Source organism: Myripristis murdjan, chromosome 2 (assembly GCF_902150065.1).
Source record: "Myripristis murdjan chromosome 2, fMyrMur1.1, whole genome shotgun sequence".
NCBI lineage: Eukaryota > Metazoa > Chordata > Actinopteri > Holocentriformes > Holocentridae > Myripristis > Myripristis murdjan.
The window spans coordinates 5,579,552-5,651,640 of NC_043981.1; the positions used below are offsets into that span (position 1 = coordinate 5,579,552).

General features: G+C 40.4%; 3 protein-coding genes across 3 annotated transcripts; 1 reads left to right on the forward strand and 2 right to left on the reverse strand.

The window, feature by feature from the left end:
• Positions 1-1,328: 1,328 nt before the first annotated feature.
• Positions 1,329-16,072, reverse strand: LOC115372188 (tubulin alpha chain-like). The gene is made up of 5 exons (XM_030069874.1): positions 16,061-16,072; positions 8,510-8,517; positions 3,521-3,743; positions 2,830-2,978; positions 1,329-2,587 (listed from the first exon to the last, which is right to left on the reverse strand). The coding sequence occupies exons 2-5, from the start codon at positions 8,510-8,512 to the stop codon at positions 1,613-1,615; spliced, it is 1,350 nt and encodes a 449-aa protein (XP_029925734.1). The 5' UTR covers positions 8,513-8,517; positions 16,061-16,072; the 3' UTR covers positions 1,329-1,612.
• Positions 16,073-19,451: 3,379 nt separating this feature from the next.
• Positions 19,452-27,328, reverse strand: LOC115372991 (nuclear receptor subfamily 4 group A member 2-like). Its single transcript, XM_030071181.1, has 8 exons — positions 27,206-27,328; positions 27,015-27,071; positions 25,635-26,491; positions 23,541-23,670; positions 22,590-22,747; positions 21,285-21,484; positions 20,656-20,834; positions 19,452-19,812 (listed from the first exon to the last, which is right to left on the reverse strand). Exons 3-8 carry the CDS (start codon positions 26,484-26,486, stop codon positions 19,556-19,558), a joined length of 1,776 nt encoding a protein of 591 aa, XP_029927041.1. The 5' UTR covers positions 26,487-26,491; positions 27,015-27,071; positions 27,206-27,328; the 3' UTR covers positions 19,452-19,555.
• A 725-nt stretch (positions 27,329-28,053) lies between these two features.
• On the forward strand, positions 28,054-58,618 carry gpd2 (glycerol-3-phosphate dehydrogenase 2 (mitochondrial)). Its single transcript, XM_030072865.1, is given in 18 exon segments — positions 28,054-28,141; positions 31,392-31,498; positions 36,191-36,362; positions 37,221-37,345; positions 38,260-38,357; positions 38,776-38,939; positions 42,426-42,590; positions 43,347-43,491; positions 45,499-45,692; positions 45,943-46,077; positions 46,162-46,337; positions 48,346-48,477; positions 48,879-49,037; positions 51,927-52,039; positions 52,444-52,522; positions 52,602-52,662; positions 52,665-52,699; positions 55,484-58,618. Coding segments are annotated over 17 exon segments (2,181 nt in total). The 5' UTR covers positions 28,054-28,141; positions 31,392-31,396; the 3' UTR covers positions 55,610-58,618.
• Positions 58,619-72,089: the final 13,471 nt, after the last annotated feature.

The window sequence follows — 72,089 nt, forward strand, 5'->3', positions numbered from 1 at the left end:
GTTTTGGAGCCTTACCATCACGCTCCTTTAACACCCATACCGAGCCTCGCAGTGAATGAAACCTAATGGAAAAACTTGCCATTCTGCGGTTGTGTGAGTGCACCGCAGAAGGCTTATAAATGTGTAAAAGCATTATCTAGCTTTCTCTGTTCTTTATGACCTGTGTGAATCCCCTGTCCACACAGCCCAGACTCTCCACAGTTTGAGCCTTAATTACATCAAACCAATTACAGAGCCAGTCCGAGGACCTCATGCACTGAGGAGGCGAGAGAAAACTGCACCAGCACTTCTAAAACAATGAGTTGGGACACAAAATCGGTAACTGGCCTGTCTCTGGTGAGTCTACATCAGGAATTTCTAAAGAGAGAAAAGCCAGGAAGGTCACAGCCACAAGTCTGAGTGTTAATTGGAGACAAACTGAAAAACCTGCTGCACATTTTTAATGTAGGAAATCCATACTATAGTTGATGAACCATGAATTTCAAGCATGTTCTACCTTGGCAATGTCACACATAGCAATTTATTTGGTTTCTAGCTCATGGTTTGGGTGTTTTTATAGTGATATTTTCAAATTAATACATGCATCAACTATTAAACTTTTAGAATGTGACTGAAAGGAACGAGACTGCCTTTAGATGCAATTTTTTCTTGGATAATGTAAATAAAGGCCATACACTAAATCTTATTCATTCAGTTTAAAATTATAGATGTAGATGTCAAGCTCATGTATAGTTTAAATAAAAAGCCCGCACTGAATAGCAGCAGCAGTGTGGGTGTCACAAAGGCCATGTGTGCATTTATGAATTTGTATGTATGTGTGTATGCTGCCTACTTCAATACTTAGCTGATGGCCTTCATACAGCTTTAATATTTTTTTTCCTTTATTCTTTGCATAACTTGTGATGTCTCTAGGTTCTCTAACAGTAAAATCACAGTGCCATCTTGTGGTTGAAAACCTGCATCTCACCCATGGAGAGTGAACGTCATAGTGAATTTTGGGCAATTGAAAATGCCTGATGATAGAAAGTCAAAAAATATATGTACATATATCTCTAGTCTGATAATTTGGTTTTGTGTGAAGAACTACCCTTGTGTGCAGAATAAGGATTAGGCCCATATTTATAGATAGGCAGTGTCTTTTTCACATTTTTGCGACTGTGCATGTGAGACAGAAATTCAAACAGAAATATATTGCCAATAATATGATAATTCATCCCACAGACCAGCTGACACCAGCTTTGAAAGGAAACTAAATGCAGACCAAACTATATGTTAAAAACCTTCAAGAATTCATCATAATTCAAGCTTTGGCACAGAAACAAAGGACGCAGTTGTGAACGGCTTTATTGAAAAAGGAGGTAATGATACATTCCCCAAGTTGGAGAATCATTTTTCAGTGACAGAAACTGGTTGTTAGCAATAAAACATTGATTGTCTGATAGCTTCTTTTATTAAGTCTATTGGTGATACCATGGCAGGGACAAATGTCAGGCATGAAAAACATTTTTTTAGGAAAGAAAGTGAATTTACAATCAGAGAGTAGCTTGGCCTTTGTTTTGCACTGGTCAAGTAAAGAGCTCATTCCACACAGTGTTAGCCACTTCTTCTGCACTTAATACTCCTCCCCCTCTTCATCATCTTCGAATGAATCGATGCCCACCTCTTCGTAGTCCTTCTCCAGGGCAGCCATGTCCTCTCTGGCCTCAGAGAATTCTCCCTCCTCCATTCCCTCACCAACATACCAGTGGACAAAGGCCCTCTTGGCGTACATCAGGTCGAACTTGTGGTCCAGACGAGCCCAGGCCTCCGCGATGGCTGTGGTGTTGCTCAGCATGCACACCGCCCTCTGCACCTTGGCCAGGTCTCCTCCAGGAACCGCAGTGGGAGGCTGGTAGTTGATGCCCACCTTGAAGCCTGTGGGACACCAGTCCACAAACTGGATGCTCCTCTTGGTCTTGATGTTACCAATAGCCACATTGACATCTTTTGGCACCACATCGCCCCGATACAGGAGGCAGCAGGCCATGTATTTGCCATGACGAGGATCGCATTTCACCATCTGATTAGCTGGCTCGAAGCAGGCATTGGTAATCTCAGCAACAGAGAGTTGCTCGTGATAAGCCTTCTCAGCGGAGATAACTGGGGCATAAGTGGCGAGAGGGAAGTGGATACGAGGGTAGGGCACCAGGTTGGTCTGGAACTCTGTCAGGTCCACGTTCAAGGCCCCATCGAAACGCAGAGAGGCAGTGATGGATGAGACAATCTGGCTAATAAGGCGATTCAGGTTGGTATAGGATGGACGCTCGATGTCCAGGTTCCTGCGGCAGATGTCATAGATGGCCTCATTGTCCACCATGAAGGCACAGTCAGAGTGCTCCAGGGTGGTGTGGGTGGTGAGGATGGAGTTGTATGGCTCCACCACGGCTGTGGACACTTGAGGAGCTGGATAGATGGCAAACTCTAACTTGGACTTCTTGCCAAAGTCAACAGAGAGACGCTCCATCAGCAGGGAGGTGAAACCAGAGCCAGTTCCTCCACCGAAGGAATGGAAGACCAGGAAACCTTGTAGCCCAGTGCACTGGTCAGCCTGGATAAGTAAGACAGAATTAATGATTTTCAAATGGCACTTTAGACACTTCATAGAAATCATCCTCATGATATCTCTTGGCTATAAAGCAATGAATGAATGAAAAATGTTGGATTCTTAGCACAAGCTCATTCAAACCAGCTTCACAGATTTTTTTTATTTTTAATGAAACAAATATAGATTTTCTGTAGGGGTAAATAAAACTCTGTAGCCTGAAAATTATACTTTTAAGCCAGTCTTACCAGTTTGCGGATCCTATCAAGCACAGAGTCAATGATTTCCTTTCCAATGGTGTAGTGACCACGGGCATAGTTGTTGGCTGCATCTTCCTTGCCTGAGATCAGCTGCTCAGGGTGGAAGAGCTGGCGGTAGGTACCTGTACGCACCTCGTCTGAGGGACAGAGAAACAGTTTGATGACATGTTAATGTGCAAGAAAGGATGTGTGTTGCATCAGCCAAGAGGGAATTGCAGGTTGAATTCCCATCTTGGAAAACTGGACTGAGGAACATGAATGAGGCACATTCTGCCTTTTGCAACTTTTTAAAGTTTTAATTGAACAAACGTTTATCAAAGGCAAGGCTGTTCCAGAGGCAGAAATCATCTTATTGGCTAATTTAATAAATCTCAATGAGCAACTTCCAAGAGACCCTCTTCCCCATGACCCTGGAAGGTCATCAGCTAGATAACTAACTTAGGCTACTACCATATATGGCTAGTTTGAACTTCATGCATGGGTTCCCCAGCAAAAGGACGAAGAGATTAATTTAATTAACTGTCATGACAACCACTGAAGTTGCCTACATTGAAACTCAATGTCCAGCAGTAGAAAACTGTGGCTGTACTGAACATCTGATTTTTACAGAGCATTTACTCTCTGCAAACCTCTTTCCAGTGTAAACAAGACCCAAAAACAAAATACCTCTCAAACTCACCGATAACAGTGGGCTCCAGGTCGACAAAGATGGCCCGGGGAACGTACTTCCCAGCACCAGTCTCACTGAAGAAAGTGGTGAAGGAGTCATCGTAGCCTCCATCAGTCTTGGCGGTGGGCATCTGGCCGTCGGGCTGGATGCCGTGCTCCAGGCAGTACAGCTCCCAGCAGGTGTTGCCCATCTGGACGCCAGCCTGGCCAACGTGCACGGAGATACACTCACGCTGCAGAGGAACAATAAAAAGGTTCAGGCCATGAGGTTTTGACCATTTGAAGAATACAAAGCACAAAAGCCACTTTCTCTCCCAAAATGGAATTCATATTGGATCTGATGGAACAAATGTATCTTCTGTGTTATTAAACTAGAATCAGTGGCTGATGGCACAAAAGATTAGTTTGAAAAGATTTCTTTTATAGGTTGGCAAGTAAGCAAAGCCCTTGTTTGGCGACACGACGCTTACATACGGGATTTACAATAATTTAGGGATACTGAATGATTGACTTTATATAACAATTTCAAGAAACCAGCAGGGATTCTAGTTATTCAAATTATTTTTCAAATTTCCATATGAAATTCTGACAAATTAAATTATAACTGAACTCATCATGCAATACTTTAAAAAATCATGCAATTTAAAAGCATTCAGTCAAATACTTTTATGCCACTCTAAGATTCTCTCAATCGAATGCCAACATTTCTGTTAATTATTACATGATTTTGCCACCTGTAGAGAGAAAGTGAGTGTTGAGCGTCAGCAAAAGTAGGTGATGTGTTTCAATGATTTCTCAGCCAGTCATGTCATTGCACATTATCTGCACAGTGACCTGAATTTTGTGCATTCAAACCGGGCCACGACCACATTCATTTAGTTGTAGCCTTTCTGAGCATTTAGGCCAGTGTTGTGCTCATTCACTGGTATTTGATTTTTCAGATATGGCAGTCACGATCTCACACATGCCAGTGAGACTACGCTATCATATGAGGTAGTCACCGATATAAACAGGTACGCAGTGATGATAACGCAGTCTTGTTAAAGTGTGTGTAAGGGCCAAAGTGCTCCCACACCCTGCTGAAGTATTTCTAGCTCCTAGTAAAGCAGTGGGTGTGCAGGGTGAGGACAACAAGTTAGGTCTCATAATTTCTTAGTGACGTGTGGCCAGAGGGAGCTTGTCAGATCCGTTTGTAAAACCGGCTCTTCAGAGATGAAAGTCGTAAGAAAAAGAGCAAATGACTGGAACGTAAATAGCAGAGTGTGAGAGAGAGTAGAGTACACATGACCAGAAATGCACAGCCACCTTCTCTTAGAAGACGATTCCTGGCATCAATATGTATCTCATTACTGAATACTTTACATCCTACGTTCTGGCAGTTAATAGCCAGCTGAAGGCCACTTCTCAAAGGACAGTGGCACTTCTGAGAATAAAATCAACCTCATTCATAAAACTCCAACTCCTGCCTTCCAGGTAGCTGCTACTTGTGAAAGCAGCTATTGCAGCTTTTGACTATTTGGATTATTGTTGTGGTTGGACTGTCAACAAAGCTCCATTTGCCAGTTGTAACATGAGAATACACACACATCAACAACTGCTGACAAAATATGACTATTTGGGTAGCGGTCCCTGTTTGCAGGACAGGAGTAAAGACAAAAGGTAAGTATAGTAAAGTGTAAGTCTAAATTTGGATGTCCTTTAAGAAGTATAATTTCAGCTATGCAGTGTGGCTTACTGTTGAAAGAATCTGTTAAAATGGAGAATCTGGGTTCAAGCCCCATATAATCTTATGTCCTTATAACACTCAAACAGCACTTTAACCACACTTTGAATCTTCAAGTGAACCAAAACATGATGAAAGAACGTCAAAGTCTCACAGAAGTCATCGCAAAAAATATCCATCTGATCAAGTCATATACTAACTCTGATATTTTTCTTCTCCTTCAGGCAATAGGGTGGTGTGTTTTCATCATACCAATGCAAATCAACTTCTTTGAGGAATTATCTATAATTGAGTAATGTTGTGTAATCTCATATGAGTGGCATTTGAGTGGTGACGTGCCTTAATCCAAGATTTTTCCACTTATTTCATAAAGGGATCTAAGAGAGTGAACTTTTTAAGCCTCAGTGGTGCATGAATCCACTCGGGATGGGGATGTTTTTTGCAGTGTGAGCTTTTGGCTTGTTATGAATGTTGATCTCATGACAGCCCCTCCCCCCCAATAGCTTGTCATTGGGGTGATGCTATTTGGTAACAAGGAGGAGGGGCCACAGGGCCGTACGAGTGCCAAGTATGGCCATGTGAGTCAGGTCAGCACGCAGCTATTTCAAGTGAAGCGTCGATGATTTGACCCCCCCAACCTTCACCACCAAACCCACATGGATCTATTCCAGCAGCTATTCTATCCCACTGGCCTGGTTGGACTCCCACTCTAAAGCTTATATATCATGGAAATAACATGTTCAGACTGCAAAATGGCTCAAGGGAAACGTTCTAAAAATAAGCCTGTATGAGCTGCATATGATATCTTTGCTTTAAATTTAAGCTTTCACAAGTAAATTAAACTCACAATAACTTATTGTAATTTTATAACACTTTTGCTAACAAAACAAGATAATATGAATGAATTCACAACAATGAAGTATGACATAGCCTACACTGTTGTCTGCTTGTGAGAGAAGTGACTTTTTTGCCTTATGATGATGCAACAGGCCAATTTAGTTAATGTTTGCCAGACCCAGGCCTGTAATAAAGGCTAACACCACGTAATTATCTGCTTCTGGTGTCTCTTGTGAGCTGTGTAAAGAGGAGCAGTGACATATTTGACCCATTTGATGTTTACTCGCCGCGGTGCAACTGAACCTGGAGACATTTGGGACCCCCCAAACAGCAGCACTGAACCAAAGCTTAAATTTCAGTGGCTTGTGTTATGGTGACATCCAACTGACCAGCACACACATATAGAAGCAATACATGCACACAACACTAGTGCACATGTACAGTGTTCCCCAGGGTTTTTAACTCTTGGCAGGGGGGGAGGCCTCCAAAACAGCATGGAACTTAATGCTTTGGTGGCCATTTTTCATTTCTATCACACTTTGGGAGACAAGCTGAAACTACAGCTAATTTGGACCATTTTGTAGCAAGATATGTTCATCATACAAATATTGGGAATAGGGACAGAGATTTTCTACAGTTAAAATGTTTTAGTCGTTCCTGAGGGTTAATAATGGTTTAATAATGGTTTATCTGAAGTAATCACTTTTGAGTTGAAGTGATGTTAGTTTTATATAAATGCAAATGTAGCCTACTGGGTGGAGTTCCCATCCCATGTATAATGAAAGTTCAAAATAGTTGCCATACAAGTAAGGCCGGCTCAGACTTCAGGACATCAAAACTTTCCATTGTAACACAAACTAATTAAATTGTTTTACATGGGATAGCATCCTTCTTTAAGGCGGTGACTCCTCACTGGGAGGGGAAGCTCTGACACACACACGCCCAACACACACACACACACACACACACACACACACGTTTGAGCTTGCTTCCTGTTGCAACCAAAATGGGGGAGCAAGAAAGTGTCAACAGATCCATTTCATTTGAGACACAGACTTTTTTTTGCAATTTGCACCTCTGAAAAAGTGTTTTTCTTGCCCCGCCCCTCCTCAACTTTACAAGCTTAACTACAAAGTGCTAAACACACGCACCATTTGTCCCAGTGTTGGGCCTATAAAAGGCACAAAGTCGAGCAAAAGTGAACTTTGCATTACAAATAAGAGTCTTTACTCTCATTAGCTGGTGAACTTCCTGCATTCCCATGTGCCTCCCTCAGAAATGTTGATCCTACGCCTGACATGACTTAAGAAACCTGTTTGTCAGTTCTATACTGGAGTGATTCTTTTCTATCTGCAGGTTACATAAGGATTATATATGATTTTGAAAAGTATGCATGGGTTAAATAGTTTTCCCTCCAAACCACAACCACAACCCAAATGAGCTATCTCAGGTCTAATGGTGTGATTTACATGGATATTTCATTGCAGCTCCAGCAGCTTAAGAGGAACCATATTTGCACAGTGGCCAACAGTTGAAATAGAAATGCAAAATACACAAGCAAGGTCCTGGAAGCCACATCAGCATTTCCAACCAGCAGGGCAAACAAACACTCCCCTCTGACTGTCCTCTGCTCCCCATATGGAAATCGTTAACCTTCACTGCAGCTGAAGCCATATGCCAGGTACTGGGGCCTCCATTCATTTCTTTATTTCATTACTGAAAAACCATTTCAACAGGTCCCCCGGGGGACTTTTACATGTTGTAACAATGCAAAAATGTGATTTCCAAAGAAGCTGATTTCACAACAGTGAGCCAGGTAGCGTGTTGAGTCATGTAGTGAGTAAAAACCCTCATGGAAAAGAACTACAGTAATCCTGTAATACATGTTAGAAATGTATTTTACAAATATCACAGACAAAAACATAAATTCCAGGAAATCATAGGAATTTGTAAGTGAATTTTATGAAATCTAATCTATAGACACACTGTGGTGATTGACACCATAAAGTAGGCGTAGGCCTCTACTACAAACTCACTATTAAGTACCACAAAGGAAGAGTAAGTCCTTGTAAGATGATAGGAATATTACTGGAGGTACACTAGGATATTAAAAATTACCATAAAGACGAGTCACTATATAAACTCACTATTGCGCACAACAGATACACTTATGGATAAGTGTCTTATAGATAGACCGATCAGGACATTAAAAATTGGTCACTATAAAGTATCAATAGAGGAAGCAATACCGATTACATAGCCGACAGTTAGTCACTTTCAGTAAAACGACAGTAATAGGCCTATTAGTCATGTTCCGCGGAATAAAACTTCCCACTTCAGATTTGACACATACGCAACTATCTGTTCTGTATTTTACAAGCTCGCCTTGTTGGAAAGTAACGAGAGGTATGAGCGGATAATAACAGGATAAAGACTCACCATTTTGTCTGGTGCTTGTAGAAGGGGAGGTGAAACTTAGGAAGCAGTGACGATGATTCTCACAGTGCGCCTGTAAGGAGGACTCTGTGAGTAGAAGTGCCATGGAGCTGCGCACATAGCGCAGTTTTATACTGCGGAAGGCGGAGGAGGGGCCAGCGCAGCCACCACGGCTCCGGGTCCTCTCCCCCTTTTTTTTTTTTTTTTTTTTTTTTTTTTTTTTTGTAAATTACTCTGAACATTTGTGTCGTAACTCAGAACATAGCTGCATTTTTCACAGAATCAATACTACACTAAGCAGTACAATATAATTATAATTACAATTAAAATTTTTAATTCAAAAACACTTACTGATAACTATCTGTTGTGACATATGTAAGTGAGAGAAACTTTCACAGTTTTAAAATTAATTGTCTAAGCGGTACTCATCCATGCACTAAAATCAGCTCATCCTTTTAAGCAGTGATTTTAAAGCTAAAGTTTCCCCTATATGTGATGGTTCAACTGAGTTTTTGGATTTTTTAAAATTTCTTTATTTTATTTTATTTTATTTTATTTTATTTTATTTTTCTACACGACACTACACAAGTATTCTTTTTACTTTACCCAAAATGTTTAATGTTATGTTTTTATTTTGAAGGAAAGATTTTCCAGCTTTTGGTTATTTTTTATTTGGATCCATGTTTGTACATCAGTGCAGTGTTATCATGCAAAAGTGCAACAGACTTTTTTTTCTTTAGCAATTACCCATATTTTTTCATTGTGGGATTATTCTTTTCAGCGCATCAATGCATTAAACTGAATTAATACGCATCAAATGAAACGGCAGTCTGACTTACAGCCACCAGATGGAGCCCTTCTCCTGTTGATTTTGCATCCAAAGCTGAAGTTGTACCTCTCTCTGGTTGTAAAATTGGCTCAGGCTCTGTGGTAAATAGTAAATGGATTTTATCCTCTTCTTTTCATGGATTCATTATATTTAGGGTTTGTGTTAATGGCATTTATGGCAACATTTTACAGCAACAAGCTCTGTTAAACAAAAACCCAGTGAAAGCAAAATGAATTCACTGTGTATTAGAGGAACAATAGATTCTTTAATTTCCACCCCACAAATGTTTTCCACTTAATTTACTCTAGCTGTACACTGTGCTTGTGAACTTTACCGCTCAATAACTGTTTAGAGGAATGCAGGGCTGAAGCCAGGGACCTTCTAAGGCCTGAAAGAGAGAGCCCATCACTCCAGGCCTTCGGCTCTGAATGTAAGCATCCTCATAATCCTCAAACAAACCCCTGAGTCCTCCGGAGCCTGAAGCTTCATCCCCCAAACCACTCATTCCTCTTCAAACGCTCCCCTAAGCGTATTTTCCAAAAGGAGAGAGATAGTCGGCGATAGGCGGATGATGGAAATCTTTTTCAAGTATTGTGTTTTCTCCTCCTCCCCTCGGAGGTCCAGGGATTACTTTTCTCTTGCATCTTCCACGGTGGAGTTTTAGACTGTCAACTATTTCTTTCCCTCCTTTTTTTTCTACCATCGGCATTCACCTTTAAAACTGTGACTGCATGTGCTCTGTCACTGTGGCCATAAGATACAAATGGCGGTAAAACAGACAGAGTGTGAAGAGTAACACTTCAAGAGGTTGTTTCCCAAGCAGCTGCGGCTTGTGAGATGAGCATTCATGGAGAATGCCATCTCTAAACTGTGAAAAAGATGAATAAAAACAGAAATTTCTATTGCTTGTTGTGCCCTCCTTGTTCCATTACCTTGCACTTCTCTATTTTTATGACTGAGGACACACAGTTGTGGCTAAACGTTGGTTGTTTGCAATGTTGCTTATCAAAGAATTAAACCATACCCCGCTGTTGCACTTAATGTTGTGCAAATGCCATAAATGTAAATGCCAATGGAATGAACACAGTGTGGCATTATAAAGGCAAGTGGCTTCATTGACAAATAGCATGATGCTCTATTATTCATGTGTGAGATTTTCATTCAATGACTGTGATAGAGCAAGTGTGTGTGTTGTGGCTTTTATGGTAGTGCATGTTTGGAATATCTATTTGTCAGTGATATAGCATTGCAAGGTTACACAGCATTCTTCAGATTCAGCCAATCAACTGTCAACAATGAATATACATAGGAACTGAAAACACTGTAAGAACCACTCAACATAAATATTCACATACAAAGAGAAAACTGCCACTGTAACTAAGAAGCTGTGCATGTACTCAAATTGTTATTATTCTGTTAATAATTTCATAAATGTGACACTGACTAACTGATGGCCAACATGAATTTGAAACTCTTCAGTATTGTGCTTGAAAAGGTGGCTATTATTTTTTTCAGCTTGAGCCCCATTCAAACAACAAAAATGTAATCATTTGTGTTTTTAAAGGTGCTATGTGTAGCATTTTAACACTAAACTAAATGATTTCCACCCATTTCTGAGAGATTACATGCAATTACTGTAAACAAATGAGACCATTTCTAACCAGTTTGTCAGCCTCTATCTGCCTGTATGTTGCATTTTCCATATTTTCTCAACAGGTGGGATTTGTCAGGAAATCTGTTTTGCTGCTTTATGGCACAGAACAGAAAGAGGGCGCTGTTCTTCCACAGCTAGCGGAGCTCAAGCTTGCAGAGCTTCTGGCAGCTGCTGGCAGATGGTGGGAGGAGTGAAAGGCTGATGGAAAAATCACTTCCAATATGTAGATCGTCTTCAGAGCGGGGGATGGCGGACATGAAGCAATGGGGCTTGTTGGAACTGCGGTGTTGATTTCGGTGCCTTTTCTAATAAAACTCTTCTTGGGAGGAGAAACAAGGCTTGACATGAAATTGGTCACATTCATAGCAACAGTTTAAATTCATTAATTAAAACAGCAACAACCAAAAGACAGACGTCCGGGCCCTCTAATGACAGCCACACACTTGTAAAGCTTGTAAAGTGACTAAAACACACATGCAGTGCAGCGTGAGTGTCATTTCTCTCCATCAGAGGGGGTGGGAGTCCTCGGTGATGCAGGTCACAGCAATCACACATTTCTCCAGGTGTCCCTGTCAGGTTCTTGCCTTGTGCATACAGATAGAGAAATGAGATGTGTCGGCTGCTGAGAGTCCCCCCGGCCCCCCAGACAGCAAACAGAGCTTCCCTGTTCCCCCCACTGGAATAAACCCGATTAGTCAAGCCGAGACACCAATGTTTGATCTCATTCTGGAGTCAGTAGCACACACAGAGTGATACACAGGCATGGAGGCATGCATACACACACACACACACACACACACACATGCGCGCGCATGCACACACAAGAGCAGGAATTAAATAGTGCAGAGTTGCATCAGGACAAAATTATTTAAATGCACAATAAAATGAAAATGACACTTTCTTGTATTCACATCATAGCACACACCCAAACAATAAATCCCCCCAAAGTATGAAATGATTATTATTAGTATAGTAATAGTAATTTCATGTATTTTTAAATCAAAATCACATGACTGAAACACTGTGTCTTTAAAAGTTACCTCAATGTGCACTGTAAAATTCCATCCAGTAAAACCATCACAAGTTTCTGAGCAGTTCTGCCCCTCATCTGATCTCCTTATTGGTTTACATTTTGATATTTTACATTATTTGAACTATCATTATCTGAACCCAATTAGACATAGTGAGAATATAAACTTGGTTTCTGCAGAGGAAATGTTTTTTTTTTTTTTTTTTTTTTTTTTTTTTTTTTCCATGGAAGTGAAATATGGGAGAGTAAACAGGACAAAAAATTGTTTTATTCTATCAATACAAAACAATCTTCTGAAATTTGAAATTGTCAGTGGTAATATGGAGTCATGATTGAAAAGTCTTGCATACATGTGTAATGATGCTTGATACCAAACAGTGTTCCTACACCTGTTAATGAAGTGGCTCGGGACAGGGTTGTAAAAACTGAAGTGGGATATTTTGGGTACTTCATGCATCACCTGGGGTCTTCTTTGTGTATTCTGTCCTTTGTCTTCAGACGCAAATAATCCCATCCGCTAATTCAAGTGTTTAGACGGCTTGTTTGTCCTGTTAGGGACAGAATCCTAATTTCTGTTGTGAGCGAGACAGACTCAAACTCCCCGAAGGATTTTGGCTCTGAAGTAAAGAATCCTAATCCCTTCCAATTATCTTTGGTTGTTTTCATTTTTACAAGCTTCAGAGTAAGAGTTGCTAAGTGGACACTTCACTTCAAATCCAATGAGCTGATCATAAAGATGAGGCAGATTTGATGACTTTCCTTAACAAATGAACCATTTCTAAACACAAAGTTGTTTTCACTGATAAGGCACTGGGCTTTGTATTTGTATTTGAATGACAGAAGATAACCTGTAGCGTCGTAAACTATGAACATACACATCCCCCAAATTATATGATGCATCATTCATCTGAAAACATCAAATGGACCCACTAAATTCACCAAATATTGCACAAAACAGGCAGCACCAAACCTCTGAGCTGGTTTTAATGTATTTTTGAAAACAATACGACTCTATGACTTCAACACTGGTGGGTTTGGAGTTTTATGGGTATTATGGTATGCCTCATATTACATCAGTGTAAACGTAGGGTTGGGGTCAGCCCATCAGCTCACATGTCATTAGTAGCAATAGGATACACCTGAGAGCAGATTAGATAACATCAGATATAAACACATCACATAAAAATATAAAATCATACAGTTCCAATTGGAAAGCGATTAAGGCTCAAGTATGTACATATAATTCTGGCATATATACAATGAAAACTCACTTACATGTAATGAAATAGTCAACAAAATAACAACATAACATTAGATGACATATGAAAGGTCAGATAAAATACATATCCTGTTCAGATGTTTACTTCTATAATTTTGAGATTACCCATATAACAAAATGGTACTGGTGGTGGGGGATTGATTCCTTGACTCTGAGCAAACTTGAGAGTCGGGTTCAGCTTGAAACTGAACAGCATCAGCTCCTGGTGTCAATGTATTGTTGAGCTGAGCATGAATATCAATTAAGGTTCTGCTCAATTTAGGTCTGACAGAGCCAGGCTCCTTGTGTTGGTCATGCTGGCTCACTGGAAAGACTGGAATGGATTTAATGAACTTTAATTAATGTGTAACACCTATGTTTACCTGCTATTTCATGTCAAAATGGCTGCGGTGAATATTGTTGGAGGAAATGCAAGGTGAAAAGATCTGTTCATGTTTTTAATCTATAGGAGTTTGGAGGAGTTGATTCCAGTGACTCCAACTCGACTCCAGAAATTTGGAAGTTATGCTTCCCTTCTCTTCATAGAAAAGGTCATTCAGTGTGTCCCTTGTACTCTTACACACAGATGTCCACTTAAGTAGAAACTGGATAAGGACACAGGTATGTTACAGATGTCCCAGTGAGTTGGACCCATGACACCTGCAGAAGACTCAACAACGTGATTTAAAATTTTGAATATAGGCAAGTAGTTCATTTGTGCAGAGTGCTGACTATAGTTTACTGATTTTTGTCTAATTTTCAAGCCTTCTGCACCCAATTTTGTCTCTCTTTTGCTTGTAGACTAGTGGCTTTACACACTTAAACAGAGCTTTGGAGTAAAGGGTTACATGCACAAGGACTATGGTCATCTCATCAGAAAAATACTGTGATCAAATGGTTAAATTTAACCTGAAGAATAACAAAAACACATAGGAATAGGTGTAATAATTTCAAGAAACAGGAGTTGTGAGTTCTATTTTAAATGAGATGAATATTGATGTTTTATTGTAGCTATATGAATGTCATGATGCACTGTTTGAAGTGATGACTGTAGCTGATGATAAGGAACGAAACACAGAGCTACTTTGGGAGAACGGCTGACAAAGCTTGAATATTAAAAACCAACATGTTTTGGCTGAGCTCACCTTCGTCTGAGTTCCCAAGGGTACTGCAATCAAATGTTTTTCTTTTTTTTTTTTTTCATATTCAAACTTTGCTGAGTGATTTTTAAATCCCTTTGGTTCTTTTTGATTTGGAGGAGCTGCAAGGTTGAAATAGATTTTTTTTTTTTTTTTTTTTTTCCAAATTGAGGAATCCACTTCCAAAAATGTATATATCCTCTTTCAGTGGGGAAAAAACTGGACATTAATCATACATTTGCTCAAAATATAGTGTGAAAGTGTTATCATTTTATCACCAACAACTTAAGCTACCTGCTGTCCTCTAAAGTGCCAGGATTTGTTTTCATTTTGTGCCATCCATCATTTTCTAAGAGCAGGTTTTACTTTTTCAAACGGTGACCTGACCTGAGAGTTATCAGATTACTATCAGACTGAAGGAGTAAATGAATTGCATTATTGCCCACAATCTCATTCACTGCCATTACAAACTGCAGCAGACAATCAGTAACCTGTAAGGAAATCAGATGTTGAAAGTAGTCTGTAAATCCGTCTGTGGTGGTCCGGGTGCTCGGGGTCTCTGGGCTGCCGGTGATAAGGGTTAAGCTGTATTGAAGTTGGCTCGACGCAGAGATCAAAGCCGCTGGTCAGAGCCTCAGAAAAATCCCACGAGTTGTGCTCTCCAGACAAGAGATGTGGTCCTAACAGCAGCAGGGCCTGCCGCAGGGTCAGGAGGCTCCGGGGTCCCTCCACGAAACTTGTTTATGTTGTGAGTTGTTGTGAGAGACAATCTGGAGAAATCTGCCCGGGCACAGGGCTCTGGAGACGCTCCCACTTATTTGAGAGGGTATAGTTTAAGCTGAGGCCTGCTACTGCTGTTTAACCTTGCTCACTGACTTCTCTCTCTCTCTCTCTCTCTCTCTTTCTCTCTCTCTCTGTGTGTGTGTGTGTCTATCTCTCTCTATCCCAAGTAAAATCAATATAATATTCATTGACATTCATAATATTCAGTGGTACTTGGTCATAAGCTCACTGTCATCTTATCTTTTGTCTCCTACAGTATCACATGGTATTCCTAAAATAGTTATATAATCTAATAGTACTTTATACTTAATGGTGTGTTTTATTGCCATAATATACCAATCTATTTCTACGGGGTCTGTGTTTGTATCATAAGGATGTTGTGCCTGTCACACATTATACTTACTGGATCATTTTAGATGTGAAAGCAGGGATTTTCAAACTTTTTCATGTTCCAGTCCCCAAGTCAGCTTTCATTAAGCCATAGGGACCTTAATAGGCCTATGGAAAGATATTTTGGTTTGTTTTAAGTATACTCTTAAAAAGTAATGGTTAATGGTCACCTTATCATACTGTAATTTCTATGATGTACCTATAATCTTACGGCATCTATCTATCTATCTATCTATCTATCTATCTATCTATCTATCTATCTATCTATCTATCTATCTATCTATTCCTACAGAAACTACTTTTACTTTAAAAATTCTATGCTTTCAAAACGTATTAGCAGTAGAACTGCATTATAACCCTGTAGGTGCCCATGTACATTTGTTTATATTATATCCAATAGTATTAACATATATTCCTGTACAATTTCTATAGGTGACTGTGATAATAATGGCTGTAGCCAACAGTCGTCACCTTATACTGCTTTTTTTTTTTTTAATCCACTGAATATCATTGATATAATATTCCCATAATGTGACTACAGAGACTCTGGGATTGTCTGTGGTAATCGAGTGACCTCGATGTGCTGTATAGGTTCTCCTTTATGCCTATAATAATACTATAGAATCTCACAGTGGAGCTGTTATTCAAGAGTATATAGTGGGAAATCTATTTTTAATCTCCTATAATATTTGTGTAATACCCCTACAATATTCCTCTTGGAAAATATAGTTATGTTGTGAATGCTTTCAAAACCTGCAGTGATTAGTACTGCTCTCTCTCTCTCTCTCTCTCTCTCTCTCTCTCTCTCTCTCTCTCTCTCTCTCTCTCTCTGCCGGGCCTGTCACTCACCGTCATCATCAGAATAAATTGGACGTTTCTCCAATACAACATATCGATTCATTTCTATCTCTGCGCGCCGTTGCAGCGCATTGAACAGCCGCACTATCGACCGGCCTATTACTCCTCGGTGGGAGCATCATCGTTTTTTATGAGACCTTTTTCAGCCTATAAAATCAATGCTGTCTCACAAATAGAAGGCAAAACATGCCACAGCGATGCAGACGAGGGTGAAACCGGGTGATTTCACTTCTCACGGTCACGTCCCTTCAGCGAGATCGGGTGATTTATGATTTTATTTTTCACTTTTCACGATTTTTAAGAACTTTTTCACTCTTTATCTCTGATTTTATGATCTATAATGAGGACCTGTTATCTTCTTAAGCACTTTAACTCATAGTATTTAACCTACTACATTACATTACAAGATATAGGACCGTATACACAGCCATAGCTTCATAGATCCGGCATAATCACATATAAAGTCGGATCTAATTTAATAAAATTGCTTATGGGAAAATCATCACGGTTCATCATTAGTTGAATACACTACTCCAACTTTCTGGAGGCTCAGATTCAGTGCATGCTGGGAAGCGTGCTACTTTATTGAACCTAAACTGACAAACACATGTTTATGAGTTGATAAGATCAGTCCATGTAACCAGATTTTTACAGTCTGCAGTATCAAAAGAACTACTCCAATTATTTTATTTGTGAGTTTGTTTGTTTGCTTTTTTATTTTTTTTTTTTATTATTTTTTTTCCAAATGGTACATTTCAGAGTCTTCATTTACTGGCACATTACAAGCTTATAGTCTGTTTCATTCCAATGTTGAGTCCAGGTGGCTCTTGAAAACAATTTTCAGGTTATCTGAAGACAATAACGATGATTGTAGCTGTTTATCTGGTTTTCTTAACGCAATGCAGGGATGCAGCAGAGAATTAACTTCTTAAATTCAGTTAATCCACCTTTTTAGTCAGAGAAATGGCATAAATTCATTGGAATTCATTGGAAAAAAATATATAGCCTATGTAATAGATTTGTCGTCCTGTTGTTGATTATTTGCCACATGATGATTTACCACCGGCTGGTTTCTCTATTTGGCTTCTGTTTTTGCAGATGCTGAATATAGGGCTTTTTCTTCCTTTTGGCTATAAGCTTCTTTAATGCCAAATCTAACCAAAGGGGCTGCAGAAATGTCAGACAGCCAGTGGCCACACACACACACACACACACACACACACACACACGTTTCACTCATTTTGATCTTCATGTATGTTGATTCCTCATGTTTTTCCTAGCTAATTTGTCATGCAAATTTATCTGTGTAATGTTCTTTAAGTGAGCAACAATTTTTTTTTTTTTGCTGAGACAGTAAATAACACCATGACCTTTGACCTTGATGTACTCACACTGTCATTATTCTGCATTATGATTTGTTGATTCTCACTATTTTATCAAAATGTATCCATTACCTGCTGCCAGGTTTTTATGTTTAGTACTGCATGACAAGGTTTGACCAAAATGGCCAACAAACGCCACAAAGAGAGTGTAATTTCCAACACATTAGGGAACACATTAATCTCATTACATTTCTATGGTCACTTATAATTCTCATGTCACAGTTTTTTTTTCTTTTAAAGATTACTTTTATTTTTTCTCTTATGTGTTGTTTTCTGTTTGGACAATTTAACAGAGTGATCCACAACACAGCTGGCAGCACAAGCCACACTGCTTTATGAAGGATGGAATGCAATATTGTAAGGAGCTACTTTTAATTGGTGTGGAGTAACTTAGTGAGGCGGGCCTAATTAAGGCCTGTGTGAAGAAACAGGTCAAACAAGCATAGGATCACTGTTACAAAACTAATGTGGACCATTCTGATTTCCAATAAATGTTTCAAAATAAATGAATGCATATGAATATATGATTATGCATAAGTCATTAGGCTATGTAAAAAAATGTTTTTAGCTTGCCCTATACGTGACTTTGTGAGTTTTAAAACTGATTCATAATTTTCTCACCACGCAGATGAACAGGTAAAACGACTCTTTAGCAGTGTTTTAACATTTTCTGTGATGAGCACGGGTCGATATATTGGCCCTAATATAAGAGTGAAAAATCAATCAGATTTTTTCCCCTTCACATGTTAATATTAAGTTTTTTTTATTCATTCAAAGTATAGCCTAACATCTCCTCCTTCCTGGAAAATTGCCTGAATATTTCCACAGAATAACATTTAGGCCTGGAATCACCTGGCAAATTTCTCATTTCAAAGATAGTTTGATTTAAAAAATAAAATAAAATAAACGGCAAAATTCCGGGAGCAATGACAGCTGTCCTGTTTTATCTGACCGATGACAAAATCATTTTAGTAAAATGTTAAATGACTCAAAGAGCAGACTTAATTGTCAGTGTATTTATTAAACAATAGACAATGACATTTTAATATCTAGTAGATAAATATAAGACAACAGACCGTGATATAGTCAAACCCATGTTATATTAATCACTATATGACTAATATACCAATAACCTAAACATGATAGGACACACTGGGGGATTTCATCTCGTATCAAAACCAGGCTTACAACCATGAGGGGTGGGCTGAATACACTGTTTACAATTAATATACAGTATTTATTATACACTTTCATTGAATATTAATTTGCCCTGATCGGTAATTCAGCTCTATTTTTTACAAAACACCTTCCAAAGGAAAACTGCACGCAGGTTTTTGCATCTCCTGATGAATTTTCCTGCTGTCCGTCACTGCAGAAAGGTCAGGTACAACTTCACTGAAGTCTCATATTGAGTCTCCAAATCTTATTTAGGCTTAAGACAAATACAAAACCCCTCGTTTCCGACGCACTTTGATTTGTTTCATATATTGAAACCTCAAAAAGCGACAAACAAGTTGCAGAGAAAAACAAGTGAAACTCGTTGTTTTCACTTGATTTAAGGAAAATACGATTTAACGACTCAATAGATAAAAGTTAAAATGGACTTTTTGCAGTGTAAATTTAGTATAAAATGTCAGGAGCGCGGATAGGCTGGTCGGGGGACAAAACTCGCTTGGAATGCCACCGCTGATGGGGGGGAAGGTGGAAAACGTCCGCAGATGTGGCCCTAAAATGGCAACGTGTCGAGGAATAACTTATCTATGATTGCAGGCGGCGGGACCAAGTCCTCCAGCTTCAGATAAAAAATCCTCTGCAAGCCTTGGATGCACAGAGTGCGGAGTTCAGGCAGCTTCTCCAACAGTTTGGATAAGTGGTTTGACCGGCAGGCTCCTGCGTCGGCGCACATCACACTGTCCTTCAGACACTTGACCACCGTGTTCTGCAGCTCCTCCACTTTCCGCGGCTCCTTCAGCCCGTGCCGCTCTGCAAGCCCGCAGAAATGGGATTTTAAAGAAAATTTAGAGGATTATAATCAAGAAATAATGTCGCTTTGCAAAGATATAGCCTATATAAGGTCGTTCATTTAAGATTTAAGTGCTCTGGAATCCTGGATTTCTAAATATAAGTGGAAAAAACTAATGCTGCCTTCATGTTCTCATGGTAAGCTCCGATTTCTGAGGCACAACGTGGCTTATTTGCCAAAAATAACAAAATCTAATAAGGAATCAATTTTTTGCCAGCTGATATTTTTCATTGCAAATCGAGCTTCATTAACTACTGTTGTGAATACATGTCAGACATGTCATTATTAGGCTTATATCCCGATTTGTTCAAAACACACTAACAACTTAAAGGTAGGCTGAACAAAGAAGGAAACAGAACATGCGATAGTAGGTGTGATTAAGATGGGATGCCAAACCTCTAAATCACATTATTGTAATAGGAAGTTGTTCGTGTGGCTTAGTGCGCTCTCCCTCCCCCTAAACGTCACATCCCAGTTGTATAAATCACTTTATTAAGTTGTTCATTTGCACTCAACTATAGCTCAGTTTTCTCTTTTTTCATTCTGACACTGCAGCACAAAACAGCTACAAACTGACTGATTTCTAAAATAAAGCTACTACTTAGTATTTCTGCCAGGTCCATTTTGTTGTTATTTCAGACGAAAAACACTCGAAGAAGTCAGAAATGTATTTGCAACAACTAAAGTTAGGAATTACAGAATCTTTGGAGGAACACTTGAAGGCCGCACTCTAAACGAGGTGTCAAACATGGTCATTTTGCAGGAGTCATGAAAAATTGAGTAAACATCGTTGACTGGCTCACCGGTGACCAGGGCGAGTGTGGAGATGCAGGAGAAGGTCGAGATGTCCAGATTCATCCTCTGCAGGTTTGCGGAGAATTCAACGATGCTGTCGATCCACTCCCCGAAGCCGCGCAGGCACTGCAGCCGGTGCCACACCGAGCCGTCGCAGAAGATCAGCTTCCCCTCCTCTGGGTTGGATCTGAAGCACACACAGCACGGAAAGCGCACAAGATGATGCGAGCAGGTGAAAACTTGGCTTAAATCGCACGGTGACAGTTTTACGCGCAGGCTCAGAGCAGAGAAAGCCGTCCAGCGCCCTTGACGTGCGTCCATTATCGGACACCGGGTTGCTTTTGATGCTTAATGACCGCTATTATTTACCCAGCATCACCTCTCTGCTACAACATTTGCTCGTCCAGGTGTGGAAATGAGGTTTATTGCCAACCAATAAAAGGTTTATGGGCTGTGTTAAATCTGATATTAAATTGACTTTGAGGTATGTGTGTATTATTGTATATGCTTACACATGCATTGGCAAACCCATAACCCACTGACTGTACTTCAAATGTTTCTGGAAAATGAGTCAAACTCGTCAGATAGGGGTGTGTCCGATAATGGAAGTGTAGGCGCTCGGGCCCATTCACGTTACCTGTATGATAATCGTAAAACGAAGAGCTCCAGGAAAGCGGAATAGAAGAGCAGGTCTTGGTCGTGTTTGGGCAGGGTGGTAAACCCAGGGATCTTCTGCGCCCAGCCTCGAATCACCTCCATCGATCCGGTTAGGAGGTCGTAAAACTGTCGGACATGCTGTGCGTCATCTCCAAGGGGACTTCCGGGACTCTCCTGGAACTGAGAGTAAAACAGAGGGTTCAGCTAAGTAAAAACAGCTTAGAAACACACTGATTTATCACTCATCTACATGGAATTTGTAACAAAATCAGAAGGCTCCTCATACAAATTACTTTGCTCATTACTCCATGGAACCAGTAATTCACTAAACATTACTGTATCCACTGGTTATTCCACAGATTTGAAGAATACTGTACTCTGATTGGCCAGTGAACCCCATTTCACATCAAATCCCATAATTTCTGTTCATTTTAACTAGCGACACCCTCTGCCAAAAAGATGTTACTGCAGACACTCTGCTCACCAGTGTTCACACATTTTAGCTTTTTGCAACATTAGCTACTCCCTCCTTTTTAGTCATTGAGTATAAAACTTTGGATTGCCTGGTTACAGTTTTGCTTCAGTGTGGCTATGAAAGCTAAATTAATCGTTACTGTTAAAGGTACTGCTGCAGTGTAGCCACTCATGCTGTAGCCCTAGATGTTTCAGTGGTTACAGTCTCGGTGACATATTTGTCTTGTAAATCGGGCTACTTTTACATGTTTGCAATAAAATAGCTTATACCAGTGTTCCGCAGTGTAATGTGTTTTGTTTGTGGGCCTGTGGGATATTGTTCTGCAAGTCTGTGGTGTGACGAAATGTGTGTTTCTCTTATGATCTATCGTAGACATATGCCCTTTATAGTATTTATTATTCATCAGTGGTTTCCCTTGGTGGTCTGTTTGTTGTTGATTTGCCACAAAGAAAATCCTGTAATTCTTTCACTGCTTAAAAAAACACTTTTAAATAGCATTTGAAAAGTCAGCACAAGGAAATAATACATGAGGAGGAGAATTGTCCTCCTGAGCCTCAAATTGAGGCAAAGACAGATTGGCAGGGAAACACATTTACCTAAAGCAGCCCCTTTAGTACAATAAAGACTTCTCCGCTTTGAGTCTACGTATTGCTAAGCTTATTTGCCATAATGACTGGACTCACTGTACATTATACCTTACGTTAAGGTAAACTAATGTGAGGAATTGGCTAAAGAAGACATAGTAAGCAGAGCAACACCATCACTTTTTGAAAGTGATGAATTTGTGATTAACAAATCACCCCTACTTACTTTGGAGTAGTCAAGGCGAGAAGGCGGAGGGTTGGATTCCACATGTGCCCTGACGAGGGCGCTCAGGAGGGCACTGACAGGTGAGGAGGGGTCCGGCAGAGCCTTGGGTTTGGATGGCAGGCGACCCCTGCGACCCTTCAGATTGTCTGTCCTCACCACTGGAGAGCATGAAGACAAAGAGGTGAGACACTGTTGAGTCTGTAGTTTTTCTTTTGGCTTACAAGTTCATGTGTGCACCTTTAACTTCTTCAGCTCTACTGATACAGTCAGTGAGTTTGTCATTACAAAGGCGTGCTACTTCATCCAAACCTATGGAACTTTATTTTAAATTCTAGCAGAGATCTGGAGGTTTCCAAAGGTACCAACATGTCCTGCTCAATTCCTGGGAAATGTGTATAAAATGATGCAAAAGACATGTAGATATTTCCTTTTTGATGTGATGCCGCAGCCATAAAACAATGGCATCTTAGTTTTGAATATTTCACTCAATATCAGTGTAACCAGCTGATACACAGTATTGATGTGACATTGTCATACAATAGGCTATGGTTAAAAATGCCAAAAATGCCTTTTCTGACTTTGAAGCTATTTAAGGAGAAATTTGAGAGAAAATACAACACTGCAGATATATCCATCCTAAGTCTCCTACGTCCTAGTCGCAATATCTTGTTTTCCTTAAAACCAGTGAAAAAAAAAATAATATAAATTCTCTGTGGTGTAATTTTACTTGTTTCCAATACCAATTCACCAGTTTTGAGAATTCATCTTGAAATTTCCCTTCACTAGTATCAAGATAGCATTACAGAATTTAGGAAAATTGTTTAAACACATTGCTCTGGAAACAAGTGTAATTACCTCATGCCATCATCTCATGGTACTAGACATAATGACTTAATGTTTTGATAGACAGGCTTATGTTTGCAGTGTCAAATGAACCAAATGTCACATCACCTTCTTTGACCATTCCCACTGCAAGGCACTTCTGGAAACGACAATATTGGCATCTGTTCCTCCTGCGTTTGTCCACGGGGCAGCTCTTGGCGGCTAAACACACGTACTTGGCGTTTTTCTGGACCGTGCGCTGGGGAGGGAAGCAAGATTTTGATATTTTTCAAAGGAGAAAGCCAGTAAAAGGTAACACCTGTGCTTTGGGCATATTCGTGTGAAATCTAATTGTTGAAAATGACTTGATGCTTAGTGAGCTGTGGCTTAATGGGTTGAGGTGTGTAGTCTGAGTCCCTCTCTGAACTCTCGTCCTGCTCACTTGTGCAAAGAAAAAGGGTTTTTCAAGGGTTTTAGAAAAGACCCCCCTGATTTGTTCCAATGAGAAAAAAAGACTGAAGACCAGAGTGAGGTTCCTCAAAAGAGCTTTTCTTACATGCTAACAGGGTTCTTTGTAGCACAATAAAGGGTTCTATGTAGACCTATCTGAGTATTGTGCAATGGAAAAACTTTCTAAAAGGGTTCTTTTATAGCACCAAATACTATTCTAAGAACCATCATAGCAACACAAAGGGTCTGTGTAGAACCATGTCATAAATAAGTTCTTCTTATAGCTCCAAAACATATTTTTGTTAAGAAACTATTTTAAAGGGCACCATAAGGAATCATGGAGTTCCATGAAAGTCCAATATGGAACCATTTGGGCACATTGCTAAAGGCAGCGCCTACATACAAGCTTGAGGGGCAACATAAAAGACTATAAAAGCACCATTAAAGGTCTCTGTAGAACCATTTCATCACACTGAACATTTAAATAAAAATCTCTATACCACCAAAAAGGAATCTACTCCGATATAAGCCTAAAAAGCATCACCTAGGACGATAAAAGCTTTATATAAGGGTGACTCTCTGAGCAAAGGGTAGAAACTTTCTCTGAGGGCTGTTTTTGGCACCAAAGGGGGTTTTGCTGTATCACAGAGGGTGCCATGAAGAACCAATGTCTAACCCTAAGGAATCTATGCAGAACAATGTCAGCTTGGTGCCATGTAGGGATGCTTTTGTGGGTTCTTTCCATTGCACCAAAGGGCGTTCTGCGATGGCACAAAGGGCACCATTAAGAACCATTAATAAAACTGACCCAAGGCATCTATGTAGAACCATCTGATCATGTTGCAATAAAAAGCCCCTTTTGGGATCTGCTGTGGCACAAGGCTAAGGAATCACTTCCAAGTGCTTAGCAGAACATTTTTAAGAGTAAAAAAAAAAAAGCCTTAAGTGATCCTTAGAAAATTAACAGTAGCAAACTGCCGTCCTCCCCCTGTGGGCCATCTGGGGCTGGGAGGCATTCTGGAGGCGGACAGGGCAGACATGGGTAAATACGGGGTCGTGGCCAGTCATAATATGGAGAACCGCCCCCAGGGATTTCCTCCAGAGCGCTTCACTATGCCGGTTTAATGCAAGAAGGGGGAGATTTTTTTAATTCATGGCACGTTGGTGGCCATTTTCATATAGGACATTTGCCCCTAAAACTCATGTGTAAAGAGATCAGAACGTGCAGCTGAAGCACAATGTCCAATTTAGGAGGCCAGTGGCAGGTCTCGGCGGATTTTTTACATAAAATTACAGAGTCGTTATGCAGCGAGAATAGCCATATTTTACCTTTGTGTTTAATCAAATCACTATACTGCAAAACACCAATCTTAACGAGCACTATAACCATATTTTTTGTTGAAAAAGATGAAATAATCTGTGGTTGAAATACATCCACTTTCTTTCTGGTCAAATTCAAATTGTTTCTGCAGTTTTCTTAGTTTAACATTAATTTCAGAACAGGCTACACTCACTTGTTTCATCAAATTTAGCATAATCTACATTGGGAATAACAGGGATTACCTGTATTTCCACTTGTTTAAGCCTAAAAAATGCAATATGTAAGGACTATGTAATTGTTAAGATGGAGATTTTTTTTTTCATTTCATCAGAAGTAAAGGCTTTCAAACATTTCAGAGGTCAAAGTGGCTGCAACATGAAACATATTACTGTACTCCTGTAATGCAGAGTTTTCTGTGCATGTGAAAAACCAAAGCTCCGCTGTGAGCAAACCTTGAAGAAGCCCTTGCAGCCCTCGCAGGTGCGCACTCCGTAGTGCTGGCAGGCTGCGTTGTCCCCGCACACCGCGCACAGCCCCTCCGTGCTCAGCGGTCCTCGGCCGGTAGGCGACGTTGCCTGGTAATCCACATAGTGGTGACCGTGGGCGAGCTGGAGAGGGTGAGGAAACCCCACACCGGGCTGCTTTCCAACTCCACCAGAACCAAGAACCCCGGGGCTCTCCAGCGGCTGGTGCGCTCCGGCCGCGTCCATGTTCATGGACACATGGAGAGATCCATCAAATTTCATCTGGCAAGTGGACAAGCTCTGGTTGCCATTTTGGGCGTGTTTGAGGGAAAACAGTGAGAACCTGGACAGAGTGTTTTTCCTATGCGCCGCAGCCAAATAGTCCTGACGGAAACTGTACAGAGAGCCTGATTCTTCCCAAATGTGTCCGGGAGGATTTTGAAAATTTGATGTGATGGGCGTGTGCGGCGATGGAGACCGGTAATAATAAACGGAGCCGGGGGTGGAGAGCATCTCATCGGGCTGGTGTGGGTGATGCTGGTTCGGCTGGTACCCGGGGCAGCCGTGCGCGTCCTCCACTTTGACGCACGGCAGCTCGCCCTGAACGGGCATTTGGAAGAGACACGGGGGCTTCACGTCGTAGCCGGAGCCGTAGTTGTCCGGCAAAGGACCAAAACTGGGGGCTGACGTGCTGGCTGACATTTCACTGTTGGTCAGGTCCATGCTGAACTTGACAAACTCCGGAGTGAGGAAGTCATAGCTGCGCTCTCCGCCCGCGCTCTGGGACGCTGGGCTGGCTCCTTGTGGAGAAGAGCCGCACTGGGTCTGGACGCACGGCATGATCCCTGCAAGCAGACACACACGCACACACACGCACACACACACTGCTGTCAGTCCATATAGATGAAGGCTCAGTCCAGTGAAAGGCAGAAGAACAGATTGTTTTGCAAATTAGAATAACCAAAATATCCATCACAGTGAGGCATTTGTTGCACTGAGTGTATTTTTCTTCCTTATCTTTGATGTTTCTTTCTGCCACAATCTATCAAAGGGGACACAACTGTATCTAGTTCCAGTGCAAATCACCATGTAGCATAATAATGATTTTATTCATTCAAGTTTCATTTTCTCCGTTACTAATGGGAAATCGCCAAACTCGTGAACCTGCACTGGAAACCAGCGGAAATATCGCGCCCTTTACGCATAAAGTTCCACTTGTTTTGAGGAAAACAAGATTTTAACACTATGACTAAGAATTTTAAATGACTTGGACATTTTTTTCAGTGCAGACGCATGACTTTAACTGTGGATATACGGCAACAAATGGAGACTCTAATGCATTCAGCCCAGGATTAAAGGAAATATTACCTTGAGGGTTAAAGCTGTCTTATTTTGGAGATCGTGTTACAGTCCACTCGAATTTGCCTGGCATGAAAAATAGCACAGAAACACAGTTAATGCAGGAAGAAAACTGCAGCGTAAAGAATGCTGTCGGTTCAGCTAGATGCCATGAAGCACCTGATGCTAATAAACAAGGAATAGATCTATAAATAGAGTACCTTATTCCTCCATCCAGTGCAGAAAGGCAGTGTTAAGTAATCCCATCTCTGCTGTGTATTTGAAGCTTCAGCTGCGACTGAAAAGCCCACTCGCTGCCCAGAGAGAAAAGCCAAACGGGCTCTCAGCTCTCCCACTTGCTTGCAGACTGGCTGCGAGTGACACCGACAATGTGCTTTTGTTTATGTGTGGTGCGCACCCATGTGCCAAACCCTATTACGCACAAGCCACAGGGTGTGCGCGTATGTGTGTGCGTGTATGGTGATGGTGGTCGAGTGAGTAACTGAGGAAGTGGTGTAGTCTGATTTGGGAATGCTTTGGGTTATGCTTTCTTGCAAAACCTTTATATATATATATATTCCAACATCATGCCGGTGCAACTTTGAACGAGGGGAAATAGGCAACAAATTGTGGACAAAAACATCATAAAAGGATCATTCTGCAACAGTTTCCTTAAAACAATAATAATGTGAAATAGTGTTAAGGTTGGACACAGGTTAGATCCACCAAGAAAATTGAGCAGTTTCAAAATATCTGTCTGCATAGGAAATAATAGGGGGGAAAAAAGCAATTTATTATCATGTTATGTAATTTCACTGTAAGTCTTCTATAGTAAAAGATGGGGAATAACGACAGCTGGTGGCACTTAACACTCTCTGGGAATTTATTGCAAGGAGGAGGATGGAGATGAAGGGAAGAGAGAATTGTGCAATCTTGCCAGCTTGATACGTCACCGACAAGGCACCGCCCCCCGCTCTAAAACTATTGGACGGGTCGCGGGATTCCGCGACGCTATTGGTGCGTGGCCGCGTCGCTCAGCGCCTGCCGTCTTCCTGGTTCTGCTGTCAAACACCGACTACATTGGATAACAGATGTCCTCAGTTGACGCCCCGCATCACCCTGAGCGATTTTTATTCACCAAGACCCCAAGAAAACCTGTAAGTGGACATGTCTGTTATATCACTCGGCGGGTGTTAACATTTTTAAGCGCCTGGCAGTCGGTTTACCCCGTATGTTTTTCTTGGCAGAGCGCCAGAGAGCAGGGGACCACCTTCGACTTTTCTTGAGCTAGTGACTGTTTGACACAGGAAGACTGTGATATAACCGTCTTCTCTAACTTATAAAGACATAAAAGGCATTTTTTGTCTATTGTGGTTGCTGTTCTAACCTATAAAAATAGCCAAAAATAGCCATGTAACCCACCCTGTAGACGGGAAACCTTGCACTACCTTCACGTTAGTATCGAGTGAGAGGAGGCTCTTTGGTCTGTAAACTAACATTAAATCCACGGTGATGTCAGTTTCAATTAGCATATATATATAGGAAGATGTTTGCGGCTGCTTCGATTTAATCATTATTATTTTTTTTTTTATCAACAATGTTATCATTTAATACAAATTTGTTCACAACCGCTGTTTCGTCCTGGCTTGCTTCCTCTCTTGACTGGGTGTGTGAGGAGTTTGGCTCTGGTTATGTACACACACAAACCTGCAGCCTATTGAGTGACATTTGCCCCCAGCTCACTATAATAACCTATAATCACCTAAATAAGCTAACAAATAAATACATAATACAGATAAAGCAGAAGAAGAAGAAGAAGAAGAAGAAGAGGAAGAAGAAGAAATCAGAGTAAATGTCGTCATCACAGGAGCTCCATGTGGCTTCTCAGAGGCCAGCCCACGTTTACAACCAGACAGTCCCCCTCCATGCTGCTGATTCATGATGACTATACATAGGTCAACCGGTTCTTAAAGTAGGGTCTAGGAACCTCCAGGGGTCCTAAGGGAGGCTTCATGGGGCCCCCAGCATAATAATGAACAGCTAAATCTCTGTTGTGCCCTCTTTATTTATAGACATAGAATAGACATTTCTGTATCTCTTTAGGGCAACCAAAAGTCTACTTTAACAATAAAAATATTATAGTGCCTGACCTAATTGCCATTACATTGGGGCATCCATGGCATGAAACTTTTGGGAGGCCCTGTACCAGCTGTGTGTGTGTCATAACCCCTCAGTAACACTCATAAGTGATGTAAGAGGTATGTAAGCCTATGGTATGTCTCTGACAAATGGACTCATATAGGGTTTTGAGGGTTGATACAGTGACACATATATTTCTGTATGGAGGGTGCTTCTGCCAGTATTTGTGCAATATGTCCCACAGAGGTATTTTATTCTTGATATTCTTAGCAGGGTGGAAAAGCGTCTCAGACAATGTTTAGACCATCTTGTGACAAAAGTCTCCACATAAACCCAGAACAATGATTTTCTCTTAAGGCAGCTGAACTGAATACTTACTGAGGGCTATCACTACATTTTGATATGGTGTGATAACTAACAACTTTATTTAGGGCTCAGTGCTGATAGCTGAGACATGACAGGTCACATTGCAGTTTTAGTACCATGGAGATCAATGCTTGAAGTCTTCATAATGGGCCAGGCTACTGAATAAAATTAATTAAATTACATATTTAGACAGATTTTTGAATTAGTTAAATTCTCACATGTTAAATTTTACCCCATCAATAAGTCATTTAATGCTGTCTTGAGTCTTAAAATGTTGTTTTTCTCTTTCTCTGAAATACTTAAAAAAAAAAAAAAAAACTGAAATTCTTACGATTTTCAGCATTTCAATATTATTTAAAAAAGCCTTGTGTCTCTTTCTTGATGTTAGCTGAGTGATTTGCGGTATTTTGCCCTGTTTTAAGATACTGACACTTTCTGCGCAATGTGAATCTGCATTGTTATTAGAGTAATCTCACCTCATGGACAGAATATTTCATTTTGTTCAGAAAAAATAAGCTTTTCATTGTCATTGTGAAGTGCTGATCACAGAAAATTGACTTGGAAAAAGGAAAAAAGAAAGCATCACACACTGATGCTCCATGTGTGTTGCTCTGTATTTGAATACCGTTGCAGCTTTAAGGCCCTCTTTAGAATTTGAATAGTATCCAAATAAAGAGAAATACATGTGGAGCATGACTGTGCAACACTTTTTTCCCTTTCTAAGCAGATTTTCAGTGATCGTGTGCATCTAAATTTGGATCCCTTTCCCATGTCAGTAGCTTTTAGACATTTTTAGTTTGCTTACATGGCACAAATCAAGAATTCTGAAAGTATGTGGAAAGAAATTTGCTGTTTTTTCATAAACATGTTCATTTGGCAAGGTATTTGTTGATCTACTGCAATAGATACTAGATACTGTAATAGAAATAGAAATACACTATCATGTGTAAACTAACTCATTAGCTGTATATAACATATTTATTCATTTAATATGACTTTGCTTGTCTTGTACATATCAAGCAGAATGTCAAAAGTTTCAACAGAGGTTTGGTAATACTTCATAACGACATAAACAAAGCCTCATCCTGTTGTTAAGCCTTTGTGGTTCAGCTGAAATCATTTTGTTGTTGTTGTTGTTGTTATTGTTTAGAGGTTTAGGTTTAGGTTATGTGGTGTTTTACCAGCCTTCAGGTCATTCAAGCTGCAAATTCCTTGTGACATTGAATGCATCTTGAAAGACTTTGTAGTTGTTCTGGAGTGACAACAGTTGATTTAGGAGTGACTTTAAACCCAGTAGGGGGTAAGTGCATATTTTAAGTTATGTCTTAGCTCTATGTTGGAAGTAATAGATATGATGCAACTGGTTTATATGTTATAGCATAAATCCATCCCTTACATTCAAACAAAGCTACATTTGAACTTATGCATAGCTGCTGCATGAGACTGCAGGTTGGTGTTTGTCATGATGTTATAACCTTGTTACTGCTTAACCATGTGTTTGTGCTAAATAAGTGTAGTAACAATGTGCAGAATGTAGGAAAGTGTCCGGTCACTATTGGACTGATGAACTTTCCAGCTTCCCAACCTGTGTGGCATGTGACTCCACACACACACACACACACACACACACACACGCACACAGGCACACACACACACAGGGTTCATACCAGTAGCACAGGCACCCCTTCACTGTCTATCCTTCTCTCTCTCCATGACTTCTTCACATTAACTTTTGTCCCCTCTATCCTTCAGGCTTGGCTCTCTTTAGCCCTGCCTCCTGCTCCTCCCCTCAGGCTGCCTGCCTTCTGCATATGGTCATCTGTCAGGTCAAAGTGTTATAACATGAGTGGCTGTTAGTTTATAACGCTCAGTCCCTCACTGTACCGTGTGCTTCTGCTGCAGGACCAATGGCGTTCAGGAAGGCTTTGAAACGGACGGCGATTATAGGAGGTGGGACGGTCGCCGCGCTTTTCGGCATATCACAGCTCACTGAATACAGGAAGACACAGGTAAGATGATGGGAGATGTCACCTGTTTATTTGTATGCAAGCTGTTGAGGGTTTTATGACAGGATTAAAGGTAAAACTGTATGTATTTTCGACTTTGAGCATTTTTTTTTTATGCCAAAAGCCTCTGAAACATTGTGTAAAAGTAGACTCATCTTTGAATAGATGGAGTGGGAGGGGAGAGGGAGTGTCACCCAATTTATGAGCTGCTCACCCTCAGGGTTCCCATGGCTGCTGGTATTTCTTGAAAGTCATGGAATTTGAGAAAGTCTAATCCAAACAGGGAAAGCTTCATTTCATGAATGGGACAAGCGATGCAATATCATGGAATGTGTCAGACTTGATTTAAAAACAGTCATTAACTTGTTACTCACCAAACAGAATTTTTTTTTTTCCATTGTTCACATTATGTTCACACTCCTGAAAATAAGGCAGTGAACACATAGTAGCTTTTTTGTTCAAGGAGACTAAAACAATAATAAACCTCTGAATCGGCACTGAACGTTTACAGTTTCGGTTAATGGAAAATGTGTAATATCACATTCATACTGTATGGGCCTAGGTTGTGGAAATTGAAAAAAAAAAAAAAGACATGGAAAGTTATGTAAAAGTCAGGGAATTTTACATTTAATGGAGCAGGACACCTGTGTGGCATTTCCAGGAGGAAAACACACTAAGTACTTGTTTTTGGGCATGAAAATTGTGGAATTTAGAGGTACTGAATATCCACACTAAATATTGTCAGCGACTTGAAGCTTGAGTGTTCGTAGCAGAGAGGGGAACACCTCTCAGGGCATGTCCTGTCTAGATGAAGGAATGTGCTTCGCTGTTTAGCCCAGGCTGTTTGTCTTTTTATTGGTTTTCTACCTGCTGCTGTGCAGGTGGGTCAGATCTCTGATGCTGGGCGGAGACGTTGGTTCACTGCCAAGCATGCTGGCAAAGGATCACAGATCACCTGACTTTTGCTGTCAGGTGAAAAGCTTGTAACTCCGACTTTGAGGGATGTTCATGTTTCAGCTGCAGTCAAAGGATTAAGCGTTATTCTGGGCCACCCTCGAGGCAATGAACACCTTTCAGACAGGTTTGGTTGAATTGGAACGAGTCATGGGGGTAAAACACAAAAACATGCCTGCTTTTCCTAATTCCTGACATGTTGACATTTTGGAGATACAAGGTTTTCAACTGGCAACAGAGATTTGAAGAGTTTTGCTGTGCCAAACATCTTTACAGAGCAGACTGTCTATATTTTATATATACCTTCAAAAACAAGTGAAAAACTCAACAGCTCTCTCTAAAAACGGTGACATAGACACTTGATATATTCCCTCTGCAAGGAAGAGTTTAATTGGGAAGCCGTATGTGTCCACCTCCAATTTGTTTTTGGAGGCAGATGAATCCAGGTTTTTTGGGATGGGGTGTTGGCGGGTGAACTGTTCCTTTGAATCTGACCACCAGAGAGATAATGACATAGAGGATGTGAAATCTGCCAGTGTTGTAAACCTTTTGGTGCAAATATGATACCTGTTGTTCCTCCATTAGGTGGCTGTTATTTTATTATTAGTCTGTAGATTAGGTTTTCTCCTAGATGGTATTTTAAAAAACTTGGATTTATATCCAAGCTACATGAAATTTGGTGAACAGATCATCCTTGTTACAATACAAGGAACAACTGACAAGACTTTGGCGGTGACTTGGCTCTGGGATTTATGCCACTAGACAGTCTTTGTATTTAACTTTGTAACTTTTGAAGAGAGACACTGAATTCCAAATCCTAGAAGTATGGTTGCAGGTTCAGTTTTTTTTAATGTGTTACCCTACAGATGATTTGAAACAGTATTTTTTTTTTTTTTTTACCAATAAGTTGTTGGTATAATGTTCATATGTGTGTAATATAGACTGAAACAGAATAGAACAGAATAAAATGTTAATAATGTTAATTTACCTGCACAAATAGAGACCTAATTGTACCCAACATAGGGCCGTACAGATAGTGCCCATTCATGACATAAATTAGAAAACTGTCATTCCATTCATTGTTTAAATGATAGTTTAAGGTCTATAATACAGAGTAATACATGATACAGTACATGTAAATCTTAGGTACATCTCTATCAAAGTTTGTGCAGTTAATACGGAAAAGAGCTTTTGTTAACAAGTTACATGTTGCTGTGAACTTGTTAGAGAAATTAGTGATGATTTTCTGCTTGTGTCCATTTCTCAGTTCCATGCAGTGTTCACTTGCTACAATCACTGCAAAAAACACACACAAAAAAGTAATTTAATAGTTAACAGGAGCTTAATCCTAGAGTCTTGCGTGGTTGGTTGTCATTCAGTTTGGTTATTACTCACAATATGTTAATAAGGTCAAGTGTACATTGAAATAATCATCATGGCTTTGCAAGACAAAGAAAATAAAGGAGAGAAAGTCATTGCAGTGGGAATTTGACCCTCTCCCCACTTCTTTTTGATTTCCTAATTTGCCGAGGATGGTGTGAAGTACAAACCAGAGTCTCTTAGAGTCTGAGTGGGGTGTTAATACTCCTTAATGATGGTTGCCCTGGCAACGCATTACTTGGCTCCTGTAATTAGGACAAATTCAGTTTTTTAAGCAGTTTATGAATAAAAAAGCAAGTGAGTTGTGAAAATCAAGCATGTTCTATCTCAGTTTAGGATTCTGTTCCCTCTGCCCAGCGTGGTTTAGTTTGCAGCATACAACTCAATACAGTTTCAGGCGCATTTAATGACTGTCTGCCATCCATTTGATATATTGCACGCAGGGCAGGAAGCTTCTGTTGTTTGTCTACAGGCCCTGTTTGCAGGGAAATCCCAAAACTCAACAGCTGCTTGGAGAAAGCTTCATTTGTAGATATATTTGCATTTGCGTTTGGCTGGTAGCTCAGCTGAATATCCCTCCATTGATCCTGTTCTCAAGGCTCCAAGCAGGATCATGGATTAACATCTTGCATACAGAAATAGCCAAGCAGCCCAGCCACAGTTGAGATGGACAGACAGCTGTGTTCCTCCTGACCTCTGACCTGAGTTGGGCCTATTATTAGGCATACCATACCACTACATACATGCTTTACTTGACTCTTGTGTCCTAATGTAAACTTTGTTTTGTGTCCTGGTGCGCTAATGTCTTCTCCTTGTCAACATCCTCTCAACCAAGCATGGATTGGTAAGCAAAAAGTCGCACCTGATGAAATGGAATTGTTCTTACAATAATTTGTAATCATGCATGCCTCTAATCCTAGAAATTGCAATGCTAATGAGATAAATGTCCATCTTGTCTCCTTTAGCAAGGGCATATGTCTTGGGGAAGTTTTCACGGCAGCGGCCGATTGGTCATTAGCATGGGCTTTGCAGTGCCATTCATCGACTTAACTTGATTGCAGGGGCACGCTGGCTCTTAATTCTGTGGCGGTGTTTGTCTCAATGCATCCTCAAAAATAGACAATGATTATATCTTCTTCTTGTTTGCTGGTGCAGACGTAAATTACAAACGCCCGCCACTATTTGCAAGTCAAATGGCGCGTTGGCTTCAAACCAGCTTGATGCAATCATTTAGCTTGAACTGCTAAATAGAAAAATGAATAAATATTTCATTAGAAGTGAAATCCCATGTCCTCATGTCGAAGGGGAGCTGTGTTTTCATTTAGATGTGATTAATTTCTTTAATCCTATTGCTAATCAAACAATGAGGATAAATGGTATTCGAAGATGAAATTTGATGATTTTATGGGTTTTAGATGGATGATTGAGCTGGATTTTTCAGCAGGTAGTAACTCTTAACACATAGTAATCCTCAGCTTGACTCTCATCACATCAATATCTAATATTCTCTGGATTTTTTTGTAACACTTCACTTGAGAACTAAAGGCATCATAAGGCATGATAAGCACACTGTAGCCTTCCTTTGCACCCAGCTCAAAAACGTATACCAACTGCGCTGATAATTTCCATATCAGGTTACTCGTTTTTTCATTCTTATCTATGCCCTATATCATATTGTATAAAGAACATGTCTAAAAAATGTATGAACGACATAACAACCGAGAGTGTGTTTTTCACTTTTGCTCGGATTGGCATGATGGTGATGCCACCGTGCATTAGCTGCATAATCACAGTAATGTATTCACTCTCGGGTATTATGCTATGATATGTACGTTATATTGTATTAATTAGAACATAATAATATATTCTGTTTTATAAACAACCAAGACAAACTCCTGTGGTTGATTAATTTCTTGGACAACTGTATGGATAATAATAATAGTAATCTTGTAACGCAGTCATGCCAAATTCATAATGTATTAAAATACATGCAAGGTCATTATGCATTACTGCAGATGTAATTTAATGACCTGATTGTAAGAAATGCGCATAAGCACTTGCGTTTACAGTGTGCTTATAATGCTTCAAAATGCGCTTCATGGAAAGTGTTGCTGCATTTTAACCAAGAATTTAATATAGAATTTCATGCATCATTTAACACAGAATTTAACCTAGCATTTCCAGTAGAATTTAACCTAGTATTAAGCATCAAATTTATTAATAATGTAATGTTCTGTTGGTATAAACACATTGTAAAATTTGTCAGAGCAAATCAGGAAGTTGCTGTAAGTTTGTCTAGATTTTAGCGCACTCATGTTGTTGGTGTGTGTGCATGTATGTGTGTTAATGTGTCACATCCAGGCCCGGTTAGCACACGTGGCGGCAGAAGCAGAGCTGAAGGTTCCCTTTGCAGATGAGCTTCCCTCTCGGCAGGCCCAGCTGGCGACGCTGAAAAACACGGAAGAGTTTGACATCCTCGTTGTCGGAGGAGGGGCGACGGGGGCAGGATGTGCCTTAGACGCTGTCACACGCAGTAAGCTCACCATCAACAGGCCATATCTGCTGTCACCTGTCTCCCACTTTGGATGTTACAGCTATATCTATAAATGAGCAGGTTGAGCCATGGTTTTATGGAGGGAAATGACTAATTTATTTGGAATTTGTAGTAATTTAACACTGTACATGTGAAGTACAAAGTCCACGAGTGCCATTATACGTGGAGTCTATTAACTTGCGACACCCTTTTATGTACAAAGATTGGAGTTTGGACACAGAGCAGCTCTGGAGGCAGAAATAATCTCTTTGGTTAAGATAAAATTAAAAGGGAGGAATCAGAGATCCACAGGTTTTGGCTAAGTAAACTTAGACTGAGGCTCAGTGAAAAAGTTGAGGTAAGAGAGGAGGTAGCTTTGCTTTTGCTGCTAAAGCCAGGATAGGACAGTGCAATATTTCTGTCTATCACAATGGTCACCATGCCACATCAGGTGCTTATAATGACCTAAATTCTTGCCATGTCTTGATCAACAGACAGGCCACACTACACATTTGATCCTGACCAATCAGCACAACTCATGTTTCATTATGTAGTTATTGTAGCTATGGATCTGGGGCCCACCCACTGAAGCTAAAGTGTGTGGCTATAAGTACATAATGTTTTGAGAAGATTTGTATTTTGGTACACAAGGCAGCACATAATGCCACTGCAAAGTAACATGACATCAACCAGATTCTACAGGCTTCAGTCCATCCTACAGTATGACCTGCCCTTTCTTTCCTTTCATTATTAGCCAACAGGTAGTTTACCTGATAAGTAACTGTAACCACTCAAACAATTTTGTGGTCTCTCACATCAAAACTGCAGACTGTACACTGATTCTCTCACCTCTTCTAGACCTCAAGACTGCCCTGGTGGAGAGAAGCGATTTCTCTTCGGGCACGAGCAGCCGGAGTACCAAGCTAATTCACGGCGGAGTCCGCTACCTGCAAAAGGCCATCATGAAGCTGGATTATGAACAGGTAAGTGGATTGTTCAATATCATACAAAAAAATTAGATGGAGCAAAAAAAAAAAAAAAAAAAAGCCCTGGCATGACAAGGCACCACTGCATTTAGTTTATTCCAAAGAATGGCAGGGCCTACTCCATGTGAGTATTTCTTTCACCTACTCCTCTCACAAATGACTTCGCCCTCTTCACCATGCGTGCACACACACACTTCTCTGCCCTGTCCCCCTTGGGCCCGTTACATAGTCTACACAAGGCTTATAAAAACCCAGAGGGCAACACAGGGGCTGTCCCTCGTGCTCTTGGGTGATAAAATGTGCTGCCAAAAATTTATTACATGATGCAAACATTTGTTTCAATGTCACATGGGTTAGGTAGGGGTGATAAATGAAAATTGCTGGTAAAAAGCATCTAACAGTGAAGAAGAAGACGTGATTTCTTATGTTCCTGTGTAAAGAAATGACAATGTTGGCAGGTTTTGAAAAGAATCTTGCAGAATTAATTCATATCAAGTCTCTCTGAGTCAAAAGGCTCAAGTCTAAGTGAAGTCACGGTCATTAGTGTTCAAGTTAAAGTCAAGTCACAAGTTTTTCTTCATTTTGACTCAAGTCCAAGTCAAGATCAAGTCATGTGACACGAGTCCACACCAATGGTGAATGATCCATCAAACTCAATGGATAAAAGCTGAGGGAGTATGGTTTTACATTGATTTTTTTGGCATTTTAAGCAGAGTTTTCATTTTAAGCAGTCTTTCTCGGAACCCTTTCTCTTTTTCTTAATTTTATTTGTCTTCTTCATCTATTTGGCCTTCTTCCTCTTCCTCTTATCCCTCTTGTTCATCTTTATATTCCTCTGTTCCTCTACTTCCTAATTGTCTTGACTCTTGGTTGTTAGCTTCTTATTCTGCCTCTTATTTCCATTATAATAGTACATGATGGTGAAAGAGGCTCTCCATGAAAGAGCCAACCTGCTGGAGATTGCTCCTCATCTGTCTGCCCCTCTACCCATCATGCTTCCTGTTTACAAGTAAGTATCAAGACTCATACAAGTTAACCGTCAAAAATCCTGCTCAAACACACAATCGCAAAAATAAGCGCACATCACAGTACAAACAAGCTGCTAAGGATTTTGTATGCCTCTCGATCAAGTTAGGAAGACATAAAATAAGGAAGATGTTTCACAGTGTTCAATTTTGACGTTTGCTGATAAATTTTTGGATATATCAGCTACTGTGGCATATAGACAAGAAATTAGGTTTGATCCTTTGGTTGAAACACCGTCTAGAAGACTTAAAGGATCAATAATGTGACTTTGGTCTAATAATTACACACAGTAGACATATGAACAGCTGCTCTACTCATGAACATATTAGCCCACTTCAATATTCAGACCACTTTGACAAGGTTTAAATAGTAACCTTGGTTAATGTGTGTTTATTTCCAAGATGGTGGCAGCTGCCGTACTACTGGGCAGGTATCAAGATGTACGACGTGGTTGCTGGGACCCAGTGCCTGAAGAGCAGCTACGTCCTCAGTAAGACCAAAGCCCTTGAGCTTTTCCCGATGCTGAAGAAAGACAAGCTGGTAGGAGCCATCGTCTACTACGATGGTGAGTCCCTGCTCCATAATGCTTCACTTTACTCCAACAGAATCTGAGACACTGCCATCCTTTATATAAAATTGACAGCAAAGTGGCTTATCAAATGCAAATAAACAGAGAAGATGTTTCCCCAAACTGCCATGTGTGAGCAGTAATCAGAAGAGTACACCAGTGGTTGATTCATATTTATTTTCTACAAAAACAAGGCATTTTGCTAAGTACTTGCTGCTGACAGTATTTGTTTTTCTGTTTTGTTCTGCTTGTGTCCTCACTTAACCTACAACTTATTGCAGAGTGATGATTTCTGCTGTTTACTGCTCTTGCAACTCTGCTGAGAGTTGATGACAAGTCACCGGTTTTGAGCTGAGACACACGGCGTAGCAAGTCTTTAAAGAATTATCGCACAAAGCAACACAGCTGCATAAAATTATGGACGAAACACTGAATGTGATTCAAGAAACACCCTTGTATCCCTAGGTTTGTTTTTTCTTCATTCAGTTGAATAATGACCTTTAATTTTCTGAAAGGGACACATTTCACAAATATGAGAAAATCATCCAGCCTCAGTGTGAAAGCATTTACATTTACTGTTTTAAAAATCTGGTGTCCAGCATGTCTTTCAGGGAATCATCTTCCAGCACACGGTTTGATCTCTGGAGTCCAAGAAGATCACAATAATGACCATTTAGCACCAACAAAGTCAACAAAATAATGGAAAAATAGAGAATTTTGCAGAATAATAACTTTGCTTTGAAATGTGAAATTTGTCTGGTGCATCCTGGTCCTGAATAAATTGTAACATTGTAGAGCATGCTTAATAATGTTGCATCATGACATAAAGCCAGAAAAAAAAACACTGTAGGCTGTGTAAATAAACAATGAAACAATAATGATTACACATTTTTGTAAAAGGGCTTAGACGTAATCTTGCCCGTGGCCCTCACGTCTCCACTGGTCCCTAACAAAATGTGTTGACAGGCTGGTAGGACGCCCTCTGCCCTGTGGCGTAAAAGGTTGTGCGTTCCCTGGACGGGCACAGAGGAGAACCAACCATATGCTCAACGTCCAGCAGAGTGTGAGGAGCTTCATGCCCCGGGCTGCGTTTTCTTTCCACCGCTGAAAATAACAACTTGGTGTCTGCGGGCGATCTGTCTGCTAGGCTTCACTGACTATCTTATCGTTTGTGTCCAACCACAACAGGCTACCATTTACATGAGGCTTTTGATGTCTTTTTTTTTTTGCTAAATGAACCACAATTCAACAGGCAAAAAAGTAGATAACCCCTGTTTGATGAATATATCTATAACACTTACCAGCATGAAAATAAAAGTGGTACTTTTGAAAGGATAGAAGATAAACTAAGTCCTAGGTTGACAAAATGATGTCACTTTTATACATAGAGTTAGACAAATAATTCAGTTGTGGTAGAGGTATTTTTTGTCTTAATCTAGCTATATTGCATTTTGGAGAAGATGTCAGTCATTCAAAATTTATTTGAATTTTTGCTGCTTTTTAGTTTGTAGACATCAGATTTCAGATTTTCTGTTTTAACAAACAGTTGAGGGGTAATGCCTTGTGTTTGTTGTTGTAGTTACACTTCATTTAGCGATCCACCATGCAGAAATCCACCATAAATGTGACACCTACAGCTGCTGTCATGGAAGTAGAATTCACTATTGAAAGTTTTTGTGCTGGTTAGCTATCTTGAGCCCTTTACTTACTAAACAATAACATTTTGGAGGATGCAGTTATTTGTGCTTTATAATCAGTGCGGCATGAACATAATGTACCACTTCTTGTTTTACTGAAATATAGCCTTTTGGGCTCTCCAATCATAAAGTTTAATATCTAGCGAGATATAACTGGTTTTACTGCAGGTAGGGAAAGGCAGCAGAGCATTTCCTTGGTGCAAAATAGGCTCTGTTTGATTTCCACCCTCCCCCTCCTCCATCATCTGCTCTGAGGGGGGACAGGGCTGGGGTGGAGGAGGGGTGGGGCGTCTTTTCTCCAATTATGCCATCTGGAACAATCACGGCCGTGACATTTCGAAATCTGACCTTCTCTCCCGGCAGTGTGGAGCGCAGAGGAGTGTCGTCGTCGGTCGGACCGGCTGACTGCAGCAGCCGTGTGTCTTTCTCTGTCTCTAGCTTACCACCACCATCGCCACAACCAACAACAACAACAACAACAACAGCACCAGCAACTCTTTTATCCTGCATAAAGAAGCAGGCACACACACAGGACAGCCAAAGTGTAGCCCTCTCATGTTGAATTGGGTGGGTGGGAGGGTTAGTATTTGTTCAATAAGGCTGGAAATTCCTGGAAAATGGGGCCATGTCTATTCTGCTGTGGGTTCAACAGCCATGTCTCTTCCAGCTTACTGCTTGTTATGCACAGGAGCTGTAAACACACACAAATAGAGGCTACCTAAACAGAGCATTTTGGGTTGGGGGTTGGTTGGTGTGTGTATGGTGGAATATTCTGGATGAGGAGTAACTGGGGGATATTACAGCCTTCCTTTTTCTATGAGGAAAATCACCAATGTTCAGTATGATCTGATGTAAAGGGCAGTGCGCGTCAAACAGCGTTCACCTACACAGACAGCTTCGTCTTCGTCTTGTAATGTCCACCGCCGCCTTATCTGCTCTCCCAGCTCTCTCGCCATCAGTCAGCATTTACGTTTAAAGTAATAATCCATAACATTTTAATATAAATAAACGTCTGTTTTCCTTTCTGATCAATATGACACTAGTGATTCAACCTGTAAGCATTTCCATTTGCTGGAATGAGTGCAATGAGTGTGTACCAGCAAAGATGGAGACAAAATTTAAAAAATGAGGAACTTATTCATGCTGTTGCAATATTCCTGTGATCATAGCTTGTGTATGAGTGAGTCCTTAAGGAAAAGAAATGGAATTAGCATTGAGAGAGAAAAGATGTGAAAATTGCCATCCTTGGAGCTGCAAGGTTTTCACATGTCAGTGGTGTTTTTTTTTCATCCAATAGTCGTCTGCTTCTGCTGTGAACCGGTCCAGCAGACATTTCGATCTTGATAGGTATTGATACATTAAGTTGTTTCAACGTGCAGTGTGTCAGTACAGTTTAGGTTGTAGTCGTCCATATATGGTCTTTGCATCATTTAGTGAAATTGGGACTTAGATGTTGTTATTATCAGTTCAAAAGAGTTTCCAATAGTGTTTCAGTATGAATTTTATGTAGGGAGATATTAAATGTTTTTGTGGTTGTTTGGGTTGAACACTTCCTGTATGTCACCATCTGTCAAAAAATTACTGGCTTGCATTTGTCAGTTGCCCTTACTGTTGGTGGTCTAGGAACTGAATCTTATTCTACTCCTGTTGACATTATAAGTCTCTCTAGATAAGAAGTTCAGCTGACTGTCATAAATGCAAATTTCCAAACTGTAAACATCTTCCTCTATGCCTCTTCTTCCTCTTCTGACTACATCCTGTCGTTGTTGTTGTTCTTTTCTTTCAGGGCAGCACAACGACGCCCGTATGAACCTCGCTATTGCCCTCAGCGCTGCCCGCCATGGCACCGCCACCGCCAACTACACCGAGGTAGTTCACCTGCTGAAAAAGAGCGACCCGGAGACCGGCAAGGAGAAGGTGTGCGGTGCCCACTGCAGGGACGTCCTCACAGGTGAGGCATCCTGTTTCCAGGCTGGCCTTTCTGGTGGTTCTCAGAGTTCCTCAAGGGGGTTCCACAAGGTCCCCAACAAAATCAGGAACTGTTTGATGTCACTGCGATTTCATTCACTTGAAATAATACCAATTATAGTGAGTGACTTGTAGTCCAAAATCCAAACCACTACAGGAACATCCAAGTCATACAGGGACATCTTAAATGCTGCGATATTTCAATTCCAAAGTGCAAATCAGCTATCGGTTGACCAGAGCTTCGCCTTTACTTTCCAGTGTGAAATGTAAATATAACTATTGTTGATTTAAATGACTTTGTAAAATTTGTACTGTCATAAATAATGGAAAAGTCAGAGTTTAGGTTTCAGTTTTGGTGTAAAGTTTTACGTCAAGGTGGGTTCTCACTTTCATGTTGGTGTTCTGTTACATTACAAACGGCGCCTTTCACACCAAAAACTTGAATGCATCATAGGCCCTCTTTAACAGGTTCTTCTTATGGTTTTTGTTACATTATTTTTGTTATATTATGTTCAGATGAGTGAGTTACTGATGAGTGATGATGAGTTACTACAGGCTTTTTTAACCACATGAATCCTGTCACAATTCCTTTTTCCGTCCCTCACGCACTGCATACTGTGTCAATTAAAAACTCGGGTCGGAAAAAATACTAAAAGAAGCGGAGTGCCCATTTTCTGGAGTAGCCCTGATATTTTGACCTTTTCGGGTTTTTTTTCCCTCTTTTTTTGTAATCTCACAGGAGAGGAATTTGATGTGAGGGCCAAGTGTGTGATCAACGCCACCGGCCCGTTCACGGACTCGCTGAGGAAGATGGACAACCAGAAAACCAGCAATATCTGCCAGCCCAGTGCCGGCGTTCACATCGTCATCCCTGGTTACTACAGGTGTGAAAAAACATCCTGATTTCATCACATCGCCAAATTTAATAACATTTTCTATAAAAATGATAAAGATCTGCTTGATTTTAATTAAGATTCTTATTGTCATGACTCTTACAGCTGACTCTTAACATGTTGGCAGCTCCTAATTCTGGTCTTTCATTTTATTTAAATTGCAAATAATGATCATAAGTGTCAGTCAATAGAAACAAACAGATTCAGTTTAGTTTTATCTTTGCTTGTCATCTTACTTTGTATTTATTTATTTTGTTTTACTTTTATTTTTCAAGGTGATATGTTTTTGTTTTTTTTTACTTCCCCTTGTTTTTTTTTTTTTATTTATTTATTTTTTTTTATATCTCAGCTATGCAACATTGTCCATTTCACCTCTTTTCCACATTCCCTCTTTGTCCTGTGTTTTCTCATTTATATGTACAAATAAGTAAACCAAGCTGAATAAACTATTCTCTGACCTATCCCTACATGTATAGGGACAATCTACTCTGCTTTAGGTACAGCAGAGCAAAAGGGTGGTTTTGTTGAAGTCGGGGTTTTAAAGTTCAGCGGAGCTTATTGAGCAAAACCCGAGGGAGCGAAAGCCCTTTGAACAGCGGCGGAAATGCCAACCACCTAATTCTCTTCCTCTCTCTCTCGTCTTCCTCCTCCCCCAATCTGCCCCCCTCTTCCCCACCCTATTTGTGGTTTTCATTTGTCCATATTTTCTCCCCTGCTCTTCCTCTCCCTTTTCTCCTCTTCCTCCTCGACTCCTAACTTTCATCTGTTCATCTCTCCTTGACTCTTCCTCACTCCGTTCAGTCCTGCTTTTTTCATCATCCTTTTACTCCCACTCATCTAATACTAATATCCTCCTGCACTCGCTGCTGCTTCCCATCATTTCCTCCAGGCATCCCCCTCTTAGACAAATTAGATTAGATCAATTACAGTGAGATTATTTAATTCAGAGGAAAATGCAATTGTCACAGCAGCAACAACCTTGACACTGGAATAATAATAGTAATGACTTAAGTAGCAATTCATTGACCTGCTGCTCTATTGCCCACTGCTTCTTCTCTTGCTGCTTTTAACACAACTACAGCTACTGTTACTACTACTACTACTGCTACTACTACTAATACTAGCATCACTGCTGCCACTGCTACGACTACTATTGCTGCAGGTTAGGACAAGGCGATGTGGTTGAAATCAATATAATGATAGATTTTTTTACATAGATATATATGCTGATTTGAAGATGTGATGTATACAAATGTTTAGCCCATTGACCTTAATGGTAATATTGGGAGTGATGTCAAACATAATTCTACAATTTTCATATAGTTATCCTTATGCCAGATTTTGACTTCAGACTTTGTCACACTGTCACCATATCATCATGCTGTGATTATACTGAAATTATACTACATTGTAGTTGTTGTTGTTGTTCAAAATATAGCTTTGCAAGCTACCAGTTACTTAACACTGGAAGAAGTTGAACTACAAACTAACACTACTTTGGAAAGTAGTTCAAGCTGCTTTATTAAAAATGATCAAACAGACAATTTAATGCAAAATTATTGCAAAATATCATTGCAAAAAATTAAAACACATGCCAGTGAAAAATGCCATTCAGTTAAGTTGGATTTTGTTGGGCCCATTTGTCCACTTAAACACATAAAAAAACAATACTCATTGGAAGGTGGAAGGGGGGTAGCGTGAATTATTGTGAAGAAGTATTCGTTTTTTGTTTTAAAAAAAAAAAAAAAAAAAAAAAAAACATTCCTGTATTTGTTTTTATGGTCCAAAATGGTTTGTAGTTTCAGTTGAACTCTAGTGGAACTACAGCAAAAAATGGCAGAAATGTAAGTCAACTACTTGACTCCCCATTCAAATATTGAAATATTGTTACTATTACTACTGCCACCACTACTAGTACTACCGCTAGTGCTACTTATGCCATCACCTGTACTGCTAATACTAATAAATGCTAAATGCTCTCGTTCCTCTGTCCCTCAGTCCTGACAACATGGGTCTCCTGGATCCAGCCACCAGTGACGGGCGAGTCATCTTCTTCTTGCCCTGGGAGAAAATGACCATTGCCGGGACGACTGACACACCCACCAGCGTGACCGCCCACCCCATCCCAAAGGAGGAGGACATTAACTTCATCCTGACGGAGGTCCGCAACTACCTCAGCCCAGACGTCGAAGGTACATGAGCCAAATCTTGTCCATTTTAGGTTCCTACAGTGTGATTGTTCAGTAGGAGATAAGGGACACATGATAAAAAAAGAAGTAAGGTATATGCAGTAATTGAAACATTAGATATGAGATATATGAATTGAACATGTATTAAATATGTGCCATGTTCACAATAATTGCTGATTGGCAACATCCTGTTCTGATATAACGTGTGTGTGTGTGTGTGTGTGTGTGTGTGTTGTCTGCATGGCATCCTCAGTGCGACGAGGAGACGTGTTGGCAGCGTGGAGCGGCATCCGGCCGCTGGTGACTGACCCCAACTCCAAAGACACGCAGTCCATCTGCAGGAACCACATCGTCAACATCAGTGAGAGTGGAATGGTCACCATCGCAGGTCAGTGGCCAGATCATGTACTGCACCAGAGCTGTGATGCTTTTCCATTATTACTGGTCATAAAAAACATGTGTGTGTGTCCAGGTGGGAAGTGGACTACCTACCGGTCCATGGCTGAAGAGACGATCGATGCAGCCATCAAAGCTCACGGCCTCACAGCTCAGCCCTCTAAGACTGTGGGTCTGATGCTGGAGGGGGCCAAGGACTGGACCCCCACCCTCTACATCCGCCTGGTGCAGGACTACGGCCTTGAGAACGAGGTGGGACACATTTGCTTATAATAAGCTCAATTTAATGGAAGCTTTCATACAGAGAGCCCCATACAGATTGGAGTTTTAGCTATACAAACACTGATGTTGGCAGTTTACCTTGAGTTTCTGGCATCAGTTTTTGTTGGAGTGTGAATTTGATTTTAAGATGAGTAATAAAGACAATGTTAATAGCAGCTAGAAGTTTAGGAGTTTAATTGGAAGTTTAATTGCTAGATTGTTCCTTTATGATTAATATTTCTGCAAAATGGGTCTAGAATTAGTCTAGACATAAGTCCTTGCATCTTTAATTTTAGTTGTTGAGAAAGAACTCACACACTACTGAGGAAAAAAAAAAAGTAATCAAAAAGAGGCCAACTAATACAGAAATTCAGAGAAAATTTTTATTTACGTGGTCTCAAGGAGAACTGATGATGAAAAGTTTAATGAAAAGTTTTCTGGCACAATATTAATATTTTGGGGGGGAATTAGTTGGCCTCGTTTTGATTTTTTCCCCTTGTGTTGTGTGAGTTATTTCTAGTCCTCTTCATCTTACTCCTTTAAATCTACCCAGATAAGGCCGTGAACGTTAATTTGGACATGTAAGAACAGAGCAGACATCCATACTCACTGGGTCTACATTTGGTTTTTTACCCACTTGACAACAGAAATAAACCATTAAACAACAAAACAGCACCAGAAACTCAAGATATAACACCAATTCTTGCTTTTAGAACAGTGCTTAAGTGTTTTATTGTGGATATTTCCTCTAAACCCCCGTGAGCGGAGCCAAAGACCCACAGTTTCTTGGCGAAAGCTCAATGAAGAAGAGGAACGAGAGGATAAAGCGTATGAAGTGCAGCACTGTTGTTACTTGCTATTGTTTGTTCAACATAAACTCCAGTCTATTTACTTTACAGACCGTGTACATTTTTAGCATGGCCAGGCCTAAAGGGAAATTGAACCCCTAACTATGGCGCTGTTTGCACCAGGCTCTTCTAGTTAACCTATGCAGGAGCAGTCGCGCACACACATTCCTGCACAAACACACACATAAAAGCATCCTGACACAAACACATTCACTAGCCCCTAACTAGGCAGCAGTGGAGCCGACATTAAGGCCAGGCTGTACTGTAACAACGTTGACATTTCTACTACACAAAGGACTGGACATACTTTGAAATGTGCTGCATGCTGTAGACTTCAGCAGTGGCATTACAGTAAGTAAGGGCACATTGATTTACATCAAGCTACAACTCCTCTTACACACTGTCTTCCCAATAATTAACCGTGAGTTTTCATTAAATTGAATAGAGGCCTGTTTGAGAAGGGAAACACGCTCCTCCACCAAGTGGCTACAGTATGCTTACTCCTCATTAGAGGCTTTCTGCAGCAGCTCTGGTGTTCTCCAGAATATTCGTAAAAGGTCACTGTTGATATTTGGACAGCATTTGCCCTTTCACATGATAGGCAAGCCAGCGATCTGAATAGTAAATAGCCCTTTTGTTTTCTCTAAATATATGACACCTTATCGACTAAACGGTAGCTAACGCTTATCGTTTAACTCCAAAGAGATGGAATCAATCATCTGAATACCAGCTGCTGCCATTATAATCAGCGTTGTTTAATGTGTTTCTAGCATTTTACCAACGCCACTATTTTGATTTTTGTAGTATGATGCAGGTGAAAGTAAATGTCCGCATGATCGAACCAGCATTTAAGGATGACTAATCATGACTTGTTACCATCCTCATGTTAGTTTAGTAACAGCCTGTTTGTGGTCTTTTATTGAAGGAGTAGTCTTTATGTTTCATGAGGAATGTGCTGTATGTTTTCTACTGTTGATGGTACATTGGTTTGTGTGCTGCCTATTTTCTTCAGTCTCAAGATCTTGCTTAGCTCTTTTAACTTGTTAGGTATTTATCATGTTTTGGCTTCAATTAATCAAAAACAAGATAAATGGACAGTGATATTGCTCTACTGGTGTAATATCTTGCATTTTTGTCACTTCAATTTACAGGTAGCCCAACATCTGGCATCGACATATGGAGGAAAGGCGTTTGAAGTGGCCAAGATAGCTCATGTGACTGGGAAGAGATGGCCGATAGTAGGGAAGAGACTGGTGTCCGAGTTCCCCTACATTGAGAGTGAGGTAAAGTATGATAGTCTGGAAAAAAAAAAAAAAACTCAATCTATTCATTAGTGAATCTTCAGAACTTATTTTTATCCAATCAAGTGAAACAGTCTGCTGGTGGTGTTAAGATTTTCTTGGTCCCAGTGTAACTTTACTTTCACTTTCCACATCCCAAATTCTCTTTAAACAAGTGATGATGTTTTGCTAACTAGCTTTATTTTGATAAATTGTCAAATGATGTAGAAACACACTTCAATTGCACTGGTAATTCTGTTGCTAGAGGAAAGCAGAAGGAGAAGTTCCATACTGGGGTCATTATTCATCATTATTCGTCATTATTATTGTCACAAACTATGAAGTGGCTCAAACACCTCATGTTCTTTCTTGTATGAGAGCGTGTCCTCTTTCCTCCATCACAGGTGCTCTACGCCATCAAGGAGTACGCCTGCACGGCCATAGACGTCATCGCCCGACGGACGCGCCTGGGCTTCCTCAACGTGCAGGCGGCTGATGAAGCTCTGCCACGTATCGTTGAGATCATGGGAAACCAGCTGAACTGGAGCCAGGAGCGGAGGACGGTGAGATTTCACACCTTAAAAAAACTCCAACTCAACAAGTCATGCGCTTGTAAAATCTGAGCAAGTGAAAAAAAAATTGCCAGTGGAGTTACATAATTTCACTTTTTAAGGCAAATCAGCTTGTTTCTTTTGTTCTTTTGTTTTCTTTTGTTGTACTGAAATCAGTTACCTTTTATTATCCACTTGTATTACTTGTACTATGTTTTTTGCAGTGTAGGTGGCTCTGTCAGCAAGACTAAATATCAGTGTGGAGGACAGAAATAGAGGTTGGCCGTGTCCCTTTATTGCTTGACACCTTGTAAATTGAATGTTACAAGGCCCGGTCAGTCTATTAGTAATGATGAATGATGACTTGCCATGAATTTGGCTGTCACTTTTAACCACATTCACGTAGCTTAAAGGTGCAATATGTACTTTTTTTGGAGATAGATTTTAAACTCAAGGAAGTAAAAGATTCTATGATACATAAAAAAAAAATATATATATATATATATATACATTGTTTAGAAAAATGTAAGCAAACCATCCTCAGGGGAAAGGACACTGAAAACTTGACATTTGTTCACAAACATATTTACTGTTTGAAGAAGCATCTTTCTAGCTTCTGTTTGATTTAGAATACTCCAAAATGATTTTTATTTATTTATTTATTTATTTTGATGTATGATAAAATGAGCTACAATAGGTTAAAGAATTGCATGTATAGTAGCAGGCTCTATCCATGTAAATAATTATCTCTCTGAAATCCACATTTCCAATTTCTGTGTTTGACTGATCATTCTATACTTGTTTGTCCTATATTTTTCCTGTCCTAGAAACATAATGCTTTAATCCCTGGTGAGCTTTGATGTCCTGGCAGTAATTTCTTCTTAGATTGGTATACAATAGGGAGGTCCACACCCTTTATCCCCTCTCGAGGGGGAAGCAGAGTGTGTACGTGTGTGTGTGTCTATGCATGAGTGTGTGTAACAGTGTGTGGATGTGGAAAAAAAAAAAAAAAAAACCTGCCCATATGTGAACTCTCACCCAGTTCAAGCCATCTTTGTGTACCTGCACAGGAAAGCCACGTCACTCCGCACTGCAAAAATAGCCTTCTTAATACAACAATTGTTCTTTAAAACATTTTTTTCTGGGAGTAACTAAAAAAAAAAATGCTGACTTGGGCAGTCTGCTTTTATTTAAGATATCGTCCATGTGGAAACAGGTGAAACTAGAAAAAAAGCATTCAGCAGCCAACACTATGAAACTGTCAAGATATGGCAGTTCCATATGTTGGATATTCATCAAAAATTAATCATGCCCCTTTCATGTGAAGCTACACCCACTGCCATGCTCCATTTTGGTCAAAAATGTATCTGCTTTTCCTTGGCCCATGATTAGCCTTCCCACTGAGTTTCATGCAAATCCGGTCATAACTTTTTGAGATATCCTGCTAATAAACAAACAAACAAACAGACAGAATGAAGTGAATATATCACCCAAGGACGAGTGAGTATGTTTCACTTCTTTCAAGATGGACAATATCTTGGATAGCCAGATCACTTTTTTAAGTCATGTTGCTTGATTCAAGATAATTCCTGCTCCAAGTTGACGTGTTTAGGAAACAAAAGATAATGTCTGACCCGAGTGACCGTTCTTAAGGCTTGAAGACTCAGTGCAAGATGACCAGATGTTATCAGGATCTGTTGAGCAGCTGTCAAGTAAAATCCAGATATCAGTTCACAAGTAGACTCATCGTGGTTTCCGCAGCCTAAATCAGAGGATGATGCGTTTGCAGTGGTCTGAGTCGATGCTTTCAATTTATATTGTCGCACAAGAATACCTGAAGGCGCAGTCCAGAGTGTTTTTCCTCAGGATGCTCAGGTCATTTGAATACAGCAGGTCCCTGCTACATGTGTGTTATCAAATAATTGTAGTAAGTATCCTGCTCTGTGCAGACACAGCCCAGATTCTCTAGAGGCCATTACAGAGCAGAGATGGAAGCTCAGGTGTATTCTGACATGTGATGACCATCCTCTGTATGGTGTTTTTACTGACCTAAAGATCACTTTTAGCACCAGCTCTGAATGTCTAAATGTCCATCTAAATGATTTGAGAAGATTGACGCCACAATTCTGCTTTAGGATGGCATGACTTTAATTTAATTGTATAATATGTGTATGATGACAAACTAGTTTGGGAATAATAAGTAAATCCCTGCAGTGTAAAAGACAGCAGCACCTTTTCAGGTAGCGACTACAGTGAAAGCAGTGTGTGCTAAACTTAGAAATTTGAGAGACAGCAAGGCATGCTCGATATTGGTAATTAGAGTTCATATTAGGAAGAATTTGACCTAAAACATATAAAAATCACATGGAATGAAAGTTTCAGCCATGGAACTTAATTAAGCAACATGCTCCAGCTATGTGGATAATTGCCATCAAGCACAGCTAACCACGCTTCATTGGTTGTTTTGGTAACCAGGAAACTAGTCAGGAACCAACCTTGTTTTGTCCTGTCTTTTTCTTCTTATGTATGTTTAGGCTAGCAGGTACTGTAACAATGCTGACAAGCTACCTAAAAAAAGATTCGGGACCCTATGCATGTTGTAATTCAAAAGACAATGCCAAAAAATAGAAAAAGATGATGTTCATCACTGTAAGCGTAGTACCTCGGTGCTGCCAGTGGTTCATGGTTGCGTGATGCACCTAGTCAAATCATAATCATGCTCACAATTACAGTAGAAAAACAACATCATTTTGAGTATTATTGCAGTACTAACAGAGAGAAAATGATGATTGAGGATGTATTGAGGCTGAGTAGTAGATATGAGTCTGACCCACACTGGCAGGAGCTATTAAGTTGATTTCTAACTCCCGTCTCTCTGTGGTGTTGTATTGCTACATGCAGGAAGAGCTTGAAGGAGCTAAGAAGTTCCTGTACCACGAGATGGGCTACAGATCTCGCTCTGAGCAGCTGTCCAAGACTTCTGAGATCAACCTAGACTATCAGGAAGTGGTCAGGTAATTACCCCATCTCCACTTCTGTAATGTCGCAATCTGTTGGCCCATTTAACTGCAAATGCTGGGTGTCAGTATCTATTGCTTTACCTGCAAAACTTTGCATTTTGGTCATTTCATTATGGATGTTTGGTGCCACCCAAATTTGAATGCCGTTTTCTCACATGGATACCTAAACCAAACTACAGGAGTAAATGCTCCAAACATGCTCCAATCCTCCGTCTCACAGACTGTTTCTGCAACCAAGAATCTCCTGATGAGTTGGCTTTTTAAATAATGAAGCAGCATTTCAGTTGGATTATGTTAATATTATGTCAGCTGTCAAGGATCACTGCCAGTTACTTGTAGGTTTCATGAATGCTGTAGATTCAGATGCAGTGGGCTGACTGATCTGATCTGTCTGGCAGGTACAAGAAGCGATTCCACAAGTTTGACAAAGAGAACAAAGGATTCATCACCACTGTCGACGTCCAGCAGGTTTTGGAGGTGAGTCTTTCTTTCTTTCTCTACACCTGTCCTCTTTAATACTTTGCTTCACTGCTCCAATACTTGTATTTCTTTGCAGAACATCAATGTCCACATCGATGAAAATGCGCTCCATGAAATCCTTAATGAGGTGGACCTCAACAAAATGGACAAGTTGAAATTGATGAATTCCTGCAGGTATGTAAATTTCACTGGGCCTCAGTGCCATACTAAAAAAAACATCCATCATATAATCTGCTGTTTAATCATAAAACAAAATTCCAGAGACAGTGAATTTGCCTTGAAAATGAGAAGTGCTCTCACAACACAAACATGCAAAAAAGAGAAACAAGCAATTTTCTGTTTAGTAAGGTTACTTTTCTCCTTTTGCACTTGTTATGAAGACTTAAAATGTGTAGTCACTTCAAATAAAGGACTAAGTAAAAGACTAACTGAATTTTTAAGAGTAGTTGGAGTGCACACATGCAGGCGGGTATGTGTTGCGCCTGTATGTGTGTGTCCAAGTGGAAGTGTGGCCATGTGCGTCTTCGGCCACATGCTTCATCTTTTCTGCCTTACGCCATTGCAGGAGCCATTAATGCCTAACACCTCCGTCAGTATCTGCCTGCTTCACACCAGGAGAACAAACAGACTGGGGACACCAGGCCTAGATAGTAGAAACTCTGGGGAATGGAAGCCTTTACACACACACACACACACACACGCACACACATCATATACCATACTCTATTCTGACTCTTTGAAATTGTCAGCACACCATTACACATCTTTTGATCATTTTTTAAACTTTGTAGTGACGTGTGCATAACCCTAACGGACTAAGTCTAGGGATGCATCGCTCAAAATTTAAGTGAGCAGTGACTATTTGTCTAGAGCCAATTTTCTTATCTTTCTTTATTTTCTATTTCCATGTTTGTAATTTTTTTCTTTTTCAAAAGTCCTTTATAAGAGACAAAAAGTAAAAGATTATGTCCATCATGTGATACGCGTCATGTCACATTTATTTCTGAGGGCAGTCAGATGTTTGTTTGTTTTTTCCTTTTTTGCAAGCAGTCACCAACGTTTGCACTTTAAGTTTCGAAAAACAAAGATATTTTGTGTTTAATGTGACAAATCTTTGAGTAATCAGGCAGTAATAAAAGCAGAAACTTCTAACTGTAAAAAAAAGTTTAAAAGTTTTAGTAGATTCTTAATTCTGTATCTATCCTTTCTTAATTACAAGTAAAGAAAATTGCTTTGAGGTTACTACGGGCAAGTCAGGCTTTTAAAAAATCAGCAATCGGGATTGGCCAGGAAAAAAAAATGCACTTAATGCCTTCTTGTTCCTGATATTACATGATTACAGGCAATTCAAGCTGCTTAGTACTAATTGCACCTTATTGGTACATGTGCATACATCTCTCATCTATCATGCTAAATTACATTAGAATTAAAAAAACAGCCTGGTTTGCCTGCTTGCTTTGTTTCCTGCTTTGTTTCTCGCTCTGTCCCTCTACCTTCTATCTACCCTCAAGAAAGGCAAAGACCCCTGTGTACTTAACCTGTGAGAGGAAGGTGTGAAATCTTATCTCCCGTGATCTGTGAGTGTGCAACCAGCAGATTCGAGTAGATGAAGCTAATTAGAAAGGAGAATCTCTGTCAGCGACTGCTGTAATGAGGGCTGAAGTGTGTCCACAGCTCCCGCGTCTGCCTGCCCCTAAATTACTTCCCCGCTCGACGACGAGTCCAGAATAGATTCATTACAGCAGGGGCTGATGACAGTCGATGATTTAGTCTTCATTAGTGGAGATCTGCGACTTACTGCGGTGGCAGAGTCTGAGGAGTTACTAACGATAACGTCACCATTGGCAATGGGCGTATGGATATTAGGACTAACAAGGTTAGGCGGAGAAATCCACTTGCATGTCAAGCTAGTCTATGTGGATGTGGGTCCCACTCCGTTTTTAAATATTTGTTAGAAACCGGTTTGTAAGATCAGTCCTGGGCGAAAAAAGACCATGTTGGCTGCCCTGCACAGTCAGCATGGACATTGGATTGGACTTTAGTCATTCAGTGCTGAAAAGAAGCTCCTCAGACTAAGACGGGGGCTTCAGCCGCTAGATGATGCTGTGATGGCTGCCCACAGAGAGCGGTGGGATGGAGGGAGGAGTAGCACGGCTCACCCGCCTCGAGCTGCAGGCTTACGGCTAATAATTAGCAGCTAGCTGGCTAATGTTACCCCTGTGGCAACATGCAGCAGTAACCTGTTAACACAAAATGCTTTGTTTTATTTGTTTCCTGTAAAACAGATGAACTTCAAAAACACAGTTAATTAAACTGTAGCTTATGACAGCCAGACATGTACAGCGCTATAGAAAAGACTTCTCAAGACTTTAAGGTTACTCACCTGCTGTGTGTGATTTTCCAACTTGTTGTCTTCTTCGCTTACACAGAACTAAGACACTTAAATTTTGTCTTAGGATCATGGCTCAACTATTGCATAACTCAAGCATACACACTGTTACACCTCTAGAAAATGCCCATTAAACCCTAAATCATAGCTTGGGCGATGTTTTACTCACTATAACGATGGAATCGCGTCACAGCCCATTCTGCGCTATGTGATACATTCTAAGATAATCAGCTATGACACATCACAATATTTCTAACTGAAGAAAAAATACCCTGGAAAAGGCTAACTATTTTTTTCAATAAACAAGAGTCAGTCATGTTTTTCAGTGCTTTAGTATGAACAGCGACTGCAGCATGAGCATGGCAGAGCAGTTCCGGTTCAAATAACTAACACACCTCAATATAAATGTACATCTGGATATTTTTCATCATTTTTCATCATTCCCATCATCATGATTCCTGCCTCAGCCAGGAGAGGGGAAAAAAAGCACCACATCCTGTGTTTGACAAGTTAACCTTCTCAGCCGTGTCGTACACATTGAACATGTCGTTCTGCCTTTCTCTCTGCAGCTGATGAGCGCCGTGAAGAAGGGACAAGTGTCGAGCAACCGCCTGGCCATCCTGATGAAAACGGTCGAGGAGAGTCTGGACAGGAGGGGGCCCGTCACGGTGGACCGCAGCGGGGGCGGAGTCTGAGCGCACCACCTTTACGCCGTCCAACCCCAGCCTCCGCAGACAGACAGGGGTTTCAGGGATGCCAAAACACCTTCAGCTATTGTTTGTTCAACCTTGCAGGTGTTGATGAAAAAAAAAAAAAAAACACAGAGAGGTCATATGGAAATGGGATCATTTGAATGACAATTTTGCAATCAGGGACGCTGCCGGGAATGTATTCGGCCAAATCAACCGTAGACCAATATCACTCCTGACTGTGTTTTGGTGAAATAGTATCTAATGTTGGATATGAACACGGGAGAGGGGGGAGTTAAATACCCAGATGTGTTTTTCATGAAGTCAAAGCCTGTCTGTCTGTCTGCCTGTCTGTCTGTTTTACAGACACTTCAACATTTCTCTCTGGTGCCTCTGCTATTACACAGCACATATACTCTGTATGTGTTTTATACCGTCTTCAAATGATTTTCTAATCGACCCCAGCTCTCCTTTTTAAACTTTGCTTCTGTTAGTTTTTCACACTGTTGGTGCGTATTTTTGCTGTGCGCTACTCGCACTGGCAGGTAGCTGTAAAAGTCTAATTTCCTAAATATTGTGCAGCTTATTCAAGTGGCAACTTTTTTCTTTTAAGTTTTGTTTTAAGTTTGTTTTTGATGATGCAACAGGTTGTAGTCAAGTAACACTTAATATTTAACAGTTCTTTATGTAAAGCACACTGTCCACGATGTATTGGCACAAAGATAATTTAATGCCCTTTTCAAATTTGTCCAGGACTAATTTCGAGTTTTGTGAAGTTGAGTTAACCCCGCTTCAAGGCAGCATATCAAAGGAATCAAAGATATTCAGTCATTTTTAAACAGATTGTCCTCGTTTTTTACAGTTCTACGTAGTTTTTACCTGGTGGGCTGTACAGCTGCACACAGAGGAAAGAAAAAAATAGAGCCGCCACGTAACAGTAGAGATGGGCTGCAGCTTTCAGGGTCAGGGCAGCAGCTTCAGTGGACGCGTTCTGCTGCAGGAGGCGTGTCACGCTGCGTCTGGACCTGGTGTATTTAGGCTGTTAGCCTCAAATTATTTTTAACGGCTAACCCTGTTGATGGTGCAAGTTGAAATGTATGAGATGAACTCTACAGGTGCAAGCGCACAGCTCCATGTCTTCTCTCTCTTCTCTCTCTTCTCTCTCTTCTCTCTCTTCCATCTGTTGCACTACCAGCAAACTCCTGAGGTTTACATAACACGGTTTCCAGCTTTACCGTCACTGCTTGAGGATCTCAGCTAAATGCTTTTCAGTCACCGCCATTAGTTTTTAGTTTCTATATTTTTTTAAAGAAAACTATTTATTCCCTTTTCATCTTCACTCTGGCTATACTTGGGGTATAAACATATATATAAATATACATTTTAATATATTGGAAAAGGTATAATCATGGTGATGTGGTCCACAGATATCACACAAAACATAGGTTCTCAGAGGGACTTTTGTATAGTTTAAGATTTTTTTTTTTTTTTTTTTTTTAACACAAGTGAGTGCATGCTGCCCATTAACCCTAGTCTCTACGTAAAAAAAATGCAATATATAAAGTGGAAATTATTTTATTTCTCTGCATGTGATTATTTTTTGAGCAGCGATACATACTATACGCACAAACAGTCCATCCACTGGCTTGAAAGTGATTCAGCAGAAAACTGATGTAACCCTGCATGCTCTTAGCTGCTTTTTCACCATTTATTCCGACAAAAAAAAAAAGCTCACAACTGACCTTCATCATGACATTGTGGCTGTAAACATGTAAGCATGTTTTGTTTTTGCAGCTTTTTAGGACTTAAGGTTTCTCATAGTGAATGGACGAGGAATGGAAAGGCAGGTGATGAATGTATGATATGTGCCTTGACATGCCTACACAATAAGACACTCAGTTTAACGTCATGAAACTACACTCCGTTTCTACAAATACAGGAAATAATGTAAAGATGTCTGTGTTATAAATTATTATATAAGGAATATTATTTAAAGGGATTTTAGGAGCAGAAGCCTGTAACACAGCCTGGAGAGTGGTTACCATGGTTACAAGGGAAATCCCGCCATGTTGGACGATCTAGGGTTTGACCAGTTTAAAGGGGTTTGGAACAACACCAATATTTTTATCCTGAAATCACCAATTGCCGACACTCAAAATCTTTAAATTGGACCTCTTTGAGACTAAAAATGATAAATATTGAATGTTTTGACCAGCATTAATTTCTTGTCAGGGTGGAAAAGCCTCTGAAACAGCAGTGAGACCAGACTAATGAAACTGTGTTACGGGTGGCAGCTTTTTAAAGCCTGGCAGGCAAAACTCTGGGATACATTAGGCCTTTAAATAAAGCCTTAAGTTACACAAAAAATGGAAGAATTAATGATCAAATAAAGTGGGGGAAAAGGCAATGAGGCTCAATTTCTGGTTTTTAGAGACTGTTATGCATATTTAATAGAAGGCCAGGACCGCACAAATTGTGAAAACAGTAGAATATTGCTGCTTTTTTGTTGTTCCTCCAACATGGTGGTCTGTCCATCCAAACCATTGTCCAAACACTCCAGCACAGGCTTCTACTGTATGGTTTTATATTGTGAAGTTATTGTGTATTAAATGTCTGTCCTTATTGCCTTTATTACGATTTACATGCCGCGGTGTTGACACTGTCTTCGGAAAACAGTCATTCCACAGGTTTCCGGAGGTTTCTCCCTCTGTAACTGAAGTGTGTGTATCAGTGTGTCGTCACATGGGGGTTTAGGCACAATACTTTGACACTGAGGAGCCTTCAAGCTGCCAACGCCGGCCTGTCAAGAATAGCTCATGGGCAACACGACTTAAATCCACATCCCCATGTTTGATTGTCTTCTTTGGATGAAATTACAGCTTTATCCAGGCTCAAAGAGAATCATATTCCTCTGCTTTTTTTTCCACGAATACTGTAAGAATACTGTGAGTCAGTGTTCAGGAAAAAAAAACAACGCAATTATCTAATTAAATGTATCTGGTTGCTTGCATAGCATTGTGGTTTTTTGTCGTTCCTGTGTGTGATCTTGACGTCGTGGCTTTTCATCGCGCTGACCATCATTCATGGCGGGCATCACAACAGATCTGCCTCGCTCGCATGGGAAAAGGCCGGTGACAGCCTGTGAACGGGAACAGTGCAGAAAATTAGGCCACGTTACCATAATACGAGCTATCCATTATTTTGAAGCTGCCTCACTTACACAAACTCCTCTCCGCTCCCTGAAGAAAACTTAAAATTCATGGCATTTACATGGTGATAATAAGCTAAAATGCAACGATTAAAAAAAGAAAGAAAGAAAGTTTAATAATATTAGTTTAAATATGAATTTTCTAATGTTCTCTGATGTTTATTTGGGTGATAGAAAAGCACACTGACAGTCCCATCTGTACGTAGGAGGACAGAAACTCAGTTTCAGTTCAGAAGTGTGCGGTTTTCCAACAAAAGGATTGAAACTGACACTTGGACTTGTGATTCTGAGTTTTCCCAGCCCTGCACATAAGTTTTAATTAGCTGTGTTATTGTTAGCTAAGATATTTGCCAGGTCAGGCTCAATTACTCTGACAACTTTTTATTTGAATCAAAATCAAGAGCCACAAAGTTATTTTTGGAATTGTTTTATTCATTTTCTTGTAAAACAGAGCATGTTTCCATTTAGTCGGGCATCAGGCTTACATTACTAGCTCAGCCAAGGTAAATAAACTGACGCAGATGCCATGACATCAGTGAACGCTTCAGCTGTTGCTTTGGCAAGGTGAAGCGCCTGGGAATACTCTGATTTTAAAGGACAGTGCTGATTATACCCAACTCAGATTCTATGGCTGATCCTTACAGAAGTCCAGACTGACTGGACTCACTTCACCAAAATGTCCAAAAAACTCTTGACTGTATGGAAGTCAGACTGGCTCTCACAAGGATGGAAGCACACACCCACCTGCACACACACACACACACACACACACCAAACTTCAGGTTCCCTGCGAACTGGGTGAAAAACAGCCTCTTCTCCCAAAAGGTCACAGTGAGGTTTGAATGACAGCTTTAAGTCCTCCGCTCATATTACAATTTGCAGTGGCGCGCTCGGCGGTGCGCCGCGCCCCTCAAAAGGCCGAGAGTTGGGGGAAGCAATTAATTGTAATGAATAATGGGACAAATCTGGCTGGCATATGACCGCTAATGCTCTTTTTCTCTGGAGGATTAGGTCGGAGCTCGGCTGCTGATACCGGCCATGCCGAGGTGTCTGCCTGCACACTAATTGAAAAGAGTGTGAGGAGGAGGGGGGTGGAAGAGGGAGGGGGGTTTGACTGTAATGTCTTCCTTCATTTCTTCCTCCCATTTGCCATTGTCTTACAGGTTAAATGTTTCTTTGTCTCATGAGCTGACTCTTTTGAGTTCAAAACTTCATGTGTAGTGAAATTTGAACCTACCCAGCCCTGCTGAATGTTTGCATGCATGCCAGTGTAAAGGTTTAGTGCAACAGAACTCTCCATTTTAACAAGTTATTTATTCTAATCCTCAGTGTTAAAATCTTCAACATATTTGCACTTGTGTGAAGAAAAAGTCCTGAAACAAGTGAAAATGCTTTGGAAAGGAGTGGGATTATCTCGTCCCACCGGCAGATTTTTTTGCCTTGTTTGAAGAAAAATAAGATTTCAGCGCCGACTATAGTTCAAATGACTAGGGAGGAGTAAAGAGGGAGATTTATTGCTTTGCTGTTAATCAGATGCACATGTGTTTTGAAATATGGAAGGAACTCAACTGCAGATTTTTTTGTGATATTTAAGGTCTTGTATTGCCCAATTTTCATGATTTTATTTGGCTCAGGATGAGAATATTCCTTTTCTGGATGCTTTTTTTTTTAATAAAGAATTTGAGAACTAAAGCCTATCAGACAGCAAAGTTGCTGGACCCTGATTGGCTGACAGCACTCGCTCACCTAATTCACTTTCTGATCAGTGAGGTGAGCCAATCAAGCCCAAGTTTAGCTGCCGGCTGACACTGCCTGTTAAAAACCACGTCCACAAAATCAATTTTCCATGTTTATAGAACATCTTTGATCATATTTGCATATACAAACAGGAAGATATGCACATCACAAGGGCCCCTTTAAACTAATTTAAGCTAATTTGAATGAATTAAAAGGGAAATAGTTTGCCTAATGGGCTTACTTTGAGCCAATAGTAGCATATGTCTTTAAATTTCAATGATGTAAAATTTTGTGAACTGATGACTTATGTTGTGAATGAGTGGAGGCTGCACTTTTTCATTTTTAGTCTGGCTTTGTGTCCTTCACCTTGGGCCTTTATAGATTCATAACAGAGCAATAAAGTAAAAAAAAAAATTAAAAAAAAGTATCTACAGCAACTGCAGCAGCTGTGGTCGGGCTTCGGCTGTAAAACTCCATGTAAGTTTATACGACCATTATACAATGACATGACAGCATACTTTTTGCCACCGGAGGCCCTAACTCATAATTACTCTTATGAAGAAATAATTTCAAGTTCTCAATGCAAAAAAAAAGTCAGTTTATTAAATTAATTTATGACCTTACTTCTCATGGAAGTACACTGAGCTAGTGTTAGTAATTAGCAATATTTGTGAGTGGGAATTATCATGCAAAAGCATACACAGCCATTCTCCCAGCTTCCACAAACAAGTTGTCACAAAATAATGATGTTTTGATTAGTTTTAATTAGAACTGCGAGTAAGAGCACTGGGACTGGAGGCCCCATAACGATTCAGGGATGTAAAAGCCATCTGCAAACCCTTATTTATTCAGCTAATAACTGTGGTAAATAAGATGATAATTAACCGACGGCTCCAGAAATTAATCAGATAGACCCTTGCAAGTAAGTAAGGGTTCAGATTATTGATATGTGATGAGCCAGGTAGGGCACAGCATGGGAAGGACTGAGGGAGAGAGAGAGGAGACTGATGCAGATCAATCATTAAATGATGGCCAGGAAGTGTAGCATTAATTGGTGTTATTTGTGGAGGAAATTGCAAGGCAAAACTGTTAAATTCAATCAATCATTGTTTGGTTCATAGTTCAAACGGTGCCATGCATTGCATTTTCAGTGACACTTTGCAATGGAGAGAGACTCCTAGGGGTTTGTGCCTAATTATTCACCAGACGACCTGCTAATAAAAGTGTTACCGTTTTGTCAAGGAATAACTTAAAGGACCTAAAAGGAAAGGAACTTAGGAAAAGAAAGAGGTTTAATTTAAAGGAAAATTCCACCAAATTCTGTACAGTTGTGCTTTATAAACTTGATGCACACAGAGAGCAGCTGCAGCAACTATGGAGCGTCATGGGAGAAACAAGTGAATTCTCTCTTTTCTAAGCGGGATTTCTCTCTGTTTTTTCATATCGCTGCAAATCACTGAGTTTACAAAGAATCCCCTGCTATTTTTTAGGGCTTGATATTGAAACTTGACAGCTAATGTTTCTGTTTTAGGTGTTGATGTTATGTTTTTTTTTTCCCTGGTAAGCACCATTGTACCTGTGTGAGAATACTGTATCTCTGAATGGCGTAACTGGATTCACTTTTGGCTAATCAGCTGTAGAGCAAAAATACAACATTCTTCTGTTATTGTAACACCATAGCTGAATTTAATTTTGCTACATTAAACCTTAAAAAATGTGTTCCACCTCTTCAAAACACATATATATGTCACTTTTGAATGAAACTCCTCCATTTACTATTTGGCTGAGAGTGCTGAAGGTTTCCGCCTGACTTGCAGCCCCTGAGGTCCTTCTAGGTCCCGAGCAGCAAAAACAGGGGAAAACTCCATTTTGTGGATGAAATAATGGCCCAAACCTTTCTTGGCCACTCTTGCACCTCCTTTGGGTCGAACAATAACCACTTCCAAGGTGTCCTGACATTTACCTGGGTCACTCCCAGCTTTGTGCCCATCAGGGTTTGCACAGGAAGCTCTTTCTTTTGCATTTCAGCGGCCAACCCGTCAATCAACCCGAACAACAAGAGAATCTCAAGCGATTCCTCCAATTACAATGCAGCTTTTGTTTGAACTAGGTGAGAAGAGAGTGAGTGCCCTCGCCTTTTAGCCTTGGATGAACCTCCAAGCCATAAAGAAGAGGAATATTAAAATGGAGCCAAGCCTGGCGTTGATGTTCCTCCCCTGAAAACAGTGGCTGTTTGTCTAGAAATGCTGCCCTGTCCAACTGGCGCCGCCGCCAACAAATATCCACATGATAGGAATGCGGACAGCAGCGACAGTGTGCGTAAGGCCAGCGGAGACTGAATCGGCCCTCATGTCACCCCAATTGCGGCTCATTATGATTCCTCCTACGTAGCGAAAATTAACGAGAGTCTCCATGAAGCCAACACTTGAAGAGTTTCCTCCTCTCTCTGTCTTCCTCAGATATGAGCCATGGCTTGTGTCTGCCGCTAAACAATGCTCCCTTTCACACAGGAATGTGTACAGTGAGCCATTCCCATGAAGTGAGTGTGAGTGGGCTGACAAAATTACTGAATGATTTGACACGAGACGGGTCCATTTATTCCCATGATGTGCACAACGAGTGGCAGTAATGCATTACAGTACATTTTATTTATGTTTTAATGTGTGCTTGGTCGCCCAGAGTTAGATCTACTTGTCAAATCCTACTTACGCCCCTTTGCTTTTGCACACTGGAAAAAGTGTTGATGCAACATCTAAAATGCATTGAAACAACTCAAAAATCTGCTTTATCCCCATTCAAACTGAATCACTAATATTAACTTTCAAAGGTTAAATGCTTGGAAATGTTAAGGATTATAATCTGATGAATAAAATGCAAGAACTGTGGATGTTACTCATGTTTTGAACACCCATGAATGTCCTGCCTGTCGCTCAGTGAGATAGGAAAAGTCTTGCAAAGTGGATGTCTGCTGGTTTGAAACCCCCACTTGCTCACTGTCTTGGTGTTGACCAGTCTTTGTGCTTCCGCTTGGTCATATGTTCTCTATTTCAGTTTCAGCTGACAGCGAAAACTTGGTCGTCGTAACTCTAAAGTTGTGGGACAAACCGCCGTGTTGGCCAGCTGAAACTCTTTAGAGACGAGACAATGCACTTTTCTTTTCTTTTTTTTCTTCCTTTTTTTTTTTTTATACCTCTGAGTGAAATAAATCTGCTCTTCTTTCTCTAAAGTCATGACCTTAAAAAACAAGTTAGGTTTGTAGCCTATAAAGACCCTGTGGAGACTGAGGGTTTGAATCCCTTGGTGGCTGAGCCAAACAACACACTGAGCTGCTTTTTCTCGATGTTTATCCGTATTTCCTCTTGGTCTCAGCTTTCAAAAGTCACTCATTTAGTCATTTTTTAAATTAAAGCCCACATAAAAGCCCTAATGATATGGGCAGTTTCCCATTATTTTGATGCACTAGGTCACACTGTTGCTAAAAATAATCTGAGTGTTTCAGTCCCTACCTGAGATGCTCTTAGAGTCGTCGTCTTAGAGCAGCCTCTCAGGCTCCTGTCAGGTCGTGGGCTTTCATATGCACTGACTCACTCAGGCTTGAACCCACAACCTCAAAACAGGTGTATTGCCTCACAGCACTTTGAGCCCCTGAGCCATGCTGCACTTCTATCAGAGCCCTCCAGTCTTTCCAGTGCATCATTTTCAAAAAATCACCACCTCACAATAATTTAAAAAGTCTTGTGTAGCCTACCAAAACACTGAAAAACAAGAACTTTGTGTATTTGCAAGGACTTTAGTGTCACCAGGCCCATCTATGAAATCGTTACGCTAAATTGCAGTGAAGCTCTGCAGTGACTGGACCTTCAAGTTGATTTTCATTAAACCTCTGTCCTCCATTTGAAGCGATTCTTCCCTACAGACCCTGATATGAAGAGATATTCTGGTTTGTGTTGAGTATTAAACTGTCTTTGCAAATAACATAATGCTAAAATATCACAGTGAAATCAGAAAAGGAGTGTAATCGCTGCTAGTTGATAATTTTTTATTTGTTTAGCATTAACTCAAAAAGTATATTTTGCACAATTGGACAAAGCATAAAAATTGTGGGAAGAGATAGATATCTATAAAAATCCTTGAAATCTGCATTAACTCAATAATGGATACACATTTTATGAATTTGCAGTTACACATAATTCTGCACATTTTTCTATATGAACATTATTTGTCGACTGAATGTTTTTAAGTTACAGACGAGCAAAGAAGCTTCAGGAATAATAAGAGGACATATGCCAGACGATATGTGATTAAACTCACCCACTGGAGGCCCCCTGCAGGACCACAGACCCCACTTTGAAAACCACTGGTCTAGTGTAACTCAATGGGTAGAATGTGATGTGGAGTTTGAATCCCTGTGTTGCTCATAGGCGCTGGTGGTTAAAGTGCATGCACTGGATTCGAATGTGCACCAAAGAGGGTGTCATGTTTAGCAGATGCACGCACATTTAAGACCTAAGGCAAAAAAAAAAAAAAAACAAGTTTGCTGCTGTGCATTTGACCATTTCAGACGGGCTGGCCGTGTTTCTGCTCGATTAAACCCCCCCTCCCTCCCCTTTCTCACCTATCACCATTATATGACCTCCTTAAATGTCACCTGGGCGGGTGCTGTTTTATATGTCGGATTAAAATCTCATTAACTTGTAATGAGATTCTCCAGTACCTGCAGGACACGCCGGGCCACGCCGCAGCCGAGCGACAGGGTTTTCTTACGCTCCCTGCGAGGGGAATCAAACGTACAGAAGTCCTGCCATGCAGCACATTAAAGAGGAGGATTTACCCACAGTCAATGATTCAGTGAAAAGCACTTGATCGATCCGTTCCCGGGCGGTTTGCATGGAAGGCAATTCTGTCCGCCGTCCCCTCCCTCGCTTTTCTCTCAATATTACCCGTGACTTGTCACAAACTCCCCTGGAGCATCAGAGACGATGACAAGCCCCGGGCAAGCTGTGATATTTCAGTTTGTCGGCGAGGTTGACCTGCCCTTTACCTCACCCCGCACCGAGGATTCCTCCAGTCCTTCCTGCCTGCCTTCCTTCCTGTTGTTTTTCCTCCTAAAAGAAGGAGTAGATCCCATTCTGTCGCCTTTGCCACAATAATGGGAAAACACATCTGGGTACAAAATGATGGATCTGAAGCCGATGCTGAATACTTTGTCTAATACATTTTAATTTGGCGGGGGGGCCGGATTTGCTGACATGGTGCGGAACATATTTTAAAGGTGGACTGTGCAAAACGTAGAATAAGAGCATAATTTATCAGTACGTTAGAATTTCATGCACATTTCACATTTTTTTGTCATTTCAGTCTAAATGGTCCTCACTTGAATGCAATTTTACATACTGTCCCTTTAACCGGCATCAAAAAAAAAAAAAAAAAAAAAAAAAAATCTAAAATCACTAGTATTAGCTATAGCTTAGCATTTAAAGTCGCAGTGAGATGAAAAATAACTTGTGCAATAATTTTCCATGTAAGTATTCATAACAGTGTGTCGGCATTGGTGACTTCATGCTGAACCAGCAGTTTTGACCGAAAATTCAACCAATTAACCAGCAGAATTTCACACACACTTTGTTCAGGTAGATCTGCTTCAACCAATCAGCATCAAGCCCACCACTGGATCAAGGTGTGCAAGAGCAGAACTGGAGGAAAAATTTGCAGGAGCAATATTTTTTTTTCCTAGCATGGCAAAAGCATGAGTCAGATTAATTCTCAGCCTACAGCCTTTCCCTAATTCTAGCCACAACCAACTTATACCTAACCCCAACCTCAACCAGTACGTCAAAATGACCGCTCAAAATGTAAAAAATGACATCGCCATCCTTGAAAAAAAAAAAAAAAAAAAAAAATTATCTTGCAGGACAGGTGGTGTTTGAAGACAGGCTGTCAAAATAGAAATCTGACAGCAGCACATTATCAAAAAAAAAAGTCAAAAAGACCTTTTTTTTATAACTTCTTAAATACTACAGACTGACATAGTGTAGCCAAGCTGAGAAGAAAAGTGTAAACTTTAAAAGTGAATACACACCGGCCAAAATGCAAGATGCCTTTCCACTGTTTTGGTAGCCCTACTCGCTGCAAAACCTCTCACCTCCATGAGCAAACCACTCACCGCAAGTCAGTTTACATGGAAGCTACATGGAAAGAAAAAAAAAAGTCCGCTGCTCCAACCATCTTGGAATGCTGAATTGGAAAGGAACTGCTCCATTCATGTTCTGTGATGAGAACATAGTTTTCTAATACACGCTTGAAGATGGATAAAGACAATAACATGTAAAGAATCGTATTTTATATGGTTTAACATATAAAGGACAAAATGATTGGTAAACAGGAACCAGAAACTTTGAAACACACAGAACCGGAAGTGCAAAAGAAAGGAGGGACAAATGCTTTTTTTTTTTTTCTTTGCTCCATCCTACTTTTGTGTGTGAAGGTCGAGCAGGGCCTGCGGTGCCTGATGGGGAGGGGCGTTCTGTGACCTCCGACCCAGGAAGCCCAAAGCCGCGGCTGGCACTGGCTGTGGGGTGAGCGGCTCGCCCCGCAGCCTCGCTCGGCTGACATTTGCCTCTATTCAAATGAGGCTGAAATATATGCATCTGGGCTCGCACGTGCATACCTTATCTCCCTCGGCCGCTGTCGAGTTTCAAATGGCATTGTTGCTCGTCTTTTTCCCGGTGACCACCTCCACCTCCGCGGGGAAAATAATCTGTGTTTATTAATTGCTGACCAAATGCTAATATGTGTGAACGGGGCTGCAGTGCTCCAGGCTGCTGTGCAGACCTCCTTCCTCGACTTGGTCTCGGCCTCTTCAGGTCACTGACCCCACTTTCCCCTGCTTCTCTAAAGACACTAAAAATGGCCACTTTGATTGAAGTTTGGTTGATTTTTGCACACAATTTAAAGGATTTGGCTTGTTAAAAACCTCCGATTAGTCGAAATCCTCTGCATTGATTTGTTAAATGTTGAATCTGTGTTGATCCTTAAGAAACCTCTTTATCAATATTTTATTCCCTGTTTTGGTCTTGAGTACAGGGCATTACATGCATAAATGTGCATGAAAAGTGCCAGTCTCATATTGTCAAACAAAGTGTCCTACTCTTTGTCCTCATTGCAATTTCAACCCTATAAAAACTACCTACAACAATGAAAGAATACAATTTCAGCCCCTTTCCAACTCTCTAATACTACACTTCACCATCAAATCTTATTATTAGAATTATTTAGAAATCTTCTTTGTATTTTTGTGTGACTCTACTTACTCTAGACACAAAATACATTTTGTCATCAGAAAAATCCTAATACATGTTTGTTGAAATATGTAGTCATTTTAGTCAACTTCTATGCTGAAAACTCAGTCCTGTTCCTTTCAGCCATGTTCTTCATGTTTGCCATAGTATGCATTTTTTTTTTTTTTTTTTTTTTTTTTTTTACTATAGCTACATTTCTTCAAAATACCCACTGTACCTAGGGGGAAAAAAAAGAGAAATTAGCTTTCATGACTTTGAATTGATATTTGAAAACAGATGGAAGAGTTTTGGTAACTGGACTGAGAAAAATGCAACCATTTCCCATTGAGAAACCTTGTAAAATATCAATAAAATGGCCTGAGATTGACTATTAGACATTTTGAATACTAAACACGTGTGTTGTTAGATACAGTGAAGAGTGAAGTTTGCAAATGTCACCGATTCAGCAGAATGGTCCTAAGACTTGGTTCACTTTGGTCTCACTCTTGACTAAAAGTTGAAGTCTGTATGTTCTTTTCAAGAGGCCGCAGGAGAATTTTTGATGAAGAAATGCAAGCTGTTGTGATTTCATAAGTAAAAAAAAAGAAAATAGGTACAGAGAAAGGCGGGTGCTCTTGGGCGTTGATGGATGGATTAAAAATGAGTGGAGAAGCAGATAACCCTGATGAACCCCAGTGAAGGCTGCGCTGCCAGACACTCCTGCTCATTAGTGTTACACAGCGCTCGCTGACCTGCACGGGCAGCTGGACACACTCCATGTCTGCCTCTCCTCACTGCCCGGATCACATCTCTGGTCATCCAAAGGTGACTTGGGTGTTGCCATTTGGGCTTTGATTTGACTTTAAATCAGTTTCTCTTCTGATTTCTCTGAGCTGTTTGTTTTATTGCAGGTATCATGCAAAATAAATCCTAGAATATCCTAGAATTAAAGTTAAGAATGCTGTCATAACCTTTTAATATTTCTTTACACCTTTAACAGAGCAGAAATGGACCGTTACAACCTTTTATCTATGCAGGGGCCACACACACACACACACACACACACACACACACACACACACACACACACACTCAAACCCACAGTGCAGTTTGGATCTGCTAGGCTCGAGGCGCCATCTGTTGTCCAAAGTACAGAGGTGTTGTAACATCTCTGTGAGAAAGGCTTTTATTTTTCCTGCAGTGGTGTCAGATTTCAATAACAGGATCATTTTTTTTTTTTTTTTTTCAATAAAATGCATTTGACTTTGTTGTTGATGTTGTTGTTATTGTTGTTCAATTATAATCAGATTATCTTGTTAGTAGTAATTAGAACAATAAGAAAGCCTACAACTGTGCTATGTTATATGACAAATCATTTTCATTATATTGCAATGACAATTTGTAACACACTGGAAGCTCTCATATAGGATGGAGTTTATTTGATAGGTGGAATTTATTTAATTTTTATTATTTTTGTCAGGCTCTGTCCCACATTAGAGGTTCCAGTACATATTACAGTTCACATTAACAATATGGTGAAAATGATATGTCATATAATATAATGCAGTTACAGATTTTCAGCAGCTTTTCCACTCGGACAAAAATAAAATTCGGGGGGAAACATCCAATACTCACAATTTTTCATCTGAAAATAGTTGTGGATTTAAAAAAGAAAGAAAAAAAGATGTTTTGTTTTTTTGACAGTATATCCTATATTAGTTGCTGTTTGCCTAGCAACCTGATAACAAAGTACTGGTCATAATTTACCCACTTTTTTATTTCCCGCTGATCCACTGCTGCGTTGGCTCAGTTACAAGGTGAAACCTGAAATTCTAAAAAGACATTTCTCAGCCGTGACGCAAACGCCTCATAATCTGTCACGGCCTTTCGGGACCTTGAGATGATAACTCAAGCTGCCATTTCAGAGCCAGAACGGCTGCTTTCATGCGAGCACACATATTGACACACACATTTACACAAACTGATCAAGACGAATGTCCACACACACACACACACACACACACACACACACACACACACAGCCCTAGAGTCTTATACAGATTATTGATTTCCTGCCTATCAGTTAATCAACTTAATGCACTGCTGAATGCTGTGTGTGTATCTGTTGCATGCAAAGGCTGTGCTCCCTGCACTAAATGTTAAATCCTGCTGTTGTGTGTTTATGTGCATTTTTCTCTACATCCACACCAAGACAAATTTCTTTATGTTTATTGTACTGAAATTAGAAGCAGCCACATAATCCACTCAAACACTCAGACTGACCCGTGTAATGGGATTACTCTCAGTTTGTCTTTAGAACCGACATAACGTGAAGCGAAACACACAGTTTATTCCAAATTACAGACTGCAATTTCAAAAGTGATCCTCAGCCATTATCAGCCATTGTTTCCGGCTGTGTGGACAGTATTCACAACCAAAACATGTTGCCTTTTGCTTGCGAGAAATCCGACAATAATCACCAGCAGGATTTCCAAGAAGTAATCTGTAATCCAGTACTTCTTTTATCATCTTAGCAGTTACAGAATTTGCAGCTGGAGAGTTAGACTGATATATTGGGCTGATAATGGCTGTTAAATACAAAATCAGATTCCTGCAACACTCTGTTTATCTGTCCATTTGTAAAACCCTCAGTTAAACCTTCCTCATTTCACCTTAATGAGCTGCTAGGCCTAAAACAGTTTTGTTACAGTGGATTCAAGTGGAGAGTTTTAGTGTTCTACTAGGGTCTAAATGTTGCTTCAGAGGCAAGAGGAACATTTCAGGGTAAACACTGAAATACGACAAATCAAAATGATATTCATAGTATCAACAAAGAACATCAGCAATGGGCTGCTTCAAGAAAAAACAGCCCACCAACCAACCAAACAGACAAATATCTTAGTATCTGCATTCATCTATAATTCAGTCAGTACAACCCACAAAGAGACAATGTATGCACTGGTTGATGTGGTGTGACGGTAAGTTTGACTTTGGCAGACTATTTTGGCAAATCTACTTTTATGTCAGCTGCTGCACACACATTTGAGCTCTCAAGTCACTGCTGCATATACATAGGTTCCACAGGGATTTAAAATTTAAAATAAATAAAATAAAGCAGATGTAAGCACGGAGAAGCTGTGGTCGGGCAGCTGGAGAAGCGACCTGGTGCACGTTCAGTCTGCAAACCATTGAACGACATGTTTCCTCGGCGTGAAACGGTGTGCCACGGGCTTTGACAGCTGTGGCCGAGGTGTTACCCAATCAGCCGCCACATTTAAATAAACCCTGCTGTATTAGAAAGGACAATGGACCCAACTAACGTAACACAACAGGGTGTTCAATGAACCGCTGTTTCTGTTTAAATAACAACCCAGTCTCAGGTCAAAATCTGCAATACCTACATTGGTAACCACTTGGTTAAGGTTAGGGAAATGTCATGGTTTACGTTAGAAAGTTACAAGAAATCTCACTTCCTCCCAGAACTGAGTGAATGTCCTGATTGAGCACTCCCTCGATCCTAATGTGGACTCTGATGCTTTTTATACTACACCACCAAACTACACCTTCATACAAACATGGGCTATTGACAGCTGAGGCAAAATGTGACACTGACACGGCGTCCTCTGCTGGAGCAAAATAGCCATTACAGCTTTTGATGTGAGACTGGGCTGTTCAATCAACATTTGGCTATATTATGTCGAGGCTAAACACGGCCTTGCTAAACTAAGGTGACACAAACAGCTTTGGATTATGAAGTGAGACGATGATTGGTTATCTCTGAAAAGCGAGCCGGTGTAAAGGCCAATCAGCTTACAGCACCTGAAGAGTGTCCTTGTATGTTTGTGATGACTGTGTAAGCAGTTAATTTGTTGGGGTTGTGGTGCTGTACCTGCTGAACTCCTGTGGCTCTTTCCCCCTGGGATTGGAATTGGAATGGGAAGAGTGTAACCTCGTGTCTGCATAATCTTTCCAGGTACAGATTTGGCTGAAGCTGTGTGCAGTCGTAACACGCAGCAGATGCAGGGGAGATAACTGCAGTGTGACTCCACCAGGGGAACTCAGCACGGCGTCTGTGATCGCAGGTGGGTATTTCATAACAGCAATGACATTTCCACCGTCACCCACACTTTGTAACAGCCAAGCCGGGGTCCGACACACGCACGGCCTCGTTTAAAGCTGCACACAGCAACTTCACACTCAGCTGCCCCCAAGTGACAAAAAACGAACAACTGCTACAGTTTTTAAAAGGTGAAACGTTTGAGGG

Excerpts from the sequence above, each read along its gene's own strand:
- LOC115372991 (XM_030071181.1), bottom strand. The coding sequence starts at position 26,486 with ATGCCGTGCGTCCAGACCCAGTGCGGCTCTTCTCCACAAGGAGCCAGC. Across the intron at positions 22,748-23,540 it reads AGTGGGAATGGTCAAAGAAG|TGGTGAGGACAGACAATCTG; the intron begins GTGATGTGACAT and ends CATGCTCTCCAG. Across the intron at positions 21,485-22,589 it reads CTCGCCTTGACTACTCCAAA|TTCCAGGAGAGTCCCGGAAG; the intron begins GTAAGTAGGGGT and ends TTTTACTCTCAG.
- LOC115372188 (XM_030069874.1), bottom strand. Across the intron at positions 2,979-3,520 it reads CCTGGAGCCCACTGTTATCG|ACGAGGTGCGTACAGGTACC; the intron begins GTGAGTTTGAGA and ends TCTGTCCCTCAG. Across the intron at positions 2,588-2,829 it reads TTGATAGGATCCGCAAACTG|GCTGACCAGTGCACTGGGCT; the intron begins GTAAGACTGGCT and ends TTACTTATCCAG.